The 72089-nt window shown below is 46.7% G+C and overlaps 1 long non-coding RNA gene across 1 annotated transcript; it reads left to right on the top strand.

The window, feature by feature from the left end:
- Window positions 1-31084: 31084 nt before the first annotated feature.
- On the top strand, window positions 31085-58279 carry LOC141271050 (uncharacterized). Its single transcript, XR_012321810.1, has 3 exons — window positions 31085-31138; window positions 50665-50714; window positions 58227-58279. It is a non-coding gene; the product is annotated as an uncharacterized lncRNA (long non-coding RNA).
- The last annotated feature ends 13810 nt before the right edge of the window (window positions 58280-72089 follow it).

Here is a 72089-nt window from a genome sequence, read left to right as displayed (position 1 = left end):
GGAGTCAGGTGGTGGCACAAGAGGAGGTGGAGGAAGTAGAGGAGGAGGAGTTGTATGCGGAAGGGCTAACATCTGCAAGGTCCAGACGGTCGGCAGCACCAAGGCGGCAGGCATGTGAGGGTGGGGGAGATGGTTTTACCAGGGCGCATGGTAGCAGCCAAACTAGTGAGGAAGGTGCAGGAGCCCAGGAAGAAGTGGAGGACGAACTGATGGAAGACTCATCAGATGAGGGAGACCTTGATCACATTTCTGTTGTGCGAGGTTGGGGGGAGAGGACAGAGGAAGGAAGCATGATTGTTACCTCGCCACCAACACAACAGGGACTTGGTGCTCCTGGATGCGCAACACACGAGTGCCTTCTTGCTGCACTACCTGCAACATGACCCTCGAATTGTGAGAATTAGAAATAATCCTGACTACTGGGTTGCCACACTGTTAGATCCCCGGTACAAAAGTAAATTTGCAGAAATTATTCCTGCCATAGAAAGGGATGCACGCATGCAGGAGTATCAGCAGAGACTGTTGCAGAATCTTACATGTGCTTTTCCACAAAATACCAGTGGTGCACATAGTGAATCTCACAGTTACAACTTGCCAACCGTGGGACCGTCAAGTGTTCAGCACTCAAACCGTAACAGAACCACAGTATCTGCTGGTAACATCAATTTTGCGGAATCATTTCACCACTTTTTTAGCCCATCCTTTGCAAGGCCAGAGGAGACAAGAAGTCTGACACATAGTCAACGCCTAGAGACGATGGTAAAGGAGTATCTCCAAGTAAACATTGAAGCCATGACTGTGTCACTGGACCCTTGCTCTTTTTGGGCTTCCAATCTGGATAAATGGCCGGAGCTAGCCACTTACGCCTTGGAGATCTTGTCATGCCCCGCAGCCAGCGTTCTGTCTGAACGTGTGTTCAGCGCTGCTGGTGGTGTGCTGACAGATAAGCGCACGCGGCTCTCCACTGATAATGTAGACAGACTCACGTTCATAAAGATGAACAAATCATGGATCCGAAACGACTTTTCTACCCCTGTGTCATCCTGGGGAGAGTAAAAGCTTGATGATTGATTAAAATCACCCTACCAACCGTTTTAAGCTTTCAAATTACTAATCATGTTTATCTGTATCTTGGCTGGAAAATAATTTGGGCTTTGTAGCAGTGTGCAGCACTGATTCTATTAGGCCATCTATAATAAGCTCCACCAGATTTAAAATTACTAATCATGTTTATCTGTATCTTGACTGGAAAATAATTTGGGCTTTGTAGCAGTGTGCAGCACTGATCCTATTAGGCCATCTATACTAAAGCTTCACCAGATTTAAAATTAATAATAATTTTTAGCTGCATCTAGCCCGGAAAATAATTTTGGGCTCCGAGATGCGCAAGACACATAAGTGCCTTCTTGCTGCACTACCTGCAGCATGACCCTCATATTGTCAGAATTCGAAGTAATCATGACTACTGGGTTGCCACACTCTTAGATCCCCCAAACTTTTCGATCAACCTTTTCATTTTAATAAAGACCAAAAAAATGGTCATTTTTGAAATTATAAGCATTAGCAGGTTGTTAGAAACTGAAATCAAACAGTTTTCAACTCAAAACTTTATTCTAGGTGATGTTACATTTTCACATAGGACCCCTTGTTCGAAAGGAGCTTCTGAACTCTCTCGTCCATTGAATTTGTCAGGTTTTGGATGGTTTCTGCTTCAATTGTTTTGCATGAGGACAGAATACCCTCCCAGAGCTGTTGCTTAGATGTGAACTGCCTCCCGTCATCATAGACACTCCTTTTAATGATGCTCCAAAGGTTCTGAATGGGGTAGAGGTCAGGGGAGCATGGGGGTCACACCATAAGTTTGTCCCCTTTTATGCCCATATCAGCCAGAGATGCAGATGTTTTATGTGCAGCATGAGATGGTGCATTATCATGCAGAAAAATGATCTTGCTGTGAAATACACGGTTCTTCTTCTTGAACCATGGCAGGAAGTGCTGTTTGAGAAAATCCACATACATTATGGAGTTCATCTTTAGCGCCTTCAGGGATCCTAAAGGGGCCGACAATCTCTCTCCCCATGATTCCAGCCCAAAACATTACTCCACCTCCTCCTTGTTGGCGCTGTAGCCGTGTTTGCGTGGGGTGTCCATCAACCAGCCATCCTCCACTCCATCCATCTGGACCATCGAGCGCTGCACGGCACTCATCCGTGAACAAAACAGTTTTGAAATCAGTCTTCATGTAATGTTTGGCCCACTGGAGCCGTTTCTGCTTGTGTGAAGTGGATAGAGGAGGTCGACAGGATGGCGTATGCACAGCTGCAAACCTCTGAAGGACCCTGCATCTTGTTGTTCGGGGGACGTTGGAGGCACCAGCAGCTTCAAAAACTTGTCTGCTGCTATGACAAGGCTTTTTTGCCGCTGCTCTTTCAACCTGACGTAATTGCCTGTAGGAAAGAGTCCTCAATTTGCCCTTATCAGCACGCACACGTGTGTACTGTGAATCAGCTACATACTTCTTGATTGCCAAGACACTTCATCCTGATCATCGCACAATGTTGATTGTAGTCATGCCTTGACCTAAACACTCCACAATTTGTTGCTTCTCAGCAGCCGACACATCCTTTTTCTTTCCCATTTTGGCAGAAAATGTAGGCTGCTTAATAATGTGAGACAGCCTTCTTAAGTAGTCTTGCCTTTCATTGGACACACCTGCCAAACTAATTAGCACAGGTGTCTGCAATTGCTTACAGTGATATAAAGAGCCCTGACACACATCACCATCAATGAGTTTAACTGACAAACAAACAAATTCTTCCCTTATCACTCCTAAACACTTTTTGCATAATAATTTGGAACACAGTGTACATGTGCTTTTCCACAAAACACCAGTGGTTCACGTAGTGAATCTTACAGTTCTAACTTGCCAACCGTGGTCTGTATGGAGTTGTTCAATAAAGGGCCCAAAATTAAGATAACATAGATGGGAGAGGTCTCTATGAATAGGAATTCCTAAGTATTTGATACCCTGTGAGGGCCAGGCAAAGGGAAAGTTGGACTGGATGGAATCCTATATGGATTTGGGGAGGGAGACATCGAGGGCCTCAGACTTCGCTGCATTGATTTTAAAATTTGACAATGTAACAAAGTGATCTATTTCAGCCATAACAGCATGGATGGATATATGTGATTGAGTGATATATACTAGGACATCATCAGCAAATAGAGAGCACTTGTACTCGGTGCCTCCCACCTCAATCCACCTAATATTGGGGTTATGGCGAATTGATGAGAGCAGGTGCTCCGTCACTAGGATGTATAAGAGAGGGGACAGAGAACATCCCTGCCTTGTCCCATTGGTGATTGTGAAAGGTGATGAAAATGTTCTGACGCGCCCCCTGGGCCTTGGGACACCCGGAGCCGGACCCTTTTTGGTGGATGCTGGTGGTTGTAGTCTCCGTGGCGGCGACCCGGTTCCGTGGCTCAGGGCGGTCAAACCAGTGGCGGAACTATTTATGTGGTTTTGATGTTTAAATGTCCGACTACGCCACCCGTGGATTGCGGTCAGAGTGAACCGCCGCTCCAGGGCAGACCGCTGAGGCTGGTGTTGTGGGTGCAGCAGAGCGTAGCATAACTCCCCACGGGAGGAGTATAGCCTCAGGGCAGTGTATGCGGAGGATGGGGGTGATGGTGCAGGGCAGCAGCAGTAACGACACGGAGTCAGTGATGCAGTCCAGGGCCTTTACTCACAGTTCTTATTATCCAGACCACGTCTGCAGGTAACGGCTGCCCACGTCGTACTGTGCTCACCAGGTGAGGGGCTCAGACAACTCCCAGATAACTTTGGAGCGCTTCACAGGACCCCCTTTGTGTGTCCTTTGTCTGGCCTTTCTTACCAACCCTTCTGTCCGGCTGCCTCGGGCCTCCTCTTGGTAAACTTGGCGCCAGTTTCCCTGACCCTATGTGGTGCCTTCCTAGCGGGTGTAGCGAGGGGCTGCGCCACATAAAATGTCACAGCCTCCTGTTTCTAGCTGAGGGTCGTTTCCTGCCTCCACTAGTTTCGGGGACCGGTCTCCCCCTTTGGCCTGACCCCTCCACGCAGGTGGATTCGGGCGTGCGGTGGCGACTCGCCCGTCTGCACCCCTGGGATCCCTTCGTTCCTCGTTCCTGGAGCCTTCTCCGCTCCTCTTCCTTCCTTCTCCCTCTTCCAGGCCTGGGCCTCTGTTACTAGGCCCGCCTCCGGAGCAGAGCTCATGCAGAGCCCCTGCTCCCTGCCACTTCTGCTCAGACTTCTCTGCACTGAACTAAGATGGTGCCCACCTTTTATACTCCCTTCTCAATGCACCCAGGAACTGCTTCCTCCCTGCTCCTGCACTACAAGGTTCCCCTTCCTCAGTGTTCCCTCCCCCCACTCCAGCAAGGGACAGGGACTGTCGTGCCCATCTCAGGGGCATATTGGTCGCCCTGCCCCATGGCAATGTGGTGTAATGCATGCAGGTGTCGGGTCCTGATCCACACTACATCCTTACCTGAGAGTGAGATATCACACCTCTGGGTGAGGTGCAATACCTCTGTAGCAACCGAGCCCTCAGGGTGCTACAGTTCCATTTATCTTCAGCCTAGGTGACGTATTGCGATACAGGGCCGTGATTTTGGCTATAAAAGGGTCCCCTAGACCCCTACCCCAAGCTTTTTAAGAGAATCATATATGGCGTGCCAGGAGACTCTATGGAATGCTTTCTCAGCATCCAACGAGAGTATCTAATTACAAATTTTTAACTGCATCTAGCCCAGGAAATACTTTGTGCCTAGTAGCAGTGTCTGCTAGTCAGCGGATTATCCCGACTGTTAAGCAAGCTACACCACCTGTAGTTTGGACACTTAATTTTTTCAAAGGAAATGCTTCGGGACCACGGGATACTCAGTGAAGAGCATCAGGAGGCACCCCCAGGCATAGGGGCTGGGACTGGCAGTAGGATGCCTTGCGGTGGACAGCCGAGCTCGATCCTTATAAAAGCTTTTTAACTGCAGCAGCTTTAGTGGACGCTACTGGAGCTGGAATTACGCGGCTGCTGGCATGAGACTTGCCCTCCAATAGATCCTTGTAAATGGATTTAAAGTGTATTCATTCAAATTAGAGAGACAATTTAAATTAAAAAGCTTAGAGCTGCCTCCACCACAGGGGGGCTCGCTCGACCCACCAGCGGACAGGCACCAGTATTGGGAGAGGGGGGCTGGCCGTCAGGGTTCACCGCGGCTCTGGCACAAACCCGGCGACGCGGAGGTGGCACGGGCAGGAGCGGACTGAACGTGTCGGCTTCTCACTTTTTGGATTTTAGAAGGGCATGACATGCCTATATCTGTGTCTCCCCCTCCTTTTACTCCTCCACCTCTTTTCTTTTCGCATGACTATATGTACTTGTCACTTTTCCATGTGTTAGTTGTGTCTTCTGAGCAGTTTGTCAGCTTTTGGACACCTTTGAAGGTGTTTTCTATGTGTTTCTATGTGTTTTTGTTTGCCTGACATTGGTTTTAACGGTGTTCGAAGGTGTTCGACGAACAGTTCGGCGAACACACGGGTGTTCGACGAACCGAACCGAACTCGAACACTACGGGGGTGGCTCTCCCCAAGGAGAAACGTTAGCCTTTAGACCTCAGTCTAGAGCCACTTGTGGCGCCTCTGAGGGTTCAGTCGCCACAGAGGTACTGCACCTCACCCAGAAGTGTGGTGTCTCCCTTCTCTCAGGTAAGGAGGGAGTGCTGCGCGGAACCTCAAACACCTGCATCCAACACTACACTGCTCCAGGCCAGCCGGAGGGGCAACAAGCAGAGCGCAGCTGCTGAGCCCTGACCCTGGCTGGAGTGTGGGGGAACCCAAAGGTAGGGGGAACCAGTAGTGGGTGTGGGTGGAGGAAGTAGTTAGAGGGAGCACTTTGGTAGGAGTATAAGATAGGGAAGCCATCTTAGGGTGGTGGTTAGATAGTTCTGGAGAGCAGTTCAGAAGAACAGCTCGGGACAGTTCAGAAGAACAGTCCGGGAGCAGAGTCTCATTAGGAGCTCTGCTCCACAAGTAGGGCCAAGTCTGGAGGCCCAGGAGGGGAGCAGGGAGTAGGCTCCGTTCTAGGAAAGGATCCCAGGGGGTACGGCACGTGCAGGACGGCACCCGTACGCCCCGCATCTGTCAGAAGACAGAGGGATCGTAGCCGCATTCAAGTCCCTTGAGGGTCAAGCAAGTCTGTGTAACTCCGGCGGACAGGAGGGACTTCAGAGTACCCGAACAGGATTGAGAGTGGGCAGCGCAGAGCAGGAGGGAGAAAGACCAGTGTGGAGACGGTCAAAATAGGAACACGAGAAAGTTGGGTTCTGCCAGGTATTCCCAAGCTGCCTGAGGAAGGATTGGACCCCTGCCCGGTGAACACAGCGCGACGCGGGAGGCCTTCACCTGTACAGTGCACCTGTGGACTGTCCGAAGAACTGTGAGTAAAATCTCGGATGACTGCAACGTACTGCCTCCGTCCATTCTTTCATCGGTGCCACTGTTCCCCCTGCACTACAACGCCCAGCGCAACCCACGCTCTCTCCCTTCACTGCCTTGAGGCCTGCTCCACCTGTGGCGAGCCGTCTCATCACAAGCTGCCCTAACATCTGCCTCAGAGGACTGTTGCAGCGCTGGTGATCCTCACCAGACACCACAGCTGGCGTCACAAACTTTCTAAAAATACCCCCCCTATTGCACTGACCGCCCTGGGTCACGGACCGGGCCAGCCACCGTGATATTTCCCGCCAACCGGAATCCAGAGGCCCGGCTGCCGAGTACCCCACGGCCCTGGGGGCACGTCACACTCACCTAGCCAAATCAGTTCTCATACTTTGCACTGACGAGGGCCAATAGCACGAAACACCGTGTCTGCAAATTGAGATTCTGATTTGGCTATTATGCTAAGTCATATTGCACAACTCGTTAAAGGGTTGATTGTGACTTGTAGGATTGCTACTTCCAATAGGTGGCGCTATAGATTAAGTCCTCTTTCTCTCTGAAGAGGCAATTTGCATACAGTTTCAGACTGTAATCCTTAAAAGTGACTTATTAGTTTTACAAACTTCTGATATGCCATTTTGATCAGTGGGATTCTGTTTTCTGACACCCCCCTCCTATCCCTCTGCTTGACTAATCCTCGTAAAGTGAAAGGAACGATGGACAGAAAGTTAGAAGTCCATAGTCTTTTTATCAGTAATACTGGTCCTGCTCGCCTGTTCAGCTCACACCTAGAGCAGACACTGTAATCTGACAACAGTTTTTACATGCGCCAGTTTTCCCTAAAATAAGCTCATATTCAGAAAGAATTCTGCATGGTGGCTCTTTTTATTGCTCTCGTTAGAGAGTGCCCAAATAGACAGCTTTGGAGGGTTGATCCTACTGACACATTCCCTTTAATATGTTATGCAATTGAATGGCCGCAACTCTATGGAAAGCATCAGAGGCCAATTCATCAAGATTGCACAGCCGCAGCAGTCTCCTCAGCCTGGAATTGGTATCCTCCTCTCTAGAATCCCAGGTTCCCAAAGAACGGAGACACAGAGTGAAACAATTTACCGTTGTTGAACCAGTATTGGTGCTGCTGGATTGATGCAATGGCTGAAACCGATTGGTTACTAAGGACGCCAGTGGCCTTTGCATCAATCCATCAGTGCCAAAGCTTTTCCAACCACAATAGATTGTTGCATTTTTTGTCTACATTGAAATGGAGCCTGTCAACTGATTTATGCTTTGTGAACCACAGGCAGCATGAATCAGACGCTGGCAGCGATATTGCAGCCATATATGTTTTACTCTGAAACTCTGTAGCGGTCCTTGCTGACTTTTACCTGCCTCACTCCCCTACACTGATAGGTCTCTCCCTTTGTGTGTGCATAGAGAGAAATCTGTCAGTTAAGGCGATGGAGGTGGGGAAAAGCCACCAGGAAGCCGCCTCATACTAGTCAATCGAAATGCATTTTTCCAGACTGGCTTATTAAAGTCGGTTTTCTCTGAAGCTCTGCAGAGTTTCAGAGTAAAACATGCACTGCTGCAGTAATGCAGCCAGTGTCTGATGAAGGCTGCCAGTGGTTCAGTCAGCATGAATCAGATGATAGGGTCCATTTAAATGTTTTACTTTAGGATCTACTGCCACCTAGTGGCCATTCTGTATATGTCTTTCTGGCTGTTTTTTATGGTTAAAAGTCAGATCACAAGATTATTCATTTGTGAAACAATCCTTAAAAAGCATTTAATTTTTGCTAAAAACCACTGAGACTTCAAAAATAATGCTGTGTGTCCTCGCAGCCCAAAGCTAAATGACTCAAGCTGCTTTTATAGCAGACATTCTTTTCTCTCTGTAATTGGATGCTCTGTATTGTATTGTACAGATTCCGTCTTGTAATTTTGTCCACTATTGGAAACCCTGCTTAGTTACTTCATTGCCCCATATGAAAGGAAAACAGTCGATATTCCCCTCCTGCAGGAGCGCTGTTCCTGTGATATTAGTGCTGCTATGCTCGGTGGGTCACATGACAGTGTTGTATTACAAGACTGCTGCAGCTAGTCAGAGATTTTTGCAGGCATCTCATTGTGCAATACACCAGGAGATTCAGTTTGGCAACAGTTAAAGGAAATCTGTCACCAAATTTTTGTTGGTTGATGTAGGTCTGAGACTCTGAATCCAGGGATTTGTCACTTATAGGTCTGCATTCTGTCATCTTCATACAATCATACAATCATTTTTTTTCTGCTGCAGATCTAGCAGTGCTCAGAACGTTGAGCCATGTATAACCCCACCCACACTTCTGATTGGCCACTTTCTGTGTATTGGTAACAAGCTGCTAATCAAAGCAGTTCACCAGGAGGCACAACACACCTAGTCCTGCAGTGATAATCTCTTGCTGATAAATCACTGATCTTATTGAAATACCAACACACAGCCTAGTAAGTGACACATCACTTGGATCAGGCTCTCAGCACCTACATAATGCTGCTGTCCGATTACATGGCAAAAATCTCCTGAAAAATTCCCTTTAAGTACAATCTCTAAATACATGAAAACAAAAACATTTGGAAAACTCAGATCCAGGCTGCTGTTTACTAGGGTCTTTGGGGTGAGACCACATGATTCATCTGGTTGCACAGCTGAAACTCTGCTCATCCACAGTGGTCAATGGATGCATGTGTGTGACTCACGCGCGTCCTCTGTAAGCCCTACACTGGGAGATGGGGGACTCAGAGTCGGGTCCTGTGATGTAGAGATGGGGTGCAGCCATAGCCCGGACCCGCTCCGTGCCCAGGATCGTCACACTAAGACAAAAGAGATGGTACGGGCTTATCCGGGTTGAGTGGTTGATCTTGACTACGCCACCTGTGGCACCTGGTGAAGGCCACTAGTGCTGCTGCAGTCCGCTGAGGCATGGTATGGCAGCCGTCGTTGTTACTACTCCCCACAGGCGGAGCAGGGACTCAGGACAGAGGGACAGAATGGAGGGGGTAGTAGTCTAGGAGGTCTGGTGCTGCGTAGTGCGGTGTAATGCAGAATAAAGAGTCCGGAGGCCATAGGGGTTAACTTCCAGGTTTTTTTTTACTCACGTTGAAGAGTACAGCTGCAAGGCTTCTCCCTGCTCCTCGCGGAGTTCTGTGGTCACCAGATACGGAGGGGTCCGACAACCTCTGAGTAAGTCCTGTGCTCAATCAGGACCCCGCACCAGAGTGTTCCTAGACTTCAGACTGGGTCCTTTCCTGTCTGTGTGTGTGTGTAGATAGGCCGGGTCTCCCTCTGAACTCCTCTCAGAAAAAGGGTACGGGTGGCAGCTCTGCTCCTTCCGATACCCGGTGGGATCCTCAGGGCCTACCGGACTTTCCTGACTAGGACGTGGAGTAGCAAGGTCAGGTGTCGGGGGCCGGTACCCCTCTTAATATATCAGGTTGGCGAGGACAGGTGGCGTATACCGCTCCGTCTGCATCCTCCCTGGGATCCATTCGCGGTGGAGCTACACTCCTGAGCTCCGGGCCTTCTTGGTCATGGTCCCTGACCGGGCTGAGACACTCATTATCTGCAACCTGCCCCTGACCCAAGGCCGGGGTACGAAGGCTGTGTCTCCATCCTCTGCAGGTCCACACAGGATCCACGCTCAGGGAGGGAAGCCACGTAAAGACAGTCAAAGAACCATCAAAAGACCATGAACGAAGATGGCTGTGTATTAAATATGAAATTTAAAGTGTCACTAAAATGTGAGTCCTCCACCCTCACCCACTAAATGGTTCCCCTGTCTCTTGGTTCCCCAGTCTCCCGATTACCAGGAGGGGCAGCACCTAGTGCATTCCAGCCCCCTCTGGTGGGAGAAGTGTGGTGTTGGATGTGGAGGTGGGGTCCTGACCATCACACTGTTCTTACCTCAGAGGAGGAACACTACACTCCATTAAAGAAGTGCAGCATCCCTGTGGCGGTCGAACCCTCAGGGGCGCCACATTCCCCCCTGGTGAAACACAGCACGTCCGCGGACTGCAAAAGAGTAATACCTAGGAAAGTTTTCTTTTTATATAACAATAAACCATCTTCCCTTTATGGGAGGCACTTCTTCTTAAACGTTTCAAACAGAATATATAATATAAAAGTACAAAGGTATAAAAGTATAAAATTATAAAAGTGCTAACATTATCCAGAGACATTTATGCACAGACAGATGGGTTAAAGTGCAAGGACAAAGAGTCAGTTCAGAAGCACGAGGGACCTGTCCCAAACCCCCAACGTGGGCCCTGGAGTGGCTGCAGGGCATGAAGATCCCGAGTTGGACCTCCAGGAGAGCCACCCCGACAGGTTTTTCTTCTGAGGTCTGAGGTAGAAATATCCGCGGTTTTACATAAAACCAATAAGGAGCACCTAAAGAGATGCAAACTATTTACAGGGTAGGAGTCTGTCTGCTGCAAGTCTGCAGGGACCAATGTCTCTAGAAACCAGGGTAAGCAAATCAAAACATAAAACGTCAACATAATAACTTTAAACGGGTTACAACTGCCGGGGCTGCTTAACTCTCGGGTTCCCTCCTGGGAAAAGGCTCATTCCTCCCGACGGAGGCTGACCGGTCCCCTGACGCTGAGCGCGAGGGGGCATCACTCCCGGACACCTTGTGGACATCCAGGGCGTACCACCCCCGCACCCCATGGTGGCGGTTGTAAGAAACTACGTCACCCGGGAAGAGGTTCCGGCCAGGGTGTCCCTTTTACAGACGCGATTCGACGTCCCGCCTGCTGACGAAGACATCGTCCTGATAATGGGAACTCCTTATGAACCCCCACCCCGCCTCATGGTGGAAGCGGACGACTTGCCCTTCCACACGGGGACTTGGACGGGTTGCCTCTTCCTGTCGGGCCCGGGACTTTGCAGCCTTGGCCTGCACCTCGAGGCGCTCGCAGCGGATCTCCCTCTGGCGTTGCTCCCAGCTGAGTTGGAGAATCTGCTCACGACACCGCTCGCTCCTCCTTTGCGCTTCAGCCCGGAAGCCCATCAGGTCCCCCCCCTGGTTGTCCCAGGCCCACTCTTCAGCCTCCAGCCAGGTGACTGTCGGTGCGGGTAGTGGTGTCAGCGAGGGTTGCTGCGGGTCCTCTGCAAGTGCGGACCAGTCTGGGTTGGGGTCGGTGGACACCCCGGCAGCCTCAGGTGCTTCCGATTCGGGAGTTGGGCAGCAGTGCAGGTCTCCGCCTATAGCTGAAGCTTGCAGCTCCAGGGCAAAGACCTGCTCCCAGGTGACCGCGCCGGGCAGGAGATATTCGGCCATGAGGTCCAGTATGGGTACGGTAGGTTCAGCAGCCGGGGCAGGGGTAGTACACTCACCCGCCTCATTGCCGCTCGCGACCTCTGTCACCGCTTCTCCCTGAGCTACAGCTCCTTGGCGGCGGGTCCGGATGCACAGCAGCATGTCTTCCCACCACGCAGCAGATGCTGCCTTCTGGGCCTCATCCAGTCTCCGTGCAAGACCCGGGGCTTCCTGGTGGAGAAATGCTATATCTCCCGCTGTAAGTCTGGTGCCGCTTCGCTCCCTGCCGGGGGAAGGACCTGGACCGGGTTCGGAAGGCTCCGTTTGTTGCGCTCCAGCAGCGTCCATGTCCGCTCCTGAAGGTCGCCAAACTCCAACTGCAATGGCCGCACCTTGTTGTTTTTCTTGTTCCTCCTCTTTCGGGGCTGCTCCAGGGCGGTATGCTGACAGGCCCGCCTTCGTTCAGCCCATCCATTTTGACGGGCATTACCCCGTGGACAGTTTCTGATGGAAGGGGCGGTCCGCACTTTTGGCGCCAAGTGGGAGCCTGGCCCACGATAGGAGGTGTTAGAAGACCGTCTTTCTGATACACTATGGTGCCTGTTCTTCTTGGGCGTGCGCCATTTTAAGTGAAAAACGACAGTCCAAGGTGTAAGGCACACAGTATCCGGTAGCAATGGGTAATTCCTTCCTTTGCTGTGGGCATGCCATCCTGCCGACTACGGCAAGTTTTGTGTGACTCACGCGCGTCCTCTGTAAGCCCTACCCTGGGAAATGGGGGACTCAAAGTCGGGTCCTGTGATGTAGAGATGGGGTGCAGCCGTGGCCCAGACCCGCTCCGTGCCCAGGGTCGTCACACTAAGACAAAAGAGATGGTACGGGCTTATCCGGGTTGAGTGGCTGATCTCGACTACGCCACCTGTGGCACCTGGTGAAGGCCACCAGCGCTGCAGCAGTCCGCTGAGGCATGGTGTTATGGCAGCCGTCGTTGTTACTACTTCCCACTGGTGGAGCAGGGCCTCAGGGCAGAGGGACAGGATGGAGGGGGTAGTAGTCTAGGAGGTCTGGTGCTGCGTAGTGCAACCTCCGAGTAAGTCCAGTGTTCAATCAGGACCCCGCACCAGAGTGTTCCTAGACTTCAAACCGGGTCCTTTCCTGTCTGTGTGTGTGTGTGTAGATAGGCTGGGTCTCCCTCTGAACTCCTCTCAGAAAAAGGGTACGGGTGGCAGCTCTGCTCCTTCCAATACCTGGTGGGATCCTCAGGGCCTACCGGACTTTCCTGACCAGGATGTGGAGTAGCAAGGTCAGGTGTCGGGGGCCGGTACCCCTCTTGCAGCCGGAATCCCTCTGAATATATCAGGTTGGCGAGGACAGGTGGCGTATACCGCTCCGTCTGCATCCTCCCTGGGATCCATTCGCGGTGGAGCTACACTCCTGAGCTCCGGGCCTTCTTGGTCATGGTCCGTGACCGGGCTGAGACACTCATTATCTGCAACCTGCCCCTCGACCCAAGGCCGGCGTACGAGGGCCGTGTCTCCATCCTCTGCAGGTCCACACAGGATCCACGCTCAGGGAGGGAGGCCATGTAAAGACAGTCAAAGAACCATCAAAAGACCATGAACCAAGATGGCTGTGTATTAAATATGAAATTTAAAGTGTCACTAAAATGTGAGTCCTCCACCCTCACCCACTAAATGGTTCCCCTGTCTCTTGGTTCCTCAGTCTCCCGATTACCAGGAGGGGCAGCACCTAGTGCATTCTAGCCCCCTCTGGTGGGAGAAGTGTGGTGTTGGATGTGGAGGTGGGGTCCTGACCATCACACTGTTCTTACCTCAGGGGAGGAACACTACACTCCATTAGAGAAGTGCAGCATCCCTGTGGCGGTCAAACTCTCAGGGGCGCCACACATGAAACAAAGTGATCAGTTTATGTGTCCAACTAAAAAGAGTGGAAGAGCTGATAAATACAAATGTGTTCAATCTCCACCCAGTGTCATTGACAGCTGCAGTTTTTACTGACAAGTGTAATATCTGAGCAGCAGGGATAAGGAACACTGAGGCTCTGTCAATCAAGCTACCTGGGCGGAGATTGAGTTTAGATTTTCAGAGTGCTAATCAGCTTCTTAGAAGAACCCATGGCTGCTGTTTTTGGCACAAGGTTAGAGGAGGCTGGGTTTTTATAATTCTGCGAAATTTCCATTACCGGCCTTTCCTAACGATGATAGTGAACAAACCATAACCCTACCAGACTAATTAAGGTCTGAAACCTTGATTAAACTTATCTGAGCACACAAATCTCCAAGGGTGCCCAAACTTTTGCATCGGTCCATTTTCCTTTTTGTAATTTATAAAATGTAAAAATTGGCCAAAAATTTTCTTGCGCCTAAAATACAAAGGAAATGTGTTATCTTTAACTTTAGGCCTTATAGAGATCATTTCATCTTCAACTGTTCACAATAACAGTAATTTTGACCAGGGAGGTGTGCCCAAACTTTTACATGCCACTGTATATAAATTAAGAGCATTAGGTCTTTGCTGACCGTGGTATTTATGTGCCTCTTTTAAGTGCACATCAGAAATGTCCCAATATGTGTGGATCTCACCCATTCTCTTGTCTGTGGACATCCTCCAGGATTTTTACTCCAATTCAGTTATTTTGTTTTAGTGAGAGTAAAGTCTACCCTGTCGTGCCCCTTATATTTGCTCCCACCCTAACAAGGGCAGTACCCAAGTGTATCTATTACCCCACAAAAATAATGCCTCCCGACGCGTTTCCTCCTCCTCATAGAGGATTCATCAGGGGAGTGTAACTCGCATTTTGGGGAGCACTACAAAAAAAAAGTGACTCTGTGCTATAAAGTGCTATGTGGTTTAAAAGCATAATCTAATGGGCCTCACAGTGGTGGGCGCCCATTTTTGTGGTACAGAGTGCTGTTACCATCTTCAAAAATGCAAACATGCAAAGAGAAAAGGGGGAGGCTTCCACAAAATATATTCTTTTTCCCTCCATTTCTTGGCATCCCATGTCACTTCCGGGGTGGGGCTTAATTTACTTTATCATTTATTTATCATAATTCACAACCTTTTTCCTATAGAACCTTATCCTCAACTTTCCTTGAATGGTACTATATATTTTCATAAAGATCTAATTCTGTTTATACTCTAGGATAGTGCTCACATCCCAGTGATATCATATTTGTCACCGAAAAAACCCCCATATGACCATTTCCCTCCTATTATGTTCCACATCCTGGGGTCATAATCTTCCCACGTGTCAAAATATGGTCACCGGGCATTTGCTTACATTATTTACGGCGTCTAAGGCATCCATTGCTTGCATCTCTTTCCAGCGCCCGGAACGCATGTTACCTCCGCCATTTCCGGACGCCTGGAACGCAAGCCTCCTACCTCATTTCCGGGCGCCCTGGATGTGCGCTCATCGCATCACTTCCGGGCGTCTGGACCGCAAGTCCATATGTTACCTTAGCTATTTCCGGACATCTGGAACGCAAAGCCCACACGTCCGCCCGGGGTGTGCACTCACCGCATCACTTCCGGGGGTCTGGACCGCAAGTCCTCTTTAGGCATCTAATATGTGTGTCATTGACATTATTTCCACCTAACCTAGTGATCTAATATATTCTTATACAGAATCTAATAAATGCATTTTACATCTAGGTTTACCTTTTCACAGTGGTCATTATTATAGATTCCCCTCCTTTATAGTATTGAGGTGAACCAATCGACGCCACACCATTGCAAAAGTATTGGGAATCTCCAATACTACTACATCTCTGCACCAGCCCTGGATCCTAATATATAGGATTAACATAGTAACCAATTCTTTCTAAGTGATGATAAACATCATGATTCTTATTTATAAAGTGGGCCTATTTTTCCAAACATTATTACTGACTAGTTATAAAGGTTATTCACCCCAAAATTGCACATCCGAGGTACATATATATCGCCCTCTTTATTATTCAGGGCATGTAAACATTCAGCCTTTTGAAAATAGAAGGCATCTATCATTCTTATGAAGAAAAAAATCTGACTTTTAGCTGGTTTTAGTAGGCGGTCTTTCACGTAATCATGATAGTCTATGCAGGGGGTGTTCTAAGGGGACTATTACCTATACAAATCAACTATAATTAAGCTGCTCATTTAGTCCCCTAGGGGCCATAGTACCTAAACAGAAAATCCATCTTGCTTCTTTCTGTTGCAAGATCTTGTCCATGTTACCCCCTCTATTATTAATCTTCATACATTCAATCCCCATAAAGGAGATTACTCTAGGATCTCCTCCATGTGCTGAATTCACATGCTTCGCAATTGGCGTCTCTTTCTTATTTAATATATCGTTGAAGTGCTCCGCTATGTGTCGTCTCATCTCCCAAATGGTCTTTCCTACATATTTTTTTTTGCAGATACATGTTGCCTTGTATATTACAAACTTTGTTCTGCAATTAATAAAGTTTCTAATCTCGAACGATTTCCCAGTGACATTGCTCACAAAGGTCTTCGTGATTTTAACGTTTGGGCAAGTTACGCAAACTCCTCGAACAGCATGTCCATGCTGAACTTTCCTCCCATCTCTCATCTAGCTCACTCTTTGATGACCTACAATCCGGCCTTCGTCCCCACCACACCATCGAAACTTCCCTGACCAAAATTACTAACGACTTACTGCCAAAGCTAACAGATAATTCTCTATAATCTCCTTCTAAACCTGTCCACTGCCTTCGACAAAGTTGACCACTCCCTCCTACTACAAATACTCTCTTACCTTGGCATCAAAGACCTTGCCCTCTCTTGGATCTTGTCATATCTCTCCAACCGCACATTGAGAGGCGCCCACACCAACACTACCTCCTCTGTCGGTGTCCCTCAAGGCTCTGCCCTGGGACACCTACTTTTCTTAATGTATACCTTTGGCCTGTGACGACTCAAACTCCCAGTGCTTCCAGTACAACCTATACACTGATGATACTCAGATCTACCTCTCTGCTGTCCAGAATCCCAGAGTGTCTATCAACCATATCCTCCTTCTTCTCTCTCTTCTTAAAGCTCAGTGTGGACAAAACTGAACTCATCACCGTTCCTCCATCTCACCTAACCCCCCACCCCTATCTATCACAATAAATTACATCATTCTTTCCCCTGTACCGGAAGTTCGCTGCCTCTGAGTAACCCTTGACTCTGCCCTGTTTTTCAAACCGCACATCCAACCTCTCGCCTGCTCCTGCCACCTCCAACTCAAAAATATTTCCAGAATCCATCCTTTCCCCAACCCAACATCTACTAAAATGTTAGCGCATGTCCTCATCATCTCCCGCCTTGACTATTGCCATATCCTCCTCTGTGGCCTCCCAGTTAGCACTCTCGCACCTCTCCAGTCTGTCCTTAACTCTGCTGCCCAACTAATCCACCTTTTCCTCGCTACTCCTCTGCATCTCCCCTCCGCAAATCCCTTCACTGGCTCCCAATTCCCAAACGTATCCAATGCAAACTACTAACACTGACCTACAAAGCCGTCCATAATCTTTCTCCTTCATATATTTCCGAACTAATCTCCCGATATCTTCCAACACGTAACTTCCGATCTTCTAAAGAACTCCTTCTCTCCTCCACACTTATTCGTTCCTCACCCAATTGCCTCTATGACTTCTCCCAAGTATCACCCATCCTCTGGAATCCTGTGCCCCAACATTTCACCTTTGGAACTTTTAGAACTTGAAAGCCCATATCTTCAAAAAAACTTACAACATGCAATGACCCCACTGACAACTCACCCCCACCATAGCTGCCGCAATTCCCCCACCCAACCAACTGTCTCCTTCCCCATTATCCTGTAGAATGTAAGCCCGCAAAGGCAGGGCCTTCTCCTTTCTGTAGCAGTCTGTCATTATAAGTATGTTCACCATATTTTATATTTTTATCTTGTATCAATGGTGCTCTAAAAATAAACAATATAATAATAATAATAATAATAATAATAATAATAATAATAATAATAATCTGATGAGACCACACGTATGAAATGGATTGGCAGGCAGTTCTCTTATAGTTGGCTTTAATGCTTCCCATGATATGTTACTATTTCATGTACCTATTTTAATAAGGTGATTTTTTTCAACAATCCTTCACTAATTTTACACAACCTATGGCTCATACATGGCATATATAAAAGAAGATACACTTTTTTACTTTCATTTTACTGTTTGTATGTCATACTAACAAGTATCCACTAAGGGGTGCACTTACATCACTGTAGGACATTATATTGACTGTTCTCCAATTTACAGCTATAAACGAACGAAAAGAAGGTAAATGATGAGAAGGGAAAAAAGTCTGTAGTTGTGAGCAGAGGAATAGCAACTAGCAAGGCAGAAGATGATGCAGAATAGGATGATGATGGGTTACCAGATACTAGAGAAAAAAAAGTAGAACACAGCAAAGGGGGCTCTATGGTTTACAGAAGAACTATTTTTGATGTGCTACTATATTCACAATATGTTTCAATGAGCCTGCCAGAGAGAAATACTCCAAGCACAGCTATTAATTTAGGTGAATTTCTCGTAATAAGCTATTATGTGTGTCTCCATAATGAACAAGACATTATATTATCTGTATCCTGCATTTTTCACTTATTCTTCCCTTTTGCAGGCTCTAGTTCTATTCGGAGACTAGCTGCTATGATACAGTATGTCCCATACACAACATACCCAGATACACAAGAGACACCAGCTCTCCTGTCACTCTGTAATACATGTTCAGAAGCAGCAACAGAATGGAGGACAATATACAGCTGAGCAACTTAGGTATGAAGTCAGCACAGGGATGAGATAAAACACTTACTAGAAAGCAGCAGTCCTATCTCTCTGCCTCTCTCTTTCACTCTGCTCCTCCTTTTACAGCCTCCACTCTCTCTCCATAGGCCTCTATAGGCACCTGTAAAACACCTCAGTGAACTAGCAGTTCCTTTTGTTTAGAAAGAAAACAATTTAAAGGGGCTGTGCGGTATAAAACTACAAGTCTGCAGTCACTCTACAGTGGGGGCCAAAAGTATTGGCACCCCTGCAATTCTGTCAGATAATACTCAGTTTCTTCCTGAAAATGATTGCAATCACAAATTCTTTGGTATGATTATCTTCATTTAATTTGTCTTCAATGAAAAAACACCAAAAGAATTGTCCTAAAGCCAAATTGGATATAATTCCACACCAAACCTAAAAGAGGGGGTGGACAAAAGTATTGGCACTGTTTGAAAAATCATGTGATGCTTCTCTAATTCGTGTAATTAACAGCACCTGTAACTTACCTGTGGCACCTAACTGGTGTTGGCAATAACTAAATCACACTTGCAGCCAGTTAACATGGATTAAAGTTGACTCAACCTCTGTCATGTGTCCTTGTGTGTACCACATTGAGCATGGAGAAAAGAAAGAAGACCAAAGAACTGTCTGAGGACTTGAGAAACCAAATTGTGAGGAAGCATGAGCAATCTCAAGGCTACAAGTCCATCTCCAAAGACCTGAATGTTCCTGTGTCTTCCGTGCGCAGTGTCATCAAGAAGTTTAAAGCCCATGGCACTGTGGCTAACCTCCCTAGATGTGGACGGAAAAGAAAAATAGACGAGAGATTTCAACGCAAGATTGTGCGGATGGTGGATAAAGAACCTCGACTAACATCCAAACAAGTTCAAGCTGCCCTGCAGTCCGAGGGTACAACAGTGTCAACCCGTACTATCCGTCAGTGTCTGAATGAAAAGGGACTGTATGGTAGGATACCCAGGAAGACCCCACTTCTTACCCCGAGACATAAAAAAGCCAGGCTGGAGTTTGTCAAAACTTACCTGAGAAAGCCTAAAACGTTTTGGAAGAATGTTCTCTGGTCAGATGAGACAAAAGTAGAGCTTTTTGGGAAAAAGCATCAACATAGAGTGTACAGGAAAAAAAAAGAGGCATTCAAAGAAAAGAACGCGGTCCCTACAGTCAAACATGGCGGAGGTTCCCTGATGTTTTGGGGTTGCTTTGCTGCCTCTGGCACTGGACTGCTTGACCGTGTGCATGGCATTATGAAGTCTGAAGACTACCAACAAATTTTGCAGCATAATGTAGGGCCCAGTGTGAGAAAGCTGGGTCTCCCTCAGAGGTCATGGGTCTTCCAGCAGGACAATGACCCAAAACACACTTCCAAAAGCACTATAAAATGGTTTGAGAGAAAGCACTGGAGAATTCTAAGGTGGCCACCAATGAGTCCAGACCTGAATCCCATAGAACACCTGTGGAGAGATCTCAAAATGGCAGTTTGGAGAAGGCACCCTTCAAATATCAGGGACCTGGGGCAGTTTGCCAAAGAAGAATGGTCTACAATTCCAGCAGAGCATTGTAAGAAACTCATTGATGGTTACCGGAAGCGGTTGTTCGCAGTTATTTTGGCTAAAGGTTGTGCAACCAAGTATTAGGCTGAGGGTGCCAATACTTTTGTCTGGCCCATTTTTGGAGTTTTGTGTGAAATGATCAATGATTTGATTTTTGCTTCATTCTCTTTTGTGTTTTTTCCTTGCAAGCAAATTAAATGAAGATAATAATACCAAAGCATTTGTGATTGCAATCATTTTCAGGAAGAAACTGAGTATTATCTGACAGAATTGCAGTGGTGCCAATACTTTTGGCCACCACTGTATGTGATTGCAAACTTGTGAATCATAACATCATGTGCGCTGCGTGCTGTGAGGATTCTCTAGTGCTGGGAGCAAGGCGGGATAAAGTCTTGTCAGCATATGACTGCATGTATGCAAATCATGCCCCCTCCTCTCCCAGTGCCAGCACCAAAGAATCATCACTGCTTGCGGTGCACGCGACGAGAGGGCTAACAAGTCTTCAATCACATAGTGACTGAAGACCTGTAGTTTTAAACTGGATAACTCCTTTAACCCCTTTCTGACGTTGGGCGTAATAATACGTATCTGCGCACTGAGCTGACACCCGGTGCTATTTGCCAGGAGCGGTGCAGCACGGCCCCTGGCACATTAACCCTGGAAATGTTGCGATCGAAGTCGATCGCAGCATTTCCAGGGCAAGCATCAGTAAGAGCGCCTCTCTTACCTTGTATCCGAGGTCCCGCGCTGTGTGTGCTGGGTCTGGTTAGTTGCCGTGGTGACCTGATGTTGTCATGACGACATCCGGGTCACCAGGCATCAGCAAGATAGGTAGATCATACTCAGTGCACAATCTACCTAACTTGTGTGTGCAGGGGCTGACAGCCTGCATAGCATAGGAGATGCTGCTGCATCCCTACGCTGTGCAAGCGATCAGACTGAAAAAAATGAAAGTCCCATAGTGGGACGAAGTGTAAAAGTAAAAAAAAGTGTCAAAAAGTAAGAAAAAAAAATTGTAAATATATTTAAAACAAAATAATTCAAAAAAATAAAAATATACTGCACCCATCAATAAATATTATTATGAAGAAAAAAAAACAATAAAAGTACACATATTTTGTATCGACGTGTCCGGGACAACCTGACCTATAAAACTGTCCCATTAGTTAACCCCTTTAGTGAACACGGTAAAAAATAAAAAACGAAGCAAAAAACAATGCTTCATAATCATACCGCCAAACAAAAAATGGAATAAAACGCGATCAAAAAGACAAATGTAAATAAAAATGGTACGCCTGAAAATGTCATCTTGTCCCGCAAAAAGCAAGCTGCCATACAGCTCCATCAGCCGAAAAATAATTCTATTTCTATAAAAAAGTTTTTATTGTATAAAAGCACCAAAACATAAAAAAACAATATAAATGTGGTACCGCTGTAAACGTACTGACCCGAAGAATAACGCTGCCGTATCAATTTTACCACACGCGGAATGGCATAAAAATTCCTGAATTGTTGGTTTTTGTTTATTCTGCCTCCCCAAAAATCGGAATAGAAAGCGATCAAAAAATGTAATTTGCCCGAAAATGGTACCAATAAAAACATCAACGTCACTCTGTCGACCGAAATATAGAAAAATTATACCTCTCAAAATATGGAAATGCAAAAACTAGTCTTTAAAAAAAAATTTTTTTTTGCAGCGTGTGATAGCTGTCAATCATAAAAACCCGATATAAATCTGGTTGTTATACAGCCGCAAAAAACATGCTGGGATTGCCTGCCATGCACGGGCAATCCCCATATGTTTTTTTTGGGTGTCTAACAACCGTGAAACATGCAGGCGGGGACTCGAGCATGTCACTCGAGAGTGTCACTCGAGCACCCGCGATACTTGATGCATACCCGAGTACCCGATGCAAACTCAAGTACCGAGCACTTGTGCTCAATACTAATGACAACTTATTCAGTATGATGACCTAATGTTATCAAATTCTGTGTTGTTCCTCTGTGTTCAAAATGTTCACTATACACCTTGATAAAATCCTTGTGGGGTATAGTTTCCAAAATGGAATCACTTGTGGGGGGTTTCCACAGTTTAGGTGCATCAGGGGCTCTCCAAATGTGACATGGCGTCCGCTCTCGATTCCAGCCAATTTTGCGTTCAAAAAGTCACACAGTGCTCCTTCCATTCTGAACCCTGCCGTGCACCCAAACAGTGGTTTTCCCCCACATATGGGGTATTGGCGTACTCAGGAGAAATTGCACAACAAATTGCATGGTGCAATTTCTCCTGTTACCCTTATGAAAATGCAAAATTGGGGACTGAAAAACATTTTTGTGCGAAAAAAATGTGAAAATGTTATTTTTACGGCTGAATGTTATAAACATCTGTGAAGCACCTGGGGGTTCAAGGTGCTCACTACACATCTAGATAAGTTCCTTGAGGGGTCTAGTTTCCTCTCTGATTTAAGGGAATAAAAATTAAAATTTTGAAAATTGTGAAATTTTTAAAATGTTCGCCAAATTTCCAATTTTTCACAAATAAACACAAGTGATATCGAAGAAATTTTACTACTATCATGAAGTACAATATGTCACAAAAAAACAATCTCAGAATCAGTGGGATCCGTTGAAGCATTCCAGAGTAATTACCTCATAAAGTGACAGTGGTCAGAATTGTAAAAATTGGCCTGGTCATTAACGTGCAAACCACCTTCGGAGTTAAAGGGAATCTGTCACCTCCTGGGACTTATCTGACGTCTAATATGGGCATACAGGTGATAGAAATGTAAGTCTATTCCTACCTGTATGTCTCATATTAGAGGTCTTGTTGGTGTGAAATGTCTTTTTATTCATTCTGGTTTCTGATGTGCTGCCGTCCTGGGTACCGTAAGAAATCCCGCCTACTTAATTATAATGTTTCTTCCCTCCCTTGCACCTCACAGTGCCCTGTGACTTGCAGTCGCCGCGGCCAGATCCCACGCCGGGGCGCTTCACCTTTTACGCAAGATACACTTCTTCCTGCCGTCATTGTATCATTATAGAGCAGGGATCTTGTGCTCAGGCGCCGGGAAGTCAGAGTGAAAAGTCATTTCACAGCAACAAGACCTTTAATATGAAGCATACAGGTAGGTATAGATTTACATTTCTATCACCTGTATGCTCATATTAGACGTCAGATACAGTAAGTGCCAGGGGTGACAGATTCCCTTTAAGCTGTTTTTAAGAGCAAATTGTGAGTTTAGGAAGTGGAGTGGAGGGGGAAAAGTGGCTCATAAGTGGAAAAATATAAGTTAATTATCACTTGTACATAGCTTTGTTTTTTGCTAAATTTATTGGCGCAACAGTCATTATTTTAAAGGGGCTTATCCACCACTAGGACAAACCCTTCTCATTCCTCATGTTTGGCCCATTAAAATAAAAAAAAACTATACTCACCTCCCATTATGGCGCGGTCCCAGCGATATTGGTACTCGCATTCCCTGGGCTCATGTGAGGTTTTTACGTCACAAGACCCTACGTCCAATGAGCGCCGGCTTCACTGTCCCCTCCTTCAGACAAATTAAACATCAAGAGGCTTGTAAATACTCACCTCTCCTACGTCTTCATCACTTCATAGCTCCTCCTCAGGGGCAGGGCAGCATCTCTCTCTACTCAGTGCATAAATTCAATTATATTATTCATGCTTTTCCTAAGATCAGATCTCCATGCTTGCAAGCTGCAGCTCTATCGATGAGCCACAGCCCACAATGATAAACATGGGAGAATTTGGTAATCTTAACCTGTATTGCAGGCGGTGACCCCAGAAGCAGATTATACATGTCCATAGAGATACATTGTATAAAACAATGTATTTCTATGTTCCCTGCATACTCAATTTTGTGAGATTTGTTATGCTTTATGCACATTAAGGCCACTGCCCCATTATCAGTATTTGGTCAGTATTTTTTCTCAAGAGTGGGAGCTAAAACCAGGAGTGGGTGGTAAATACAGAATTGGTGACGTGTTTCTATTATACCTTTTCTCTGATTGTTCCTCACCTGGTTTTGGCTCCCACTCCGGAGAAAAAATAATGACCAAATACTGATAGTTGGACCGTGTCCTAACAGTGGTAAGGAGATACTGGGAGTTGTTACCAGCCATTATCAGACTGCAGACCATACAGAAACCACAGTAGCAGCGATATTAAACATTATTCAAGAGAAACTTAACTTTTGGAAGATATCTTTGTTTTAGGCCATTTTAAACAGATTGGTGCGGATCTGAGTCACTCACCAATTGCTCAACAGACCTCTTTGAAATGCAAAGCTCCGGAGACGGGACTATGACTTTCTACTGCATCCTTTTTATGCTATGTGCTCTTATGGCTCACGAGATGCACATTTTAAACTGGTCAGAGGAGTGACTGGTGTGGGTCCCACGACTGTGTCCCCCACCAATCTGCTCAGAATTAGGCCATGGCCCCACTTTCAGTATTTGGTCAGTATTCGGTCAGTATTTTTTTCTCAGGAGTGGGAGCCAAAACTTGTTTCTATTATACTTTTTCTCTGATTGTTTCTCACCCGGTTTTGGCTCCCACTCCTGAGAAAAAATACTGACCGAATACTGACCAAATACTTATAGTGGGGCAGTAACCTAAGTCTGACTTAGACTGAGTGCCCACTATGCGTTTTTCAAGCGTTTTTGTCGCGGAGTTTCCGCAGCGAAAACGCTTAAAAAACACTTGGTAATCCGTGCCCCATGGTCCCCAATGATAATCCGCATGTGCTGTGCACATGCTGCGGAAATTTACGATTATCATTGCGGAAAAATACGCAGCAAGTCCATTAATTTTGCGGACATGCAGCGTAATTGCCGCCATTGACTTGCATTGAATCGCATAATATCTGCATGAGCACATGTGCACATGCGGATATTATGCGATTCAATGTGCGGATGGTACCCGGGTTTGGAGAAGAGGAGACTCTCCTCTAGACCCGGGTACCATAGAACCAGTTAAAAAAAGAATTTAAAATAAAAAATACACATTATACTTACCTTCCGATGGTCCCCGGTGTTTTCTCCTCTACGTCCGGTCTCCCTGTGTCTCGCGGTGGTCTAAAAGGACCTGCGGTGACGTCATTTAGTCATGTGACAGGTCACGCGACCACTGACGTCGGCAGTCACGTGACCTGTCACATGTCTAAATGACTCCACCGAAAGTCCTTTTAGACCACCGCGAGACACGGGGAGACCGGACGTAGCAGAGAAAGCACCAGGGGCCATCAGAAGGTAAGTATAATGTGTATTTTTTATTTTTTTACCATTTTTATTCTTTTTTTTAACTATTACTTGGTCACACTATATAAATCCATGCCGGTTGGATGGATTTATATAGTGTGACCAAGTTGTCAAGCACTTTTCCAAGTGATGCTAAAATTGCTTGGAAAAGCGCTTGATAACCCGCATGCAGAAATGCATGCAAAAACGCTTGACAAACGCTTCTACCTGGCAGGAAGAACACATGTAAAATCCGCATGCGTTTTTCCTGCCAGGGAGAAGCGTAAAAAATATGCAGCATTTCTGCATCGTGGGCACTTAGCCTTTAGAGTTACAAACTCCCTGTCAGACTGTCAAAATGAGCTCACCGACAGATTCTCAGTCAACTCTTTCTGCAGCCAGCAATACACAGTACAAGACAGAGGCTATCGAAGTCAAAACAGTGCAACATTTTTAATGAAACTCAATTAGAAAAAAAGATTTTTAGCACCAAATACATCCATCTAAGTAAAAAAAAACTAAAATCGTCTCCAAAGATGGACAACCCACTTAATTTTCACATAGAGTAGGCACAACGTGTTCGGAACTTTACACACTCAAGGAATTAATTAAAAAAAAAAAAAGAATACTAATAGAGGAAAAATAAAATACAACGCAATCTTATTTCATTATTTTAATGTTTCTCTATGTCGTGTACAGAAAATGTTATACAATACTGTTTGCTTTGTGGATCTGAGTATACATGTATAAATAGATAGAGATTTTTTTTGTCTCTAGTCGTGACGGGAGATGCATGATATCTTTTACTGTCAGTGTGACCCGTATTAACCTCTAGTTCATGTATAAGTACACTGCTGAGCTCCTGGAGAGTTCACTTTCTTCACAAAACATTCTTCATCTTGCCTTTATCTGGAGAGAAACCTGTGTCGTCTATTGGCCGCTTTTGTACATACTCAGCACTATGGCTCATGATGTATGGTCGCTGTCTGCAGTCTCCATAGTAACTACTTCATCTGTTTCCATAGCAACAAGAGCTCTCTCTTGGTTAGCAAAATGAGCTGAGGTGCTAGAATCCTGCTGTAGCGTTAACCTGGCACCTTGTGTCACCTCATTCCTCCTAATAAAAACTGCAAATAATAATGCTAATAATGTCCCAGTGTTAGGGTTTTTTACGGTTATTAAAATCAAATGGCGCTAACAAAGGGCTCTCATGTTATCCTGTATCTTATTAGCAGGTATTAACTATTACACTAAAGAATATGATCATTCATATAGCCATTATCCAGCTGAATGGTCTGCGTTTCCAATAATTGCTCCTTTTGGCTTTAAAGGGTCCCTATAGATGAATCCTACTAAAAAGACACATATAATCCTTCTTACTTTTACGAATGTAATAAAAAAGAAGTGAGTCTAGTCTGATATTTTTAGTTCAATTGTTAAGGGCAGCATATGTCTTACAGCAAGGAAGGAATAAGATCAAGGGGCGTACATAAAAATCATGGGGTCCCATAGCAAAAGTCCTAATTGGGTGTCACGCAAGGTGTGGTAAAGACCAGTGCAACACAAAGGGAAAGGGAGACCAGACACTAGGGAAAGGTGGGAGTGGAGACCTCCTAGGCTGATCTAGTGTCACCCTGTCTCAACTACTGTCCCTATATTGGCTCTTCACCGATCGCCGCACGCATGCCTCGCCCTGTCTTTCCCCGGCGTATGGCTAAGGCTAGGGAAGGGTAGAGATGAGCACTAGTCGATCTCCACTAAACTCTATAAACAACTAGGGTAGACAAACAGGGGGGGATTGCTTAGCTTTAGACGACTCCAGACAAATGCGCACATGCCGTCAAGCTCCAGAGACGATGAAAGTACTGCTCTTGCTAAAGCCTCACAAGTAGTAATGAATATCGCCGGCACCTCACTCTCAGACACACCGGGTATTTATACATCCAGGCCAGGGAACTAATTAGCCAGAGGGAGGTAGCCGCTGGGTTCTAGAGACAGCCAGCCTCTTAGAAGATGTCTGTAATGCCAAACGTAGAGATCTCCTGCAACCAACTGCAGGGCGACTGTCTATCACCTCTGACACACCCGTGACATTGGGCCACCCCTTCACCTCCTCTCAAAAAAAATATTTGGCGGGGTCACAGAAGAGCATACCTCGCAACTTTGCAGCCATTACAAAGTAATTTTGCTCCTATGAAAGCCCCTTAGTTTTCTCACGCATTAAGATACCACTTTCATGGCCCCCATACTGTGTTATGCCAGCAAAAGTGTCCCCCAAACACAGTATGATACCCCCACAGTGAATTCCTCCACAATACCCTCCACATGCACAGTGTAATGACCCTACAGTACCCCCTACAAAGTATGAAAACCCCAAAGTGACCCCAACAAAGTGTGATGACAACCACAGTCCCCCACATACAGTATGATGGCCCCCACCGTTCCTCACACACAGTAGGATGGCCCTAAGACAGTCCCTCCACTCAGTATGAGGCCCCTACAGCCCTTCACACAATATCATGGCCCCCACATAGCTCTCCATACAGTATGATGACTCTCCACACAGTATAATGACCCTCCATACAGTATAATAGCCCCCACTTCCTTCCACACAGTATGATGGCCCCATACACAACCCTCCACACTGTATAATGGCCCCCCACATAGCCCTCCAAACAGTATAATTTCCCCCCACATAGCCCTACAAACGGTATGATGACCCACCCATAGCCGACCATACAGTATAATCACCCCTCCCATAGCCCACCACACAGTATAATGGCCTCACAAATAGCCCTCCAAGCAGTATAATGGCCCCCACATAGCCCTCCAAACAGTATAATGGCCATTCACATAGCCCTCCAAACAGTAAAATGCCCCCACATAGGCCTCAAAACTGTTTAATGGCCCCTAATTAGCCCTTCAAATAATATAATAGCTCCCCACATAGCCCTCCAAACAGTATAATGGACCCCACATAGCTCTCAAAACAGTATAACTGTCCTATACATAGCCCTCCATATAGTATAATTGGCCCCTAAATAGCCCTCCAAACAGTATAATTGTCCCATAGATAGCCCTCCATATGGTATAATTGGGCCCTACATAGTCCTCTGAACAGTATACTTGGCCTCCCCATAGCCCTCCAAACAGTATAATGACCCCCACATAGGCTTCAAAATGGTATAATAGTCCCACATAGCCCTCTAAATAGTATAATGGCCCCCATAATGTACTCATTGATTAAGAAAAAAAATTCTTGTTGTTGCCCCTGGTCTCTGTATCACGTGGGCTGAAGCTCTCTGCACAGCGCGTGCGATGGAGTGACATCATCGTGCCCACTGCGCTGAGGCGTCAGAACTCAGATGCACAGGGACAATGATGGAGGAGGGAGCTGACGTCTCCTTGTTCTATCATTGCTTTCATCTGTACTTGCATTCAGGATGCAGATACAGTTCAAAGTGTCATAAAGGGCAGTGGAGGGCTTGATGTCAACCCTGACTCACGGGTCCCATAGCGACCGCGTGGTCTGCCGCTATTAGCGGTACACCACTGGGTAAGATGTCAGGCCTCATTCACACATCAGTTCTTGCCACACGTGGCATGCCTGTCTTTTTCTAACAGCTAGAACACAAACACATTAACTCCAATTAATTGATTCACTAATGGTCGGAAAAAAAACCTACACAAACAGATATGTCTTATTTTTATACAATTTGCAGATAAGAGTCGTTCATTCAAGTGAATGGGTTTATTGGAAAAAAAAACAGATAATACTTGGATGCCATCTATGTGTCATTCAAGGGTTTTGAAAAACCTAAATATTTTTTTCATGTGATAAAAACAAATGACACACAGATTGTAAAAACTAAGACACACACCGAAAATGGATACAACATAACAAAAATTAAACGGTCAGGTTTTTTTACGTATGAGAATTCAGAAGCAAATTTACCGCACTTTGCCACATTGGCTCTGTTTTAAGCCTCATTCACATGACCGTGTTTAAACAAGTACGTGTCATAAGTGATTTGGATCAGTGTGTCATCCGTTTGTCTGGTTTTACCATCAGTGTGTCATCAGTCTTTTTCACGGATGGATAAATAAATAAATTACAAAGCTTCTCCTATACTTTGCAATGTTAAATATGCGCAGCACACAGATGGTCTTTTTTTCATGGACCCAGAGGCGTATCTAGGGGGAAGGGCAGGCGGGGCATATGCCCCGGGTGCAGCTGGCAGAGGGGGCGCAGTCGGGCACCCTGATGTGGCAGTCCGAGGCGTCTCCACCAGCGGGGGCATTCTGCCCCCCACCCCGGACAGGGAGTCGGCCATTCTCTGAGCCAGCTCTGAGAAGGTGCAGCGCGCCGGTTCCCAGAGTCCTGTGATCAACTGTACACTCGTCTTTCAGACGCGAGTACAATTAAAGCTCTGACCGCCGGGTCAGAGTGACTTCAGCAGCGTGATCAGGTCATGTGATCACGCTGCTGACGTAACTCTTCGGCTTGCAGAAGCGCGTAGAGCATCGGTGGTAAGTGCTCCCCATTAGTGGAGCTGAAGATACTGAAGATCAAATGTAACGGGGAGATTTACTGTGTGTAGGGGTGAGATTTACTGTGGTGGGGGAGATTTACTGTGACTGGGGGGATATTTCCTGTGTGTGGAGGGAGATTTACTGTGTTGGAGAGATTTACTGTGTTGGGGAGATTTACTGTGGTGGAGGGGGAGACTTACTGTGGGAGATTTCCTCACCTGGTTTTGGCTCCTTCTCCTGAGAAAAAATACTGACCAAATACTGATAGTGGGGCCATGGCCTAAGTGTGCGAATCGCATATGTGCTTGGGGGCGGTGTGGGGGGTGCCAAACTGAATTCTTGCCCTGAGTGCCAGAAAACCTTGAGGACATGTCTCCGTAAGTTTTCCACAGACACATGGTCTGTGAAAAAAACACAAACATGTGAATAGCACCATAGAATATAATGGGAGCATGTTCTATCCGTGAAAAAAAATGGATAGAACATGTACATGCAACATGTTAATTCAGTTAGGTCTTAGAAAGACTGAACTTGCTGGACCTCTCCCTATCCAGAATAGGTTATTTTTTTGCAAACAAAAATAAAATAAATGAAATCTCATCATAGAAAATTATGGGAACCTTTCCTTACAATCTAAGCCAAAGCAATTATATGGATCCTACACGAATGGAAAATATGTTCAAGGCAATGCAACAAAGGCTTTGACATAAAACATCTACAGGTCTAAACATTTTAATGGCGAGTTTCCCTTTAATGTGCATTTATAACATTATGCACTATATTGGAGTGATGTTTTTACTGCGATTGAGGCTGCAAGAATTCTAAATATTAGCACATTGGCCACTCGGACTATGATCTTCTGACACAAAGCTGTGGTCTTATAATGAGGCTCCAATTACAAGTGATCATAAAAATTAGCTGTGCCTCTTTATCGTTATGTGTAACGCCAACTAAGAGCTACTCTTTAAAAAAACATTATTCCTTGTTTTACACTTCAAAAATGAATTCTTCTGTGCATAAAGCTACACGGGGATAAGTGCAGTAATCGCTGGCTTACATAATGCAGGAAGTTGCCTCCTTTCCTATTGTAGGCGCCAGGATTGCTGTGTAAATTGACACTAGCACTTGATAAACGAAAACAGTGCACTTCCTGCAATGCCGGCAGTGATACCAGCAGTACTGAACTGAGGTATTTTGGGAGATTTTATTATTGGCCGTATGAATCTACTTCCTCCACTTGTTTTCCATTGGCTGTATTTTTGTTTGAACAGGCAAAGTAATATCACAAGGAAAGTAAAGGTTAACACCGAGCCATGTAGAAAATGAAGGGCTCCCACATTCTCTCTTGCATCGTCTGATCTTTAAGAGATTTTTTTATGCTTTAAAGGGAACATGACGCATCCCCAAATGCTATTAGGTCTCATTCACATGTTTGTATTTAAACACATATGTGAAAAAGCAGTACGGTGGCTCAGTGGTTAGCACTGCAGACTTGCAGCATTGGGGTTCTGGGTTCAAATCCCACCGAGGACGACATCTGCAAGGAGTTTGTCTCCCTGTGTTAGCGTGGGTTTCCTCCGGTTTCCTCCCACACTCCAAAGACATACTGATAGGGAATTTAGATTGTGAGCCCCAATGGGGACAGTGCAAATAATGTCTGTAAAGTGCTGTGGAATTAATGGTGCTATATAAGGGAGTAAAATAAATAAAAAAAATGGTACTGGTGTCATCAGTAAATTACAAAGCTTCTCCTATACTTTGCAATGTTAAATACGGATGTCATCCGTGTGTTTTTACGAACCCATAGAGTTATTTTGGCCTTTGTCATCCGTGATACCGGAGAAAAATAGACATGTCTCTATGAGTTTTGTATAGACTCACGGTCCGTGAAAATACACGGACATGTGAATAGCACCGTAGATTATAATGGGTGTGTGTTCTATCTGTGAAAAAAAACAAAACAGATACAACAGGTATGTGCAACACAGAAGTCTGAGTGAATCCTTAACCTGCAGATATGAGGCTAATGTGCAGATTAATAATGTTCCAAAGCTCCCTGGCCACAGCACTGAAAGCCCGGCTACCAGGAGGAAATTAACTTTATTCCTCCCCGGCAGCCTCTGGCTTTTAGTCATACAGGCACGACTGGCGCATCTTCAGTCACTGCTCAGTACAAAGTGAAAGGCTGCTGTAACCACTACTGATGGGTCATTAATAGTGATGAGCGAGTACTAAAAGGTACTCGTTGCTCGGGTCGAGCAAATTGGAATACTCGGGTGCTCGACCCGAGCAACGAGCCCAATGTAAGTCGATGGGAAACTCGAGCATTTTTCAGGCGGCTCCCCCTGTGGTCTGCAGAGGGCCTAAAAATTGCCCAAATCGATGGGAACAGTGCTCAAATGACATGGGAACAGCATGGGGAAGACCCCTGTAAGCATCTCTGACTCCCAGATCACTGCTGTCAGCAACGTGGTCAGAGTATTACGCCACTTTTACGGACTCACAATAAAACATACAAAAACGAAACCAAAATGGATTTTCCTGGGAAATATGTTAAGGAACATCCTTTCCAGGGTAATTACTTGTATATAAGGCAAAATAAATAGCCAAAAACAAAAATACTCCTCCAAAACTTGGGCTATGTTCACACGTAGCGTTTTTGATGCGTTTTTGCACTTTTGAATTGCTTTCAACCAAGACAAATGCATTCACCTGGAAATGTCATTTTAACATTTTACAACCTTATCTGGCCATGTGGTGTGTGACACATCATCAGACACATGCATACAGTGCTGAAAAGACATGGGAACAGCATGGGGAAGACCTCTGGAAGCATCTCTGACTCCCAGGTCACTGCCTAAAAGTGTGCCCATCATAAGTGATCCTTGGCGCATGCAAAGATGCCTCCCGCCATGCACCTGTCATTGCAGACTTGCAACAATCACCGTCCACGTCCTTGTCCCACTGCAGCGTTCAGTTGTCCCTACCCCATTCCTTGGAATGCAAGCGCTAGTATACAGGCAGCCACCCACCCACAGGCTGCAATACTATACTGCCAAATTTTTGACAGCTGCTTGTACTTGAAATGTGGCCTTTTAGGCTCGTGGAGGCGGAAGCTTTTCACAACCTCATGCCAGTGGTGGCCGAGTGTCCATACTCGGTCCCCAGCCGCCACTATATTTCCCGGTATCGCCTCCGCCTTCCACAAGCACGGGTCCCACAACATTACCCGTGCCCTCCCCAGTGCACTTGACTCTCCCCAAGGGGCCTTACTATTCTGGGTAGTATATCACGGTGGCTGGCCCAGGGCGGTCAGTGCACAAAGGGGTATCAAATACTAATAACAGTTCAGAGAATTTGTGACGCCACCTTTGGTGTCTGGTGAAGGTCACCAGCGCTGCAACAGTCCTCCAAGGCAGGTGTCAAGGCAGCTAAAGATGGTACAGCTCCCAACAGGTGGAGCGGGCCTCAGGGCAGTGTAGATAGATAGATGGTGTAAAGTGCGCTGGGCGTTGTAGTGCGGTGAGGATTAGTGGCGCCGCTAAAGAAACAGTCGGAGGCTGTTCGATGCAGTCGTCCAAGGTTTTACTTACAGTTCTTTGGCAATTCACAAGTGCACTTTACAGGCGAAGGCCTCCCTCGTCGTGCTGTGTTCACCGGACAGGGGTTCAGTCCTTCTTCAAGTAGCTTAGGAATGCCTGGCGGAACCCCGCTTTCTCGTGTTCCTACTTTGACCTTCTTCACTCTTGGTCCTTCTCACCGTTGCCCTACGCTGCCCACTGTCAATCCCGCTCGGGTATGCTGAAGTCCTTCCTGTACATCGGATCCGGGACCAACCTGACCCCCTGGGGATTAGAATGAAGCAACCGATCCTTCCTGACACCTGGCAGGAGCGGGGCGTACGGGTGCCGTCCTGCACGCGCTGTACCCCCTGGGATCCTCTTAGCAGAACGGAGCCTACTCCCTGCTCCCCTCTGGGCCTCTATCTTGGGCCCTAACTTGTGGAGCAGAGCTCTGACTGAGCCTCTGCTCCCGGACTATTCCTCTCAACAGCCCACACTACATGACACTGTCCTAATATGGCTTCCTATTATATACCTACTATATAAGTGCTTCCTGTATTTGCTTCCTCCACCCACACCCACTATTGGTTCCCCCTTCCTTGGGGTTCCCCCCTCCCTACTCCAGCCAGGGTCAGGGCTCAGAAGAAAACTACATTGCATCTTGCCCCTCCGGCCGGCCTGGAGCAGTGTGGTGTTGGATGTAGGAGGTTGGGGTTCCGTGCAGCACTCCCATCTCACCTAAGAGAAGGGAGACACCACACCTCTAGGTGAGGTGCAGTATCTCTGTGGCGACTGAACCCTCAGGGACGCCACACACTTACTGGGAAGGACCGCCTAACCACAAACACGTGGACAGGTGAATGTGGCCAGGGACAGTACGGAGCCAGTCCACAACTTGTTTTGCTGAGAGTTGTATTCAGCTTGGTGAAAGGACTGACATAGAGGGAAACCGTATCTACCCTGCGTGTCATTTCTCCCAGGAAGTCCTGTAATTGAGCTTGTTGCAGAAGCAATGGTAGCCCGTCCAACATCAACTCGCACTTGTCGGTGGTGCTTTGACACACACAAATCTTTCTTTGCGCATTTAATTTCTTGAATACAGAGTTGGACAATGGCCTGATCTGTAATGCGTTTTGAGAAATAACATGCATAAGCATGGCCGATCCACATGAAAAAAGCAGCCATAGAGTGTCCGGGAACCTTCCCCCACACATTTCTTAGCCAGGGCTGCTTTTCGGCAGGGTTGGACGGGCCCACCAGAGAACCGGAGACTCCTCCGGCGGACCCTGGCTTCTCCTTCAGGAGAGTTCATAGTGCTGAGGTGAGGCCATGATGATGATAGAGGCCACCATCTGCTTAGTTTTCTGTTACTTGGAATGCAAGTGCAAGTATGCAGCCAGCCACCCACCCACCCACAGGCCGCAACACTAAACTGCCAGATTTCTGGGCAGCTCTTTGCACTTGAAATATGGGCTTTTAAGCTCGTGGAGGCGGAAGCTTTTCACAACCTCATGCCGGCGGCGGCCGGGTGTGCATACTCAGTCCCCAGCCACCACTATATTTCCCGGTATCGCCTCCGCCTTCCACAAGCACGGGTCCCACAGCATTAGCCGTGCCCTCCCCAGTGCACTTACTGGGAAGGACCGCCTAATCACAAACACGTGGACAGGTGAATGTGGCCAGGGACGGTACGGAGCCAGTCCACAACTTTTTTTGCTAAGAGTTGTATTTAGCTCGGTGAAAGGACTGGCATAGAGGGAAACCGTATGTACCCTGCGTGTCATTTCTCCCAGGAAGTCCTGTAACTGAGCTTGTTGCAGAAGCAATGGCAGCCCGTCCAACATCAACTCGCACTTGTCAGTGGTGCTTTGACACACACATATCTTTCTTTGCGCATTTAATTTCTTGAATACAGAGTTGGACAATGGCCTCATCTGTAATGCGTTTTGAGAAATAACATGCATAAGCATGGCCGATCCACATTAAAAAAGCAGCCATAGAGTGTCCGGGAACCTTCCCCCACACTTTTCTTAGCCAGGGCTGCTTTTCGGCAGGGTCGGACGGGCCCTCCAGAGAACCGGAGACTCCTCCGGCGGGCCCTGGCTTCTCCTTCAGGAGAGTTCATAGTGCGGAGGTGAGGCCATGATGATGATAGAGGCCACCATCTGCTTAGTTTTCTGTTACTTGGAATGCAAGTGCAAGTATGCAGCCAGCCACCCACCCACCCACAGGCCGCAACACTAAACTGCCAGATTTCTGGGCAGCTCTTTGCACTTGAAATATGGGCTTTTAAGCTCGTGGAGGCGGAAGCTTTTCACAACCACATGCCGGCGGCGGCCGGGTGTGCATACTCAGTCCCCAGCCGCCACTATATTTCCCGGTATCGCCTCCGCCTTCCACAAGCACAGGTCCCACAACATTACCCGTGCCGTCCCCAGTGCACTTACTGGGAAGGACCGCCTAACCACAAACACGTGGACAGGTGAATGTGGCCAGGGACGGTACGGAGCCAGTCCACAACTTTTTTTGCTGAGAGTTGTATTTAGCTCGGTGAAAGGACTGGCATAGAAGGAAACCGTATCTACCCTGTGTTTCATTTCTCCCAGGAAGTCCTGTAATTGAGCTTGTTGCAGAAGCAATGGCAGCCCGTCCAACATCAACTTGCACTTGTCAGTGGTGCTTTGACAAACACACACATCTTTCTTTGCGCATTTAATTTCTTGAATACAGAGTTGGACAATGGCCTGATCTGTAATGCGTTTTGTCATTTCTCCCAGGAAGTCCTCTAAAACTGCTTACACTTGAAATGTGGCCTGAACATTACTGCTGGTACTTTTCTGTGGGAATTTGCTTGCCTCCTACCAGCCTGGAATATTTCCAGCAAACTATGGTACGACGCAATTGTGGCGCCCTGCTGCGCATTGGTGCCACAGAACCCAGAAGGGTGCATGGATGGACTTCTCCACAAGAGGCCCTCACACATTTACACACCTCCACCCTACCACCTCAGACCAGCAGAGGGAGCCCGTTAGGAATATAGATAGGGAGGGTGGAGCCAGGCAGCTCAGTGAGTTTTAGTGAGTGTTCCGAGACAGAGGAACACACAGCTCAGAGTTGAGCAGAGAGCGTGCTGACGCTCAGAGAGCAGTGAAGAGAGCAGCAAGCTGGCTGCTGTGCTTAGGTGAGCCAAGGCCTACAGCATGTGTGGAAGCCTAGTGAGGGCCTGAGTGTGGCCAAAGGCGAGAGGAGAAGGAAGAAGTAGTGAGGGGGCAGAGGAGCATGCCAAGCTCACCCCGAGATATATACTGGACACCAGGTCCACGCCTACAGGGACTGTTTACACTCAGTAGGAACCACCGGAACCCCTGGAGGACTACAGGTCCCAGGTTCACCAAACGCTGACTACAGTACCAGGGCTAGGAGTCACGGAGGCCCCAGCGTCCAGGTAGAGTGATCTCCAAAGAGAAGGCCCTACCACCAGGTCAGCAGGTGCAAAGAGAGACAGTAACCAAGCTAGGCCTAGCTCCAGGCAGGTCAGAAGCTTAACAAGTAAAGTCACGGATCAGGAGGCCCTATACCCGCTCACTGGGGAGAGTCCAAAAGTGCGCCCCTCACCTGGAGTACCATGGACCGTGCCTGCAACATCACCAGTAAAGGTAATGAAGCTTGCCCCCGTGTGAGTGTCCGTCTTTCCTCCGGGACCGTCCTGCCGTCTCACCCCTGCACCACCATCCATTACACCCCACGCTGCCCTGGAGCTAGCTCTACCTGTGGAGAGCCACACCATCCCTGCTGCCATAACACCAGCTCCAGAGGACTGCTCCGCAGCGGAGGCACCCCTTTTGCCGCATTCCACAGGTGGCGTCAAGAACTTTCCCCAAATCCCCTATAAATTTCCCTTTTTCACTGACCGCCCTAGGTCACGGACCGGGCCAGCCACCGCGATATCCCCCGGCAACCAGAGGCCCGGCTGCCGAGTACCCCACGGCCCTGGGGTGCGTCACAATGGTATTAGCACTGCCCCCAGTACCAGTAGCGAAGCCATCCCCAATTTCCTTCTCAGGAATTTTATTTGGTAGACTGAGTGGCTGCCCAAATACATTTTCTCACAAAGGAGCTGAAGATAGAGTGGCAGTAGGTGCAAGTTTCTCCAGCCTGTTAGATATTAGAGGGTCAACGGCAGCACATTGGATCAGTGGTTAGCACTGAAGCCTTGCAGTGCTGGGATCCTGGGTTCAAATCCCAGCAAGGACAACATCTGCAAGGACTTTGTATGTTCTCCCTGTGTTTGCGTGTGTTTCCTCCTCAGTAAGAAAGCAGCCATAGAGTGTCCGGGAACCTTCCCACACACTTTTCTTAGCCAGGACTGCTTCACGGCAGGGTTGGATGGTCCCACCAGAGAATCCTCTGGTGTGCCTTGGCTTCTACCTCAGGAGAGTTCATGATAGCGCTAACTTTGCAGCTGCTATGGGGCTCTTGAGCGGGTGAGAAAGGTTAGCCCTCAGAATCAAATCCTCTAGTAGGCACAATGTTTTTCAATCTGAAACAGATTCTCAGTGGGAGTTGTATTTCACCACAGCCATATTCTTTAGCACGGTGAAAGGACTGGCATAGAGGGAAACCGTATCTACCCCGGCTGTCATTTCTCCGTCACCAGGTTCCGCCCATTGTCACACACGACCATGCCTGGCTGTATGTTCAGCGGTGAGAGCCACAGATCAGGCTGCTGTGTTACAGCTTTCAACAACTCTGCAGTGGTGGGCGGTTTGTCAATTAAGCATTAAGCATGTTATCTTCAGCACAGCCTGTTGCCGCTTGGCCAAGGCAGTGCTGCAGTGCTGTCAGCTTGTGACTGATGTGGTCATTTCGGAGATGGAGGAGGAGGTGCATGAGCTGAAAAATGTGATTACATTGAGGTTAAATTGGTGACGCTGTTTTTTATACTAAAGAAAGATCCTATTGTTTTGGTTTTTTTACGTTATTTTTTTAAGACAAATGCCTTCACCGGGAAATGTCATTTTAACATTTTACAACCTTATCTGGCAATGTGGTGTGTGACACATCATCAGACACATCCTTTTTTATTTATGATGGAGGGACTTTGAAAGTCATAAAGCCTATTTTTATAGGGACATCAGACTGCTCTTACTATTCTTAAAAGGCCAGCAGTCGACCCTAGCTATGGTTAGAGAGCCATCAGCCGGCTATGCTTTGTTGTTCCCATTATTAACAAGTGGGTCTCCTATACTGTTATTGCGTATCCAGTGACTGCAACGGCTGCCAAAAATTTGGACGCAACCCAATACCCCTTTGAAGAGACATAGAGGAGGGTCTCAGTAAAAAAAATGTTCCCATTATAAAGGAGCAGATCTCCTATACTGGTAATGCCCATGCTGTGACTGCAAGGGCTGCCAAAATTTGGGAAAAACCCACTAAGAATTTAAAGACACACAGAGCAGGGCCACAGTAACAAGGTACAACATGTTCCCATTAGAAAGGAGAGGGTCTGCTATACAGTTATAGGGTATGCAGTGAGTCCAACGGCTGACCAATTTTAGGAAAAACACCACTAAAAATTTAAAGACACATAGCGCAGGGCCACAGTAACAAGGTACGACATGTTCCCATTAGAAAGGAGAGGGTCTGCTATACAGTTATAGGGTATGCAGTGAGTCCAACGGCTGACCAATTTTAGGAAAAACCCCACTAAGAATTTAAAGACACACAGAGCAGGGCCACAGTAACAAGTACGACATGTTCCCATTAGAAAGGAGAGGGTCTGCTATACAGTTATAGGGTATGCAGTGAGTCCAATGGCTGACCAATTTTAGGAAAAACCCCACTAAGAATTTAAAGACACACAGAGCCGGGCCACAGTAGCAACAAATTCCCATTAGAAAGGAGAGAGTCTCCCATAGTGTTGGCCTATGCAGTGAATGCAAGGGCTGCCAAAAATTTGGAGCCACTTGAATGCCCCTTGGAAGAGACGTGGAGGGGGGCCTCATAAAAAAATGTTCCCATTAGAAAGGAGCGGGCCTCCTATACTTGTAATGCCCATGCACTAAGTGTATGGGCTGACAAACATTTACCCCTGGGGGGTATACATGAACATACTGTATAAAATTTTTTTTTACGGGCATCATAAACACCCTTTAAAAAAATTATGTGGGTGTTGCATCACGGACCACGGTCACCCTGGTGACATGGTGGTGGAGGATGAGGAGAAGGAGGAGGACAAGAGCACATAGACAAAATCAGGAAGCGTATACCCATGTGTGGGTGTGAAAAGGTGCATGGGAATACACCTCCCAAGAAAAGACACTGGATTTGAGTTTATGTTACGCTGCTATCATTCGGTGGTGTTGAGAAGTCTGGCCCAATCCAGCCCTTGTTCATTTTTATAAGAGTCAACCTGTCAGCATTTTCAGTTGACAGGCGGATGCGCTTATCAGTTATAATTCCACCAACGGCACTAAAAACCCGCTCTGATAAAACGCTGGCGGCAGGGCAGGCCAGGACCTCCAAGGCATAGAGAGCCAGTTCATTCCACGTATCCAGCTTGGATACCCAATAATTATAAGGTACAGAGGAATCACGGAGGACGTTGGTACGGTTGGCAAGGTACTCCCTCAGCATCTTCCTAAACTTTGCACTCCTTGTGAGTACCCCGCGCCTCAGGGCCTGTGTGATGGGAGGGTCTGAGAAAACTCTCCCAGAACTTTGACATTGTTCCCCTGACTCTGCTGGACTGAAGTTGTATCTCTCTCGCCTGCACTCCTTGGTTGTCCAACGAAGTGTGCCCTCTGCCGCCAGCGTTTTCAGATGGGAATTTTTTTAATAGTTCCGAAACAAGGGCCTTCTGGTACTGCCCCATTTTTGTAGACCTGCCCGCCTCAGGAATAAGAGATATAAAGTTCTCCTTGTAGCGTGGGTCTAGAAGTGTTACCAACCAGTAATGACTGTCACCCAAAATTTTGAGAATGCGAGGGTCATGGGAAAGGCAGCGTAACATAAACTCAGCCATGCGTGCCAGACTACTAACAGGCAAGACTTTCGTGTCCTCACCAAGAGGATGACTGACAATGCTCTCCTCCTCCTCCTCTCTGTCCTCTGGCCATCCACGCTGAACAGACGGTATGACAGCTGTGCAGGTAGTACCGTCTATAGTGCATGAAACTAGCTCCTGTCCTTCCTCCTCCTCCTCTTCCTCATTGTCACCCAATCCACGTTGGGATGAGATGAGGCTGGGCTGTGTGTAATCACCCTGTATGGTTCCTTGCTCCATCTCATCGTGCTCCGCCTGCAATGCATCCTCTTTGATTGTAAGCAGAGAGCGTTTCAGAAGACAGAGAAGCAGGATGGTGACGCTAATTATGGCGTCATCGCCGCTCACCATCTTGGTGAAGTCCTCAAAGTTTTGGAGGATGGTACATATGTCTGACATCCATGTCCACTCCTGAGGTCTTATGTGTGGAGTCTGAACTGAATACCGACGGCATTGTTGATGCTGGTAGTCAACAACTGCCCTCTTCTGCTCACAAATCCTTCCCAACATCTGCAGTGTAGAGTTCCAATGTGTGGGGACATCACACACCAGTGTGTGAGCCGGAAGCTGCAAATGCTGCTGAAACACTGCAAGGTCGGCGGAAGCTGTAGCTGACTTTCTAAAATGGGCACACAGGCGGCGTACTTTAACAAGTAGCTCCGGGTAGGATTTGAGAAACCGCTGAACCATGAGGTTAAGCACATGGGCCAGGCATGGTACGTGTGTGAGCTCGCCTCATAGCCGCCACCAGGTTCCAGCCATTGTTACACACGACAATGCCTGGCTGTAGGTTCAGCGGTGTGAGCCACAGATCTGCCTGCTCTTTCAGAGCTGTCCACAACTCTTCAGCATTGTGCGGTTTTTCACCTAAGCATATTAGCTTCAGCACAGCCTGTTGCCGCTTGACAGAGGCAGTGCTGCAGTGCTTCCAGCTTGTGACTGATGTGGTCATTTTGGAGATGGAGGCTGAGGAGGATGAGGTGCAGGAGCTGTAGACCGTGGGGGCAGCCATGATTGACCTAGGGCCCGCAATCCTTGGCGTCGGGAGGGCGTGTTCCGTCTCAAGGTCCGACTGGGTCCCAGCTTCCACTATGTTAACCCAGTGTGCCGTCAGCGAGATGTACCGTCCCTGCCTACAAGCACTTCTCCACGTGTCTGTGGTTAGGTGGACTTTACCGGTAACTGCGTTGTTGAGAGCACAGCTAATGTTTTGGGACACGTGCTTGTGTAATGCGGGGACGGCACACCGGAAGAAATAGTGGCGTCTGGGGACCGAGTACCGAGGGACGGCCGCCGCCATCAGGTTGCGGAATGCTTCCATCTCCATGAGCCTAAAAGGCAACATTTCGAGCACAAGCAGTCATGAAATGTGAGAATTTAGTAGTGTGGCCTCTGGGGCGTTGGCTGCATATTTGCGCTTGCGTTTCAAGGACTGGGGTATGGACAACTAAACGCTGCGCTGGGACAAGGACATGGACGTGCTTCCTGATGCTGCTACTTGAGAGTGTGCAACGACAGGTGCAGGGCAGGAGGCGTCTTCGCATGCACCATGGACAGGGGATTGGCTTGCATTCACAACAGCGGAAGAAGCAATGGTGCCACCCGCAGACACTGTTCCTGGACCCTGGGGTTCGGCCCACAAACTCGGGTGCTTTGCTGCCATGTGACTGATCATGCTGGTAGTGGACAGGCTGGTCGTTTTGCCACCCCTGCTGATGCTGGCCTGGCAGGTGGTGCAAATGGCCTTTTTGAGGTTATCGGCAGAGTCTTTAAAAAACAACCAGACTCAGTAAGACCTAACCGTTGTACTGGCAACTTCCTTTGTGTTGGTGTTACGGGGAACGGTTGCCTGCCTTCTGTCTGTGGCCACCACACTGCTTCTTCCTGCCTGTTGAGGTGCTCTGCCTCCCTCCCCCTGTGTACTGCTGTCCTCGCTCTGCATGTCCTCCTGCCAGCGTGGGTCAGTTACTATATCATCCACCACCTCATCTTCCACTTCCGCACCCTGGTCCTCCTCCTGACTTTCTGGCAATTGTGTCTCATCATCGTCCACCTCTTGTGACACTTTCCCACCGTCGCCTTCGTGTGACCGTGGCTGCTCAAATATTTGGGCATCGCTATACGTGATCTCCTCTTGCCCCGCTTCAAGTGGACCGGGCGAGAGGCCCGAATCTATAAATGGAAAAGTGGACAGCTCTTCAGTGTGTCCAAGTGTGGGATCAGTTGTCTCTGGGTACTCGGCATGGTGGGAGGAAGGAGGATCAGGGTGAGGAATAAGCGGTCCAGACTCACGGCTATTGAGACTTGACCGTGTGGAAGACAGGGTGGTGGTGGTGGTGGCTAAGTGACTGGAAGCATTATCCGCTATCCAACCAACAACCTTTTGACACTGCTCTGGGTTCAATAGTGGTGTGCTGCGGTCCCCTAGAATTTGGGACAGAAAGGTCAGGCGAGAAGATGTGGGTGTTTGTTGTGGCACAATTTCGGCTTGCCCACGGCCTTGTCCTCAGCCTCTGCATGCACCATTACCATCACATCCAGTTCCCCGTCCCTTGCCACATGCCTTGCTCATTTTAAATGGAGGACACTATCTTTCACGCTCACTACAAATGACTGAGTTTGGAGCGAACTTACAGTACAGACCAAAAGTTTGGACACACTTTCTCATTTAAAGATTTTTCTGTATTTTCATGACTCTGAAAATTGTACATTCACACTGAAGGCATCAAAACTATGAATTAACACATGTGGAATAATATACTTAACAAAAAGTGTGAAACAACTGAAAATATGTCTTATATTCTAGGTTCTTCAAAGTAGCCACCTTTTGCTTTGATGACTGCTTTGCACACTCTTGGCATTCTCTTGATGAGGTTCAAGAGGTAGTCACCGGAAGTGGTCTTCCAACAATCTTGAAGGAGTTCCCAGAGATGCTTAGCACTTGTTGGCCCTTTTGCCTTCACTCTGCGGTCCAGCTCACCCCAAACCATCTCAATTGGGTTCAGGTCTGGTGACTGTGGAGGCCAGGTCATCTGGCGTAGCACCCCATCACTCTCCTTCTTGGTAAAATAGCCCTTACACAGCCTGGAGGTGTGTTTGGGGTCATTGTTCTGTTGAAAAATAAATGATGGTCCAAGTAAACGCAAACCGGATGGAATAGCATGCCGCTGTAAGATACTGTGGTAGCCATGCTGGTTCAGTATGCCTTCAATTTTGAATAAATCCCCAACAGTGTCACCAGCAAAGCACCCCCACACCATCACACCTCCTCCTCCATGCTTCACAGTGGGAACCAGGCATGTAGAGTCCATCCGTTCACCTTTTCTGCGTCGCACAAAGACACGGTGGTTGGAAACAAAGATCTCAAATTTGGACTCATCAGACCAAAGCACAGATTTCCACTGGTCTAATGTCCATTCCTTGTGTTCTTTAGCCCAAACAAGTCTCTTCTGCTTGTTGCCTGTCCTTAGCAGTGGTTTCCTAGCAGCTATTTTACCATGAAGGCCTGCTGCACAAAGTCTCCTCTTAACAGTTTTTGAAGAGATGTGTCTGCTGCTAGAACTCTGTGTGGCATCGACCTGGTCTCTAATCTGAGCTGCTGTTAACCTGCAATTTCTGAGGCTGGTGACTCGGATAAACTTATCCTCAGAAGCAGAGGTGACTCTTGGTCTTACTTTCCTGGGGCGGTCCTCAGGTGAGTCAGTTTCTTTGTAGCGCTTGATGGTTTTTGCAACTGCACTTGGGGACACTTTTAAAGTTTGCCCAATTTTTCGGACTGACTGACCTTCATTTCTTAAAGTAATGATGGCCACTCGTTTTTCTTTACTTAGCTGCTTTTTTATTGCCATAATACAAATTCTAACAGTCTATTCAGTAGGACTATCAGCTGTGTATCTACCTGACTTCTGCACAACACAACTGATGGTCCCAACCCCATTTATAAGTTAAGAAATCCCACTTATTAAACCTGACAGGGCACACCTGTGAAGTGAAAATCATTTCCGGTGACTACCTCTTGAAGCTCATCAAGAGAATGCCAAGAGTGTGCAAAGCAGTCATCAAAGCAAAAGGTGGCTACTTTGAAGAACCTAGAATATAAGACATATTTTCAGTTGTTTCACACTTTTTTGTTAAGTATATAATTCCACATGTGTTAATTCATAGTTTTGATGCCTTCAGTGTGAATGTACAATTTTCATAGTCATGAAAATACAGAAAAAACTTTAAATGAGAAGGTGTGTCCAAACTTTTGGTCTGTACTGTATATGTGATCCGTGTGATAGAGAAAACAGAGTTTTAAATACCTGGCCTGTAGGTAAGTAGTTTGAACAGCACACTGGTGTGAATTGCTTCAATGACACACTAAAGGAAATTTTTAATGGAGGCCAGAAATGGCAGTATTTTCTGACAACGTACAGTATATGTGATCCGTTTGACGGAGAAAACACAGTTTTAAATAGCTGGATTTCTAGCGCTCTAATATGCAAAGGACCTGGCTGTATTCTGCAGTGCCAACAAGCAAATGGCGCAGAAAAAATGGTGTTCTCTGGATTGCTTGTTAAGCAAATAATGAGGATTAAGATCCAAAGAAAAGTATTCCTGGCCCCTGAGACCTGGGCCTTTGTATAGAAATATCTAACAGCAGCAGAAGGCAGAATTGGAATGGAGCCTCTTGTGCTATATGCACTGCAGTCTGCCATATACACTGCCTGCCTATATACACAGCCTGCCTGATATCTCTGCAGATGGATTAGTCCTCAGAAGGACTGTTTGTTAAGATGGATATGTGTAATGTACGATTTTTCTCCCTACACTACCTAATACACAAACAAATCTCTCTCTGACGCAGCAGCACCTCTACCAAAACAAGCAAATGGTGCAGAAAAACGGTGTTCTCTGGATTGCTTTTTAAGCAAATAATGAGGATTAAGATCCAAAGAAAAGTATTCCTGGCCCCTGAGACCTGGGCCTTTGTATAGAAATATCTAACAGCAGCAGAAGGCAGAATTGGAATGGAGCCTCTTGTGCTATATGCACTGCAGTCTGCTATATACACTGCCTGCCTATACACTCTGCCTGCCTGATATCTCTGCAGATGGATTAGTCCTCAGAAGGACTGTTTGTTAAGATGGATATGTGTAATGTACGTTTTTTTCTCCCTACACTACCTAATACACGATCAAATCTCTCCCTGACACAGCAGCAGCTCTCCCTACACTGTCTGATCCGGAGTGACTGTGACGAGCATGGCGGCGCCAGGTCTGATATAGACCTGATGACGCTGTGCGGCCAGCCAATCACTGTAATGCCCACAACCAACATGGCTATGGCATTACAGTGCATGGCAGGCAATCCCTGCATGTTCATTGGCTCTCTACAGAGCGCCAAACATGCAGGGAGGGGACCCGAGTTCCCGTCTGAGCAATCCGGAAATACTCGGCGAGTATCTTTAGTAGTGAGATGCTCAGGCGAGCACCGAGCAGTAGAAAGCATGCTCGCTCATCACTAGTCATTAGTGAACGATCCAGTACAAAGAGCCGGCTCCATACTGTGAATGCACATATACAGGTGCATCTCACTTAATTAGAATATTATCAAGAAGTTAATTTATTTCAGTTCTTCAATACAAAAAGTGTAACTCATATTATATAGAGACAAAGAGAGTGATCTCTTTCAAGTATTTATTTCTGTTAATGTTGATGATTATGGCCTACAGCCAATGAAAGCACAAAAGTCATTATCTCAGTAAATTAGAATACTTTATAACAATAGCTTGAAAAATGATTTTAAAATCCGAAATGTTGGCCTACTGAAATATACAGTCATATGAAAAAGTTTGGGCACCCCTATTAATCTTAAGCTTAATGTTTTATAAAAATTGGTGTTTTTGCAACAGCTATTTCAGTTTGATATATGTAATAACTGTTGGATACAGTAATGTTTCTGCCTTGAAATGAGGTTTATTGTACTAACAGAAAATGTGCAATCTGCATTCAAACAAAATTTGACAGGTGCATAAGTATGGGCACCTCACCAGAAAAGTGACATTAATATTTAGTAGATCCTCCTTTTGCAAAAATAACAGCCTCTAGTCGCTTCCTGTAGCTTTTAATGAGTTCCTGGATCCTGGATGAAGGTATTTTTGACCATTCCTCTTTACAAAACAATTCCAGTTCAGTAAGGTTTGATGGTCGCCGAGCATGGACAGCCTCTTCAAATGATCCCACAGATGTTCAATGATATTCAGGTCTGAGGACTGGGATGGCCATTCCAGAACATTGTAATTGTTCCTCTGCATGAATGCCTGAGTAGATTTGGAGCGGTGTTTTGGATCATTGTCTTGCTGAAAGATCCATCCACTGCGTAACTTCAACTTTATCACTGATTCTTGAACACTATTGCCAAGAATCTGCTGATACTGAGTGGAATCCATGCATCCCTCAACTTTAACAAGATTCCCAGTGCCGGCATTGACCACACAGCCCCAAAGCATGATGGAACCTCCACCAAATTTTACTGTGGGTAGCAAGTGTTTTTCTTGGAATGCTGTGTTTTTTTGCCACCATGCATAACGCCTTTTTGTATGACCAAACAACTCAATCTTGGTTTCATCAGTCCACAGGACCTTCTTCCAAAAAGAAATAGGCTTCTTCAAATGTGCTTTTGCATACCTCAGCCGACTCTGTTTGTGCGTACTTGCAGAAACGGCTTCTTTCGCATCACTCTCCCATACAGCTTCTCCTTGTGCAAAGTGCGTTGTATAGTTGACCGATGCACAGTGACACCATCTGCAGCAAGTTGATGCTGCAGCTCTCTGGAGGTGGTCTGAGGATTGTCCTTGACTGATCTCACCATTCTTCTTCTCTGCCTTTCTGATGTTTTTCTTGTCCTGACACTTCTGGCCTTAACAAGAGCTGTCCCTATGTTCTTCCATTTCCTTACTATGTTCCTCACAGTGGAAACTGACAGGTTAAATCTCTGAGACAGCTTTTTGTATCCTTCCCCTGAACAACTATGTTGAATAATCTTTGTTTTCAGATCATTTGACAGTTGTTTTGAGGAGCCCATGATGCCACTCTTCAGAGGAGATTCAAACAGGAGAACAACTTGCAAGTGGCCACTTTAAGTAGCTTTTCTCATGATTGCATACACCTGGCTATAAAGTTCAAAGCTCAATGAGGTTACAAAACCAAAAAAAGTGCTTTAGTAAGTCAGTAAAAAGTAGGCAGGAGTATTTAAAACAAGAAAATGATAAGGGTGCCCATACTTATGCACAGGTCAAATTTTGTTTGAATGCAGATTGCACATTTTCTGTTAGCACAATAAACCTCATTTCAAGGCAGAAACATTACTGTGTCCAACAGTTATTACATATATCAAACTGAAATAGCTGTTGCAAAAACACCAATTTTTATAAAACATTAAGCTTAAGATTAATAGGGGTGCCCAAACTTTTTCATATGACTGTATGTTCAGTAAATGCACTCAATACTTGGTCGGGGCTCCTGTTGCATCAATTACTGTATCAATGCGGCGTGGCATGGAGGCTATCAGCCTGTGGCACTGCTGAGGTGTTATGGAAGCCCAGGTTGCTTTGATAGCAGCCTTCAGCTCGTCTGCATTTATGAGTCTGGTGTCTCTCATCTTCCTCTTGACAATACCGCACAGATTCTATGGTGTTAAGGTCAGGCGAGTTTGCTGGCTAATCAAGCACAGTGATACTGTTGTTTTTAAACCAGGTATTGGTACTTTTGGACAGGTGCCAAGTCCTGCTGGAGAATGAAATTTCCATCTCCATCTCTGCTTGTCGGCAGAGGGAAGCATGAAGTGCTCTAAAATTTCCTGGTAGACGGCTGTGCTGACTTTGGTCTTAAAAAAAAACAGTGGACCTACACCAGCAGATTACATGGCTCCCCAAACCATCTCTGATTGTGGAAACTTCACACTAGACCTCAAGCAGCTTGGATTGTGTGCCTCTCCACTCTTCCTCCAGACTCTGGGACCTTGATTTCCAAATGAAAATTGGAACTCTGGGACCTTGTGGAGTGTGTCAATGACTACCTTCTGGACATCTGTCAAGTCAGCAGTCTTCCCCATGATTGTGGATCCTACTGTAACAGACTAAGGGACCTTTTTAAACGCTTCGGAAGTCTTTGCAGGTGTTTTTTGTTAATTATTTTAATTTACTGAGATTATGACTGTTGTGTTTTCATTGACTGTAAGCCATAATCATCAACATGAACGGGAATAAACATTTGAAATAGATCACTCTGTTTGTAATGACTCTATATAATATATGAGTTTCACTTTTTGTATTGAAGAACTGAAATAAATTAACTTTTTGATGATATTCTAATTTAGTGAGATGTACCTGTACTTAACAAGCAGGGTGCCATAGGAAATTTTTGGTCTTGAATGGGGGAAATGAATCATTTTTTTACTGAAAAGTCTCAAAATATGTCACAGGGGGTGCACACACTTAAATTTTCTGTCCTTTTTGCTCCTTCTTTGAAAGTTTTCTAAAAAGTGGGGATTGCTTAGCAAAAGGGTACATGGACAACCAAGCACATCATGCGGTTAGATTACTAAAATCTAATGGTGTACATTGTAGCTGAATTCTACGCCAGCTCATAGCAGCCCAAATTTACTTCACCTTACTCCAGTGGACATTTGGATTTAGATCGGCGTCCAATTATCAGACACAGTGATTATGTGCTGTATTTACTGTCATCACTACTAAGGCCAGTGATTGGCTGCAAGACCAGTCGTGGTTAACTGGAATGGTGGGAAATAACTATCGTATGATTTGTCTTTTACTCCATTTGCTGCTACTTTTTATTCTTTATTTTTTTTTAGGGGTGGGCAACTTTATTTTAACAGATTTGTAGGGTACATGAGGTTGTGGCACCTACTAATATATGGAGACTAATAATGGACAGATCTGGTAACAAGCTCATTCACTGACAGCCAGTCAATGGCCAGGAGAGCTGCGCAGTCCGTAAGAAAGGCTGCACTAACAAGTACAGGAGGAGAATCTGTAATACTTATATATTAGTAAGTGTTGAAATATCATGGATTCAACACATTAATTATAATAAAGATAAAGTGGCTAATCCCTTTAAAGGGGTTTTCGACTACTCGGACAACCCCATCTCAATCAGCATGTTTGCACCAGTAAAGTAACAACATCTATACTCACCTCCGGTGTCACTGCGGTGTCGGCACTCGCTTTACAGCGGCGTCACATTGCTATGTTTTGCAATCCCTGAGCCCAATCAGCACTGGCTTCACTTTCCCCACCTTTGGACAAATCAGACATCAAAGGAAGTCAGAGCTGTGGCTGGCCAATCAATTCCTCTTGATGTCTGATTCGTCTAAAGGCGGGGAGAGTGAAGCCAGCACTGATTAGATGCAGAGCTCATGTGACATAATGTGACATGAGTCCCCGTAGCGCGAGTGCCGACACCTCTGGAATGGTGGTGACACCAGAGGTGAATATAGGTGTTGCTATTTTACTATTGCAAACATGCTGATTGAGATGGGGTTGTCCGAGTAGTGTACAACTCCTTTCACTCAAGGAAAACCCGTGTATATATCTATGCATGCTAAATGTGTTATAGTTAGTGAGAACCAGCTTAATTTTTCATTGTCAACCCAAGGTACTGCTGTATAGGCCAGCGTGCCACCATTTCCATGATACCTCTTTGTCCTAGATCTTTTGGGCCATTGTTGAGAAATCTTTGTTTTATCTCCATGCAAATTCAGCTGCAAGTGCTCTGGAGGACATATGAGTGCACTTGCAGTCCATATCTCTGCTGTTTTCTTTGCCTGGTACCGCCCTCTGCTGGTCTACATCTCTGCAGACAAATCTCTGCTACATCCAGATCTGCACACTACTTGTATAAGATGTGACATAGCAAACTTCAATATACAAGTCTTTCCGTGGCCTGACAGTAGCACAGAACACTGTGGACATATAGAGGATAAACAGTAGTCAGACTAGAGCTTCTGTCCAATGCCACATTTACTGTCTTGGCCGCAATGGAAAATCACCTGCATTATGTCTGGTACATGTTCACATGTTGTTTTATGTGTTTTTTTCTGCAGGAAAAAAATTGGCTTCAAGAAAACTTCAGCAGAAATTATGCAAGTTTTTGGTGAGTTTTTGATGCGTTTTTTTTTGCCAAGCTATTATAATCTCCACGGGAAAAACTACAGTAAAAAGGTTGAAAGAATTAACATGCTGTGTTTTAAAAAATAAAAAAAAATAGCCACAGGTCAAAAACACAAGGAAAAAGTTAAGTGTGAATTAAATTTTAGGAATCTTATTAATTTTGCTGTTACAGTAACATGCAGGAGATTTTGATCTTCACATGAAAAAAATACATCAAAATAATATGTGTAAATAAGTCCTTAGTATATACAGCCAAAATGAACAGTGGAATTGTAAAAAGAGGCATATAAAGCTTTCAGTTAGGCTTACTTAGGCTTCACATGATGGTATTATGGATCTGTGTTTGGCTAGGGTCCCACGAGCATATATTCACTCATCCAATAGGGTCGATCATGCAAATCACACTCTGATCACACTCTGATCAGAGTTTGATCAAAGTGTGATCATAGTGTGATCATAGTGTCATCCAATTCTTTAAGATTTTTTCTCCATGCTCTCCATTCTGTCAGTTTGTGGAGATCAGACTACACTCAGATGTCATCCGAGTGTAGTACAATGTTTTCCTCTGACTCAACGACTTGCATGGCCGAGGGCAATCTGAATATCGGATCAAACTCAGGCATGCTGCGATTTTGTCCTCGGACTGGCAGGTACAAGGAAAAAAACGTACATGTGCACAGCCCCATAAAATAACATTAGTCCGATATTTTGTTGATCGCACTCAGACCAAAAATACGGTCATGTCCATGCGCTCTTTTACAAATCGATAACATAATGCGCTATGGGCCTATCTTGAAGATTGTCATGCCTATGATTTGATACTTGCCAATGGACCTTACGTCTGCAGGCATATTGGAGATATGGAGACTGCAGGAAAGTAGCCATTATATCTGAGGCTGCTGTTCTTCTCCTTGCCAACTGGAACACTCAAGAAAGAAGGCTCATACTTTAGCAGCTAATTAATTATTTTGAGAACCCTGCTATTAGAAGTGGAAATAAAGAATAAAGACAAAAAATTCTGAATGAAACTATAGGAGCAAGAAAAACCGGCTACAAACTAAAATGTGTCTATACAAATGCACAGAGCATGAGAATCAAGCAAGGAGAATTGGAGCTGCTAACACATGAAGAGAGATATGATGTCAGAGGCATCACTAAAACTTGTTGGCATGATACACATGATTGCAATACAAACCTCAAAGGCTATAACTTATTTATTAGAACAGGCTTAACAACACGGGAGGAGGTGTTGCATAGTATGTTAAGAAAACATATATCTTCACAGAGATCCAAGCTTCAGAGAATGGTAGCTCTGTAGAAACTGTTTGGGTAAGAATACAAGGAGAGAAGAACATAGGGATTTTAGTAATACCATTATTAGAATCACAAGAGTAATACAAAATATAAAACTAATTTAAAAAATTATAAACGGGTTCATTTTTAATTGTAATAGTGCAGCATTAATAAAAATGGTAGTAATAATAATACGTTTGTGAGGCCTAGTCCCAGTTAGTTTGTAAGTTAGTGTAGTGTTAGTGTAGGGAATACAATTGAGAGAGGAAAGGTTGAACTTGATGGACCTAGGTCTTTATTCAACCTACGTTACTATGTTACTATGCAGGAAGGACACTATTGTAGGTGTTTACTATAGGCTACCTGGACAGACTGAAGATATGGATGAACTCTTTTTACATCAGATGTCTTGGTTCTCAAAGAAGTATGACATAGTGATCATGGGAGATTTTAACTAGCCAGATATTTGTTGGGAATCTCAGGTAAAAGTAATGGGTCCAGAAAATTTTTATCTTATCTCGCTGACAACATTATCTTTCAAAAGATAGAAAAGAGAACAAGAGGATCTGCCATCTTGGACCTAATTCTTACCAACAAGGTGGAAATGGTTGAGGAAGTAAAGGTGGCTGGGAATTTAAGAGACAACGATCAAGCTATCCTTGAATTTTGAATTACAAGAGGAGGAAGACCTGCGAGGACTCAGACCTTAAGGTTAGACTTCAGAAAGACACATTTTAATGCACTCAGAAAGAGTGGAGGAAAGGTCTAATGGCTGGATGTTCTGAAGTACACAAATGTCCAAGAAGGATGGGAGCTTTGCTAAATGAAATTCTCACTGCACAATCAGTAGCAATCCCAAAAAGAAGGAAGAATTGGAAGCATTTAAGGAGACAAGGATGGATGAACACAGAACTTAAACATTTGTTAAAAAGGAAAAAAGAAATGTATATCAAATTGAGAGAGGAGGGCATAGCTAAAGAAGAATATAATGCTGTCTGCCGGGAATGCAGAGCAAGCGTTAGAAGAGCTAAAGCCAGTAATGAAGTGAAGCTTGTAAGGGAGACCAAAAGCAATAAAAAAAGATTTTGGGGTTATATCAAAAGCAAAAGAAAAGTCAAAGATGCTGTAGGATTTTTACATGATGAAAAGGGTGAAGTGATCAAAAATGATGTTGAGAAGACTGAATGTTTAAATTCCTTTTTTTCCTCTGTGTTCTCTAAGAAAGCAAATGTAACATCAGCTGATCTTTACTGTGCTATCGAAGGAATAAAAGAATCCACACTATCTACAGTGGTGGCCAAAAGTATTGGCACCCCTGCAATTCTGTCAGATAATATTCAGCTTCTTCCTGAAAATGACTGCAATCACAAATTCTTTGGTATTATTATCTTCATTTAATTTGTCTTCAATGAAAAAACACAAAAAGAATAACCCTAAAGCCAAATTGGATATAATTCCACTCCAAACCTAAAAAAGGGGGTGGAGAAAAGTATTGGCACTGTTTGAAAAATCATGTGATGCTTCTCTAATTCGTGTAATTAACAGCACCTGTAACTTACCTGTGGCACCTAACAGGTGTTGGCAGTAACTAAATCACACTTGCAGCCAGTTAACATGGATTAAAGTTGACACAACCTCTGTCCTGTGTCCTTGTGTGTACCACATTGAGCATGGAGAAAAGAAAGAAGACCAAAGAACTGTCTGAGGACTTGAGAAACCAAATTGTGAGGAAGCATGAGCAATCTCAAGGCTACAAGTCCATCTCCAAAGACCTGAATGTTCCTGTGTCTTCCGTGCATCAAGAAGTTTAAAGCCCATGGCACTGTGGCTAACCTCCCTAGATGTGGACGGAAAAGAAAAATTGACGAGAGATTTCAACGCAAGATTGTGCGGATGGTGGATAAAGAACCTCGACTAACATCCAAACAAGTTCAAGCTGCCCTGCAGTCCGAGGCTGCAACAGTGTCAACCCGTACTATCCGTCGGCGTCTGAATGAAAAGGGACTGTATGGTAGGATACCCAGGAAGACCCCACTTTTTACCCCGAGACATAAAAAAGCCAGGCTGGAGTTTGCCAAAACTTACCTGAGAAAGCCTAAAACGTTTTGGAAGAATGTTCTCTGGTCAGATGAGACAAAAGTAGAGCTTTTTGGGAAAAAGCATCAACATAGAGTGTACAGGAAAAAAAAAAGAGGCATTCAAAGAAAAGAACACGGTCCCTACAGTCAAACATGGCGGAGGTTCCCTGATGTTTTGGGGTTGCTTGGCTGCCTCTGGGGGTTGCTTGACCGTGTGCATGGCATTATGAAGTCTGAAGACTACCAACAAATTTTGCAGCATAATGTAGGGCCCAGTGTAAGAAAGCTGGGTCTCCCTCAGAGGTCATGGGTCTTCCAGCAGGACAATGGCCCAAAACACACTTCCAAAAGCACTATAAAATGGTTTGAGAGAAAGCACTGGAGACTTCTAAGGTGCCCAGCAATGAGTCCAGACCTGAATCCCATAGAACACCTGTGGAGAGATCCCAAAATGGCAGTTTAGAGAAGGCACCCTTCAAATATCAGGAGCAGTTTGTCAAAGAAGAATGGTCTACAATTCCAGCAGAGCATTGTAAGAAACTCATTGATGGTTACCGGAAGCGGTTGTTCGCAGTTATTTTGGCTAAAGGTTGTGCAACCAAGTATTAGGCTGAGGGTGCCAATACTTTTGTCTGGCCCATTTTTGGAGTTTTGTGTGAAAGGATCAATGATTTGATTTTTGCTTCATTCTCTTTTGTGTTTTTTCCTTGCAAGCAAATTAAATGAAGATAATAAGACCAAAGAATTTGTGATTGCAATCATTTTCAGGAAGAAACTGAGTATTATCTGACAGAATTGCAGGGGTGCCAATACTTTTGGCCACCACTGTATAAACAGAGAGATGATGAGGGAACACTTAGCTATTTTAATTTAATTTAAATCTCCTGATCCAGATGAATCACACCCTAGGGTACTGAAAGATAGCAGAGAAGATTGCAGAACCACTAGCCAGAATCTTTGAAAAATCTTGGAGAACAGGAGAAGCCCCAGAAGATTGTAGAAGGGAGAATGTTGTCCCTGTCTTCAAAACAAGGAAAGAAAATGGAACCAGGAAACTACAGGCCAGTGAGCATTACTTCTATACCAGAAAAGATCTTTGAACAAATTATTAAACAGCATGTAAATAAGTACTTGGATAAGAATACAGTAATTAACCAGAGCCAGCATGGGTTTGTAGCAAATAAATCATGCAAAACTAATCTAATTTCCTTCTATGATGGAATCACTGACTGGGTAGATCAGGCAAATGCGATAGATATAGTATATCTCGACTTCAGCAAAGCATTTGATAAAGTAACTAATACTATCCTTATTGAAAAAATGACCAAGTATGGGATTGACAAGTCTACTCTTAGGTAGATTCATAACTGGCTCAGTGATTGTACTAAAAGAATGGTAATAAATTGTTTCACATCCAATTGGAAGAGTTTTTCAAGTGAGGTACCACAAGGCTCTGTCCTGGCCCCAGTGTTGTTCAACATTTTTATAAATGTTCTAGATAAGGGAACTGAAGGTAAACTAATCAAATTTGCAGATGACTCAAAGCTAGGAGGGATAGCTAACACTAGAGAAGACAGAGAAAGGATTCAGTAGGGTCTAGATAAACTTAAACAATGGGCAGCGACTAATAGAATGGTGTTTTACGGGGAGAAATGCAAGATTCTACATATGGGCAAGAAAAACAAAAATTACATTTACAGAATGGGAGGAATAGAACTAAGCAACAGCATGTGTGAAAAAGCCTTGGTTATACTTCTAGATCAAAGACTTCACCTGAGTCAACAGTGTGATGCAGCAGCAAAAAAGGCAAACACAGTTCTGGGATGTATTAAGAGAAGCATAGAGTCTAGATCACGTGAAGTAATTTTCTCCCTTACTCCTACTTGGTCACCTCATTTGGAATACTGTGTCCAGTTCTGGGCACCACATTTAAAAAAAAAACTGCGAAAATCTGGAGCAAATTCACAGAAGAGCTACCAGGATGGTGAGCAGACTGGAAACTACTGTATGTCCTACGAGGAAGGGTTAAATCTGCAAATGTTTAGCTTGCAAAAAAGAAGGCTAAGAGGAGGCTTAATTGCGGTCTACAAATATCTGAAGGAATGTCACAGTATAGAGGGATCATCCTTATTCTTATTTGGACATGTAAACACAAGAAGCAATGGAATGAAACTGAAAGGGAGAAGATACAGATTAGATATTAGAAAAAACTTTTTGACAATGAGGGTGATCAATGAGTGAAACAGGCTGCCTCGAGAGGTGGTGGGTTACCCTTCAATGGACGTCTTCAAAAAGAGGCTGGACAGAAATCTGTATGAGATGGTTTAATGAATCCTGTATTGAGCAGGGGGTTGGACCAGATGACCCTAGAGGTCCCTTCCAACTCTAACATTGTATGATTCTATGATTCTAGCACTGTTAGCTTTTTGCTGAGCCCAAGGGCTTTACAATATATTAGGGGCCACGACAAGATTCTTAAATCATCCCCTCGGTTTACCATCCTCTGTATTGCAGAAGTGTTCTGGATATGGTTGCACATGAAGTGACCACAGGCCTGTAACTTGACCCTAGCTGTGTGGTGACTTCCAGGGTTCAAACATAGCTTTGCTGTGTGAATGAGCAGTACTTAGCTTTAGGGGGTGCTAGTGTAGCAGTTGTACCTAGAATCTGGTGCTGAAGAGGACCTAAAGTTCCGTCTGCCAGATAGAAAGACATTGAATTGTATCTCACTCATGATAAGTGGGGGTCCATTACAGTTTTTGCTATCGTCTCAGGAGGTATGATATGGGTTGTAAGTAAATTTATTAAGGGTAACCCCAACAGCTGTCCACAAGTTGTTACTCAGTTTTCAATCTGTTATGCAGTAATATGGAAGCCAGGAATGATAATTCAGTGATTTATAATTATTTTTTTATTATTATTATTTTAAGTAAAAATGTTTTCTATTATAATTACAAAAGTGGAAATTAAGATACGGCTTAGTGTTTAGTAGCAGCAATGGCCAGCTGGGATAACGATTCCATCATCTGCATTCCTCAAGGTGACACTATCAAATGGCGACATCCCAGCTCCTTCTTGTTGATTTATAAAGGACGCAGCAGGAGAACTTGCCTATAAAACACTATGAAGAGGATTTAAAGTATGGCTTGGGTAGCTTTGGCATCTAACTAGCTGAATGGAAGCATTAGAGAGATCTGCACTAGTGGCAGAGGGTCACGGACAGGGCTATTCCGCTAATTCCGAGGATAAACAGCAGCTGTCTGGATTAGAACAGATCTCACACTCTGACACATGTGGGAATCAGATCCAGAGAACCGCACAGCGGGGAGCTTCCCAGCTCCACAAGACCAAATGGGAATAAAGACAGTGAGTCCAAATAAAGCAACACTAAATATTCTTTCCTCCAGTGATGTGACGTGGTGAAATATAGTAATACATTAAATCCTACACCTAATCTCAACTACAGACATATCTTAGTGTTTACTAATATTCACACTTGTAAGAAAAATGGCAGGAAAGGGCCATTCTGTAATGTGTTACATTCTTGTATTGTCGAATGTGTCTTTTATAAAGAAGCGATCACTAATATTGCAAGGCCTTATTTTGCATACCTATCCCGATCTGCACACAAAACATCACGGAAACCCACATCCTTTGTGCTTAATTTCATGGTCCTGCAAAATAGACAGTTGTAAGATATGATTTTGTGTCATGTGATCCATCAAGGGTGTCATGGAGGGAAAATAATGATTTAGATGCATGGAAAATCACAAACTCATTTCAATAAATTTGTTTTTCAAAGAGCAGGTAAAAATCTTTTGACGAGTGTCATATGAGGAGATACCTTACTGATCACTAGATTGTGCATGCAGCTTTCTAGCAGTAAATGAGATGTTCTGACAACAGATCTGAAGATCTTAATGTGAGATGACAAAGGAGAACAGACTTCGGTTGATGATATTTTCTGATAAGTCATGCCATAGTGTATAGATGAATTTTCTCTTTTAAAAGAATTTAAAGGGTGCATACGAGTAATTTGTGGTATTTCTATCATAAAAAATATTTTTTATAATATCGTTTTTCTTTGTTCCCTTTGGTGCTGCTGTTAATCTGTGCTCTTGGAGTCGTACTCTGGACAGAATTCGTTTCTTTCTCCTCTTGGCCGCTGACAAAAATGTCCTTACTTCCCCTGCAAAGTGAGTATGTTTAGTTATATTGCCATTCTACTGCTGAGGCTATGGTACTTTCTTAATCGGCTAGGCAGAAACCTATTTGGCTGCAGTGACCTGGCTATGAGCAGAATGATGTGAACCAGCACTGAACTTTGATGCTTTGAAAATCAGGTGGCTCCAAACTACAGGGTGGTCCAAAAGTAGGTGGACAGAAAGTGTAATAAGGTTATGAAGGGGGAGATTTATCAAACACTAAATTGCAGCCGCCTGTCTGGATCATCCTCCAATAACCCGAGAATTAGACGTGGACGATAAGCTTTCCACCCAATAGATTTCAGGATTCGCATGATAGAAGCTCGTGAAATTCCCAATTCCAAAGAGGCTCTTCTGGTGGACTTTTTTGGACTCTGAACAAATGTTTCAGCAACAAGTTATTTATTATCTTTTGTACAGACTGTTTTGGGTCGACCAGTTTTTGGAGCATTAAGGATTGAGCCAGTGGCATTGAATTTGTTACGAATGCGGTAAATGGTTTGTCTCTTTGGGGCTTAAGTACCCAATGTTTCAACCCAATTTGCTCTATCAGTTTCAGCATTTTGAGATTTCCAATACTCTGTTAAAATCCATTTTCTTTGATCTGTACTTAAATTATTTGCCATTATGTGTTATCTGAATTATCTGAAAAGAAAACAGATTTAGGGGAGATCTATCTGTGAAAACTAGATCTGTGAAACTGGCGCAGTTGCCCTTAGCAACCAATCAGAGTCCACCTTTCATTTTCCAAAGAGTCTGTGAGGAATGAAAAGTGGAATCTGATTGGCTGCTAAGGGCAACTGAGCCAGTTTGACTTTACACCATGTTTGATAAATCTCCCCCTTATTACACTTTCTGTCCACCTACTTTTGGACCACCCTGTATGTAAGAAAATGTCAACTGTTTACGGGATCATTTTTAGCAACATGTATAAAGCAGATATTATCTTTTATAAACTGTGTTATCAATATGATATTCAATTGTGAGATAACACAATTTAAGTGGAGGTAGAACTCTTTAATAGGTATTACAGATGTTCATGGGATAGGTGGGGGTAAGCTGTAGAACGCCATTGAATTGGGTCTTGTGAATCCTGTTTTAGATTAGAAGCTGGTTAACATCAGCTACAATGCAGTGGAAAAGTTGCGGGCCAGACGTGGATGTGTGCAGCTCTGTGTTATATGGAATTTAAAAGAGTTTCTGAGAAAATATTGATACACCATCAATATCTGATGGGTTGGAGTTCAATATCGGTCTTAGCACCCAGTCAATGAGCAAAATAAAAGGGCTGTAGTGTCTGCAATTTAAAATTAAACTATACAATAATGTAAAGGTTTGTGGCAAAACATTCAGTGCAATTTGTATTTTATTAATTTAGGAGTCCAGAGGGAGGTCCTACTTAGCGATTGATGGCTACTTCTGTATGCACAGCCGTATCAGGCAGGCTGTCAGTCGTGCTCAGTGGATTCTTAAGCATAAAAGGAGCATCCACTAAAATAAAATACAACTTATAGTACATCTTTTACCATAAATCTATAGATCTGACCAGCTCATCCTGCTCTATAACATGCTGACTTCAGTTCAGATACCATGTTCAGTGGGACATGTTCTCTTTAAGGGTTGACCGTAGTCCAGCAGCTATTGAAACTTGCTTAAGCTTGGATTTTCCGGGCCTCCTAAGGACACTGTATTGTGAGCATTGCACATCTTGGAGTTTGGTGACAGCAAATGAATGGCAACTCTGTGTTACTGTGGTTACTGCATAAAGCATCATTCACTTTCCTTAGGCTTGATTATTTTTTGTCAAAAGAACGGGCCCAGCTTTCCTGTGACTCAGTAGATTGTTAATGAGGGTCATGAAAAAATTGCCTCATACTGCAAATGCAGTAAAAACAAATTAAGGCACTGATTTTTAGCTAATTTGACATATTTTCGAAATGTAATGGGGTTAACATATACAGAAGACCCTTGTACAAGAACAAATATATAGGACGCATGCCACATTACTCAATAGCTAATTTGTGTTGAGCAAGTACCAGTGGTGCCAGTGGTCTAACTCCCGCTAATTAGTAATGGCATATTTTAGTCATATGCCTTTAATTGCTACTAGTCGTAAATCCCGGTCTATGGATTAGTATAGCACAGATGGAATTTGTTAGGAGCAGTATACATTTGTATACAATAAGCTCCCTCTAGTGGAAACTGAAAGCAGGCAGAACTTTACCATTCAATCATTTGTCTGTGTGAAGGGATACAGGGAATTCTGAGTTTCATATGAAAAAAAATCAGTACCCTCCACTCTTATAAATATATTATAAGATATGTCAGTGTAACACGCGTGGATCGTGAGTCCACTGTGCCATGGGGACGGGCTTACCTAGGAGGGGCATAGCTAAGTGGCTACCTAGTTTTGGCTAGAGCTCCTGATGGTGAAGTTAGGCTTGAGCTGCAGGTACCACTCCTAGATAGGCCCCGGTACTGCAGCTGCTGACCCAAGGAGTCAAGATCACAGACACCGATTCGGAGTCACTGGCAGGACAGGATTCGGACTCTGTTCAAACAACACAGGTTTTGGGTTACCGGGCAGAATGGACACGATAGGATTTGGACTCTGATCAGACAACACAGCTTCTGGGTTACCGGGCACAATGGACACTGGCACGGAATTACATGCAGGACTAAATTTGGATACTGGAACAGGCTCTGACTGTATGGACTCTGGAACGCTAATCAGTACAGACTCTGGTTCTGGTTCAAGTACCGATGGAACGGTTTTAGGTTCGGGCACTGCGGGAGTGGGTTCTGGTACCGCTGGTGCGGCTTTGAAGTTTTAGGCACCGCCAGTGCGGCTTCAGGTTCAGGTACCGCTTGACAAGTGTCAGGCTCTGGTACCTCCAGTGTGGCTTCAGGATTCAGGTACTGCCGATGTGGCTTCAGGGTTCAGGTACCGCCGGAGCGATGTCAGGCTCAGGTACTGTCGGTGCGGCTACTGAGTTCTGGTACTGCAGAAGCGGTGTAAGGCTCAGGTACCGCCAGAGCGGCTTCAGGGTTAAGGTACCGCAGGTTCAGGATTAGACAACACAGGTCACAGGCACAGGTTCAAGTTCACACTAAGCGGGATCTACAACAGGTTCAGGTACTAACACATTAGGTTCATGGGTTGATCCAGTAATAGGTTCAGGGAGCCTGCAACTAACTAGCAGGGACAAATATAAACTAACACTAAGAAGGCTTTGTTCAGGCACCTCTCTATAGGGCAGTGTGCATTAAATACTAAATGCCTCCCAGCTATTGGCTGAAGACATTTCCAAAGTGCGAACGCTGCCCCTTTAAGAATCGGGGAGCGCGCGCAATTGGCGCACTACCGAGATACCTGCACGGCATGCGCAGACCCCAGGGGGCCAGGAAGCCATAAAGGGCACGGAGACACTGCTGAGCAGTGATTATGTCGGCGTCCCTGCCGGGAGGAGGGAGAGAGAACATGCAGGGACCCATGCTGGAATTAGGGCGGGACAAACTAGGCATTTGACTAGGTTTCCCACTTCCCCAGGGGCCCCCAGTCAGTGGCGTGGCACTAATAGCAGCAAACCACATGGCCGCTACAGGGTCCATGAGTAAGGGGGGCCTGGTTCCATTGCTGCTTGCCGGCATCGCACATTCAACTGTATGAGCATCCTAGATGCTGATCAAGTTGAAAGCAATGATGGAGGAGAAAGCATCAGGTGACGCTCCGTCTCCTATCATTCCTTCTCTGCGACTCAGCCAGCGGGTGATGTCAATTCATCGCACCACGCTGTGCTGGGCAGTGGAGCTGCTGAGGAGACGCGCTGCAGAGACCGGAGCAGCGGGGGAACGGGGAGAGGTATTGTATTTTTTTTTTTTTAATCACTGGGTACGTGGTGGCCATAATACCGGAGGACTATGGGGGCTGCATTATACCATATGGGGGCTACATTATACCATATGGGGGCTACATTATACCATATGGGGGATGCATTATTCCATATGGGGGATGCATTATTCCATATGGGGGCTGCACTTTACCACATGGGGGCAGCATTATTGTTACACGCACGCCGCTAGGTTCAGATAGGGGTGAAACAGGTTACATGAATTCTTTGGAATCCTGGGGGAACTGTTACTCAGGGCAACTAGAGACCATATGCTGCAGCTTCTCTCAGGCACATAGGGGTATTGACCCTCAGGCACAGACACCTAGGTTGTTTCACTTGCGACGAGACACACTTGACAAGAGTCCTCATAAACTGTAGAACAGTAGCATTTAATCAGAAGCCGCACAGCCAGTGCAAGTTAAGTCTTATGAGCAACAGGCTCCAGTGACAAACAGTACAGTTTCCTTAGCAGCACAGCAGTTCACAGTCTTCCCAGTAGTACAGGACAGCACAGTTCTAATGCAAAGGCACATTAACGAACAAAGCATTCTTTACAGCACAGTGAGATGGAGGAGGGGGGAGGGTTTGCTGAGGGAGATGATCCCTGTGACACCATTTCTTCCAGTCCTTATCTTTCTGCCTGACAATACTCTGCACTGCTAGTTCAGGAACTCTACCTGACCTGTGCTTAGCTTCACTCCTGACTTGAATCCTTTTCACTTGCAGGTGCGCTTCTGTGAGATACAGATCACACACACCACCTTTCTCTTCGGCTCCAGCCAGACAGTAAACAACTTCCCCACAATCCCCAGGGGCTCTGTTAAAATGCACCCTGTCTCCTGTGACTATGTTAACCGCTCTAGTTGCTGGATGCTACTGGAGCACAACACTTCCTGTCTCCTGTGCTTGTGTTACTTCTAATAGTAGCTGGATGCTTTTAAAGCAACATCACTACTTCTGCATGTCACATTATACTCTATCAAGGACTATGGGGAGTGCATTATACTATATGTACTATATGGGGGCTGCGTTATACTTTATGAACTATGTGCTGTGCATTATACTATATGTACTATATGAGTTCTGCATTATACTATATCAAGGACTACGGGGAGTGCATTATACTTTATGTACTATATGGGAGTTGCTTTATACTCTATAAAGGACTATGGGGAGTGCATTATACTATGTGTACTATATGGCGTCTGCATTATAATCTATCAAAGACTATGGGCTGCATTATACTGTATAGAGGACTATAGAGAGTGCATTATACTATATGAAGGACTATGGTTAGTGCATTATACTATGGGGAGTGCATAGTACTATTTGGAGGACTATGGGGGTCCATTATACAATATGGAGAACTATGGAGTGCATTATACTGTATGGAGGACTGTGGGAAGTGTATTATACTATATGGAGGACTATGGGGAGTGCATTATACTATATGGAGGACTATGGGGCAAATTATATTATGTGAAGGTGTGGCACCCCAGGTCTGGCAGCAATGTCATGTCTGAGAGCAGGTGGGAGGTTCCCTGGTTGGGGACAATAAGCATGCAGCACCTCCTGCCTCAGTCCAGGGAGGGGAGAAGTCTGCCCTTTATAAACTGGATCTGGGGCGGGGTTAGAGAGACCAGTTAGAGACAAGCTCCAGTGAAGTGGCAGATAGGGACAGGTCAGCAGCAGGCTGAGGAGTCCTGTAGGCAGAGGAGGAACACGAGGCCAGGAGGAGAGCTAGCAGAGCTCATCCTGGCTAGAGACTTACAAAACCGGACACTGGAGTCCAAGGCTGTGAGGGTTATAAGCCCAGCAGCAGAAAACCACCACGCAGGGGACTTCAAGTCCTCTGGCCCAAGGAATCCCGGAGGCTCAGCCACACGAGAGGGACCACTACTGCCCCGGAGGGGTGAGAAGTATGGAAGGCCTGAGTCGCCAGTCATACGGGTGAGAACAACACGGTACACTCAGAGGCATGGGCTACCACTACACTACAGCAAGATAGCCAAGAAAGAGTGAAGTCAGCACTGTAGGCCTACAAACTCCCCCTGACCAGCGGGATTTCCCAGTTGCTCTCAGACTGACCAGGCCTCCATTGTTAACCTGTATTCCGGACGGGTCCCTTAATACCACCAACAGCAAAGACCCTGAATTTCATGACAGACTCCATGTGGTTACTGCTGCTCCCGCGCACCAACACCACCAACATCACTATTTACTGCCCTGAGGCTATACTCCTCCCGTGGAGAGTTAGACTGCCCTCAGCTGCACCCACAACACCAGCCTCAGCGGTCTGCCCTGCAGTGGTGGTTCACTCAGACCGCAATCCACGGGTGGTGTAGTCGGACATTCAGCATATAGACTGCCATTTGGTTTGACCGCCCTGGGCACGGACCGGGTCGCCACCACAGAGACTACAACCCCCAGCATCCACAAAAGGTCCGGTTCCAGGTATCCCCACACACACACGGCCCAGGGGGTGCGTCAACTTTGGCGTAGTCGGCAGGATTTCGTGCCTGCCACCAACGGGTACTGCGTGCCTGAAGAAAGACTGTAATACTTACCTTGGTGGAGTTTCCCGCCATCCGCAGCCATTTCCCTCCATCCGCAGCCATTTTCCCGCCATCGGGCGCCATCTTTGGGACGCCGCGCGGGAAGAAGAGGGGCGTGGATGACGAAAGCGTGCGAGAACTGGAGCCCCGCCTTACGCACGGACGCTGCGCAAGGTCCTGAAAGCAGCCAAGCGGACGCTGACGTCACCAGGACGTGACGCAAGGTCCTCAACCCCGACAGTCGCCTGCGGAGCCGCGGCCTACAGAAGAAAAGCAACGGAAGGTAGGCCACGGTTGACTAGGGGGGAAGAAGATGTCGGAAGCGGAGGGAACTGCCACCGCCAGCGCGGCCGCTGCCGCAGTAATGCCGTTCACGATGCCTTATATCCCCGGAGCGGCCTGGTTGCCCCAGTACTCAGGGGAGTCGCACACCCTGAGCGACTTTAAAGAGAGACTGTATAGCCTATTCAAAGTGCACCCCCTGACGGAGGAACAAAAAGTGAGCATACTGATAGGCCAGTTAACCGGCGCAGCCCAACGAGAGGTAAAGTCATGGTCAGTCAGGGACAAAGGGACCGTGAAGGAGATTTTAGCCCGTCTAAAGGACACTTTTGATACCTGCACCTCAGCAGAGATCAAAATGAGATTTTATGGGTGCAAGCAGTGGGCCCAAGACAGTATAAGAGACTATGCTTTGAATTTGCAAGAGGCCCTGAGAGCCATTAAGCAGGCAGACCCTGACAGTGTGCGGAATGCAGATAAACTGCTGATTGAACAATTCATTGAGGGTCTGCTGTCCAGCGCCCACCGAACCCAGTTACGCCTAATGGCCATGCAGAGTTAGACTTTGCACAGTTCAAAGACAGGGCCATTCGGGTGCTCCGGGAAACGGCACCAGGTGGCGCTGTAACCCATAAGCGCCCTGCTATCACCTATCACCAGGAGGCGGCGCCCTTGTCTGCAGAGCCTGTGGGAGCTGATGCACAGGTTTTGGGCAAAGACCCGGCTGCAGACCTGCACCATCAGGTCCGACAGCTGACTAAAAGCGTTGCCGCACTAACCAGGACTGAGCAGTCGTTACAGGTATCTTCTCCAGGAAAGATCCAGCTGGCTACCAGTCCGGAGGACGTCCCGTGGCGCCGACAGAAGAGGATCCCACTGTCCAGAGGGAAGCCAACGGACCGCTACGACCAGGATGGACAACCCATCTGCCGCCGCTGCAGCCAGCCAGGACATATCGCGAGGTACTGTAATTTAAACGAGCCCAACCTGGGGCAGAGGGCCAACCCCCAGGCGTAAGATCATCAGGCCCGTCAAACTGGTGTGACAAGTATGTGGGGGGACGACCAGTCTTGCCTGTGGTACTGGATGGCATTCCTATGAGTGCACTGTTGGACACCGGGTCACAGGTAACCACCATCCCCTATGTACTTTTCAAGCGGTACTGGGATGACACGGATATTACCCGCTACCCAGATAATGACTTGAGCATCATTGCCAGCAATGGTCAGCCCGTGCCGCAGGTGGGGTTCAAGGAGGTGACCATCAAAATTGGTAAAGTCGAACTGCCGACGCAAGGACTGATTATTGTGGACATTGACCGTCATGAAAGTCACCCTAAAATAACCTTGGGTACTAACGTTATTGAAAATTGTCTTTCAGAGATAATTGGTATATTACAGCAGGTTGCAATGAATGCCAGCTCCAGCCAACAGGGTGTCTTACAAAAGGAGATCAGAGCCCTGATTAAGCGGCAACAGGTAGAACTGTCTGATGGTGAGATTGGTAGCGTTAGGATGAGTGACCCGTTCCCTATCGCCATGCCCCCAAAAAGCGAAATGATGATCTGGTGCCGGACTGCAATCGGGTTAAGAGGTAGAGACTACCAAGCTATGGTAGAACCCGTTTACTCAGACAGTAGGCCCACAATTTTGACAGCACGGGGGGTGGTTGAAGTCCGCCACGGGAGGGTACCCGTCCGCATCCTAAATATTGGGGAAAGAGAAGTACACTTGCCCCAGTATGCCACTCTGGCCAAATTGTTCACCGTTAACCAAAACTCTGTAAAGGCCATGGAACCCTTGCCTCCATCTCCCCCAGAGAAAGGTAACGGCTCTAAAAAACAAATGGAGGACAAGTGCCAGAAGCTGCATGTGGGCACTGACTCCACTCCCCCACACCAGAAACAGGGAGTCTACCGGGTGGTTCAGGAGTACGAAATAGTCTTTAGCAAACACCCGCTAGACTTTGGGCAAGTAAAGGGGGTAGAACACCAAATCCCCACAGGAGACCATCCACCCATAAAAGAGAGATACCGGCCTGTACCCCCTGCACACTATCAGAATGCCAAGGGTATGTTACGAGAAATGCAGGAGGCTGGAGTGATCAGGGATAGCTGTAGCCCCTGGGCAGCTCCTCTAGTTCTTGTAAAAAAGAAAGATGGCACAATGAGGATGTGTGTAGATTATAGAAAGGTCAACAGAATAACACACAAAGATGCGTACCCATTACCTAGGATAGAGGAGTCTTTGGCTGCATTAAAATATGCTAACTTCTTCTCTACTTTGGATCTCACTAGCGGGTACTGGCAGGTTCCTGTAGCAGAGTCAGACAAGGAGAAGACCGCCTTCACCACCCCGATGGGTCTCAGTGAATTCATCTGTATGAAGTTCGGACTCTGCAACTCACCAGGGACCTTCCAGAGACTGATGGGGTGCTGTTTGGGGCACAGAAATTTCGAGACGGTCCTACTCTACCTGGACGATGTCATTGTGTATACCAAGACCTATGAGGACCATCTAAAGCACCTGGCAGAGGTGTTCGATGCCCTGGCAGGCTTCGGCCTAAAGGTGAAACCCTCCAACTGTCATCTACTGAAGCCAAAAGTACAGTACCTGGGACACGTGGTGAGTGCTGACGGAGTAGCCCCAGACCCTGACAAGATCACGGTGATTAAGGACTGGCCAAGACCCTCCAGCATAAAGGAAGTGTGGCAGTTCCTCGGGTTGGTAGGCTACTACCGAAGATTCATATCCGTGTTCACCAAAATGGCAGCCCCTATGCAGGACCTCCTGTAAGGTCAGTCAAAGACTAAAAGTCAGAAGCCGCCCTTTAAGTGGGACAAGCTGGAGGAGGAGTCTTTCCACCAGCTGAAGATGGGATCCTGGCCTACCCTGATTACGGCCAGCCTTTTATCCTCCACACCGACGCCAGTAACGTGGGGCTAGGAGCCGTACTGTCCCAGATCCAGCAGGGCAGAGAATGGGTAATTGCTTATGCTAGCAGAAAGCTGAGACCCACAGAGAGAAACCCTGAGAATTATAGCTCCTTCAAGCTAGAGTTCCTGGCAGTGGTGTGGGCAGTCACCGAACGCTTCAAGCATTACCTGGCTTCTTCTAAGTTCACTGTGTACACGGATAACAACCCGTTGACACACCTGGACACTGCAAGACTTGGTGCCCTAGAGCAGAGATGGATGGCCCGGCTGTCCAATTATAAATTTACTATCAAATACCGGACAGGGCGCACAAATGCCAACGCAGATGCATTGTCCAGAATGCCTCACTTGCAGGACGGGGGAGAGGATCCAGAGGAACTGGAAGAAATTGAACTCCCTGCATTCCACCGTCATGGAATCGCCCAGTATTCCCACTGCGTAAAGGAGAGGTGCTCTGCTACCGCTACGTTCAATCCCTTACCCCACCACGGCTGGGCAGAGAAACAAGATAGTGACCCCGCAGTCCGCCTGGTAAAAGAGATGCTGATGCCCACCTTGATCCGGATGCTCCAAAAGAGACCAAACAGCTGTGGAAGGAGACAAGCAAGCTGTTTCTCTACGAGGGGAGGCTGTGCCGCAGAACCGTCAACTCTCGAACACATGAGCTGACCTGGCAGGTAGTGGTCCCAAGGCGGGATGCGGCTATGGTCCTAGAAGCATACCATGACGGCGCAGGGCACTTTGGATGGAAGAAGCTGGAGTTCCTGTTGCGTGAGCGGTTCTTCTGGGTAGGCATGAGAGGGGCTATAGAGAGATGGTGCAGAGACTGTGGCCCGTGCAACCTAAGGAGGAAGGACCACGCCAGCCAGAAGACTCACCTGCGGCCCATCATCACAAAGCAGCCCCTTGAGCTGGTGGCCCTGGGCAACGTAAAGCTGCCTCCAAGCAGATCGTGATACGTCTATGTAGCACCCTGAGGACTCGGCTGCTACAGGGGTATTGCACCTCACTCCAGAGGTGTGGTATTCCACTCCCGGGTAAGGATGGAGTGTGGGACTGAGCTCAGTAGGCTGCATGCACTACATACATCCCATTTCCGGGGGACAGAACTACGGTACTCCCACCAGTTAAATGTGCAGGTACGACAGCGTCTGTCCCTGGCTGGAGTGGGGGGGGTGGAACATCCCAGTAGTGTAGGGGCAGATAGGGGGAGTACTCTGGGTAAAGCTAGGAGCCCATTGGGTGCTGGTCACCTGGGCTCACACATAGAGGGAGTATATAAGGTGGGCACCATCTAGAGACAGGGTCTTTTTAGTCAAGTTCAGCCTGAGGAGAAGCAGAGCAGAGGAGCTCAGCCAGGAGGGCTGACTGGGAGCTGTGGCTCCGGCTGGGCCCAGCTCCAGGGCCAAGCATGAAGAAAGAGGAGGAAGAAGGACCCAGAGAGGCAGAGCCAGAGGGAACCCTAAGATCCCAGAATCAGACCAAAAAGGGTGAAGGGTTGGCAGAAAAGGGCACCGGATCCCAAGCTGGCGGAGGCAAAAGTAACCCTTAGCCAGGAACCGGAGGTCGTGGGCAAGCTTTGCCACGACCCTCACCACATCCACCAGGAAGGTACACCAAGAGTAGGGTCAGGAAAGCCAGAGAAGGTTTTGCCATCAGAAGGCCCAAGGGAACCGGACAAAGGTGGATCCCTGGTGGGGACGGCCAGCAGAAAGAGAGAGAGAGAGGGGAGCTCAGGACCACGCTCCGGAACTGCCTGGGGGTTAGCCGAGCCCCGCACCTGGTGGACGCAGCACGGCTCGGGTGGTCACTCAAGGCCAGAGTGACTAAAGCAACATCAGTGAGTAAAAACCCTGAAACTGCATCCCACGTCTCTGTGCCTCCTTACCGCACCATCACAACCTCCATCATCATCCCCTGCTGCCCTGAGGCCATACCCCTCCCGTTGGGGGTTATACCATCCCTGCTGCACCCATACCACCGGCCTCAGCGGACTGTTTTGCAGCGGCGGCCTTGTGACCGCAAATCAACGGGTGGCGTAGTCGACACACTTAAACAACATCTACAAAAGACTGCCACACACTTAGTTTGACCACCCTGGGCACGGACCGGGTCACCGCCACACGGACTACTACCCCTATCCAGATCCGGCTCCGGGTGTCCCTTGAACATGGCCCAGGGGGCGCGTCAACTTTGGCGTAGTCGGCAGGATTACGTGCCCGCAACCACCGGGTACTGCGTGCCTGAAGAAAAGTTTATCTGTACCGTAAAAAGAAGTCTCCCGCCAATTCCGGAGGGTCCCCGCCATCGGACGTCGTCCGGAGTCGTTTCCCGCCGTTTGCCCGCCATCTGCAGTCTTTTCCCGCCATCCACAGAGTTTCCCGCCATCGGGTAGCGGTTCCCGCCATCTGAGACGATTTCCCGCCCTGGCAGAGCGGACGCCATTATGGGCGTGCCAGAGGGTGGCATGAGGCCACCTCCCATCGTGGGCCAGGACCAAGAATGGCGCCAAAAACGAAGACCGCCCCCACCAGCAGAGACTGCAATGATTGAGATGTCCGTCAGCGTGGGGGGTCTGCCCCTGGAACTGACAATCACCAAGTTGCCCCAGGACCGCCCTCAAAGTAGGCGGATCAAGAACAAAAGAGAGAGGATGGGTGCAGCCTGGAGGAGTCTGGAGAAGCCGTACCCGGAGATGGAGGGAGAGTCAGGCAGCACCGACCCTGTGGTCAGGAGCCTGTTGCAAGCTACCACCCCACAAGACCTGGTGGAGATCCTGGCACAGCTCCCCCGAGACCGGGAGCGTGCACAGACCGCGCTGGAGGGCCTCGCACGGAGGATGGCCCAGGTGCAGCAAGAAACGCTGACTGCGTGGAGCAGGGAGATGGCCCAGCAGGCTGGAACCCGCCCGCGGAGCACGCCACCCGAGACGAGGAGTCTGACCGCCTCTGAGGATGGTGCGGGAGGAATGAAGGCCGGAGACGACGCCGTGGAAGGAGCTGAAGAGACGGAGGCAGGTAAAGGGGACGTCACTACCCCAAGCCTAGAAACCGCGAGCCTGCCCCAGCTCCCCGTCGCAGAGCCCGAAATTTCCCCTACCGTGCCCGTCGCTGCACCGCCACCGCTCCAGACTAGGCCTCAAGCAGGAGCCGCGACCACGCCCCCTGTGACGTCACGCGCCTCAACTACGAGCGCGACCAAGCAGGAGACGCCACCGGCCTGGTCGCAGGGCCGGGTACCCCCGGGCGCCGCCGTCCCCGCTGTGCCCTTTACCTTCAGGGTGCCCCCAGCCTGGTCGCAAGGCCTGGTGAACCCGGGCGCCGCTGCCACCACCGCGCCCTCAACCCACAAAGTCCTACCCCTGGGTGAAGACTTGTTCGCCCAACATACTTGCCCGGATGGGCAGCCCTTTGAGTGGCCACCGGAGTACTACCATCCCCGACTCCGGAAGGAAAGGCCCCTGGATGAGCCCCTGATTCCGGCTCCGGCGCCTGTCAAGATCGTCCCGCTCCCGCTGGAGGAGGCCCAATTTGAATGGGACCCCACCAGGGAAAACCTCATCGGCTTCACCCAAGAGACCCGGGCGGCCGCAGCCCAGCGAGCAGAGTGCTGCCGGCAACAGCTGGAGGTCTTCGACCGGGAGCGGCGAGAGAGGCGGGTCCGCGAGGAGCGGCTGCAAGTGCAGAGTGCAGAACAGAAGAGCCGGACCCGACGGAACCCCCGTGCAGCCCACGGTCCCCGTGCCACCGGGACTGTAATCAAATTCCAACTGCAGCACGGATGGGGCTTCATCCGGGATCACCGCACCCCCGGCGATGTCTTCGTGACCCGCAGAGATGTCGAGTCCCACCTGCCGGAGGGACACAGAGGACGAGATCTGTACCTGGGTGATGAGGTCACTTTCACCCGGCATCAATGTGCCAAAGGTCCATATGCTCTGCTAATTAAAGTATAGTCCCCGTTGGGACCAGCAAACTGTTACCCGTGTGTCCCTATCCCTTAACAGGCTGAGGACTGTGAGCAGCCATCCCTTATCCCCACTGGCCGAGGACTGAGAGTGGCCATATCCCTTGTAAATAGTTGTGCTTCCTAAAGCGCCCCCTACTGGTTTTATAGA

Source organism: Phyllobates terribilis, unplaced genomic scaffold (genome assembly GCF_046119375.1).
Source record: "Phyllobates terribilis strain yellow unplaced genomic scaffold, ASM4611937v1 Scaffold_5__5_contigs__length_657084704, whole genome shotgun sequence".
NCBI lineage: Eukaryota > Metazoa > Chordata > Amphibia > Anura > Dendrobatidae > Phyllobates > Phyllobates terribilis.
This window is presented reverse-complemented; position numbering and strand designations above follow the sequence as displayed.